The sequence below is a fragment of the Pieris brassicae genome, chromosome 11 (genome assembly GCF_905147105.1).
Source record: "Pieris brassicae chromosome 11, ilPieBrab1.1, whole genome shotgun sequence".
NCBI lineage: Eukaryota > Metazoa > Arthropoda > Insecta > Lepidoptera > Pieridae > Pieris > Pieris brassicae.
Genome location: NC_059675.1, coordinates 5,856,551 through 5,922,542, shown reverse-complemented (window position 1 = coordinate 5,922,542; position 65,992 = coordinate 5,856,551). Strand labels below are relative to the sequence as shown.

At 32.7% G+C, this 65,992-nt stretch overlaps 3 protein-coding genes across 3 annotated transcripts in view; all 3 read left to right on the top strand.

The window, feature by feature from the left end:
- The window catches only part of LOC123716351 (solute carrier family 12 member 8), a 5,582-nt gene extending 5,308 nt beyond the window's left edge, over window positions 1–274 (top strand). Inside the window, exon 11 of the mRNA XM_045672047.1 lies at window positions 1–274. This exon is cut by the window's left edge and continues 944 nt beyond it. The gene's annotated coding sequence lies outside the window, so the exon portion shown is untranslated.
- Window positions 275–1,506: 1,232 nt separating this feature from the next.
- On the top strand, window positions 1,507–3,137 carry LOC123716145 (survival of motor neuron-related-splicing factor 30). Its single transcript, XM_045671724.1, has 4 exons — window positions 1,507–1,908; window positions 1,982–2,235; window positions 2,406–2,552; window positions 2,791–3,137. The coding sequence occupies exons 1-4, from the start codon at window positions 1,867–1,869 to the stop codon at window positions 3,062–3,064; spliced, it is 717 nt and encodes a 238-aa protein (XP_045527680.1). The 5' UTR covers window positions 1,507–1,866; the 3' UTR covers window positions 3,065–3,137.
- Window positions 3,138–8,552: 5,415 nt separating this feature from the next.
- LOC123716211 (lachesin-like) lies at window positions 8,553–64,248 on the top strand. The gene is made up of 9 exons (XM_045671839.1): window positions 8,553–8,846; window positions 49,642–49,745; window positions 58,617–58,824; window positions 59,344–59,502; window positions 60,006–60,134; window positions 60,339–60,632; window positions 60,702–60,797; window positions 62,280–62,390; window positions 62,905–64,248. The coding sequence occupies exons 1-9, from the start codon at window positions 8,690–8,692 to the stop codon at window positions 62,970–62,972; spliced, it is 1,326 nt and encodes a 441-aa protein (XP_045527795.1). The 5' UTR covers window positions 8,553–8,689; the 3' UTR covers window positions 62,973–64,248.
- The last annotated feature ends 1,744 nt before the right edge of the window (window positions 64,249–65,992 follow it).

Below are 65,992 nucleotides of genomic sequence, written 5' to 3'. Positions count from 1 at the left end.
GTTTTTTTCACATTCATAACTTTTTCAGCCTTTTAGAAATAGTTTCTTCTAATACTTTTGAAACCCTAGGATGATAAGACCCTCAACAGAGTATAATAGTTATTTATGCCTTTTAAAGATTGTATAAATTATATGTACTTTATCTATTTAATATAATTATTTTTAAAATGTGTTACATTTAAATTTGGCAATTAGCAATGAAATATTGTGTATATATTTTTTTTAAAGATGTGAATAATATATGTATACCCAACATACTTAAGTATTATGGATGATTAAAAATATACCGTACGTGACAATAGTATCATATTTTTAACCATTTTAGATATATTTATAAGGCTAATTAATGTTAATTGTAACTCAATATAATATTTTAAAGATTTTTATAAGAAGACTTTTATTTAAAGATGAAAGAAATTTTTAAAAAAAGCATATTTAAACTGTCTACTAAAACAACTGAAATGTGATATTTTTATTGTTAGTTTACGCTAATTGTACGCTTAATATTAAGTTTTAATCTTACAAGTAAAATTTACAAAAGCATTTAAAAAATATGTGCGTCTCGGAACGCCCACAGAAGTGATAACTTAAACTAATCTAAGTTGAACTATTTAATATTGAAATTGTTTAACTTGAGAAAAGCTTAGGTTATTTATAAATCAAATCCTTTATTGATTAAAAATATTGTATCATAACTAAAAAACGGTGATATATGCTTACCGTCAACAGTAAATGTCGTATGACGTCACACTTGTATGCAAGTGATTTGAATTAGAAACATGAATTCGTTCAAGTTGCAGCTTGCATACGAATTTTTAGTAAGGTAATCCTGCACACTTTCCTCTATTTATAGACGAGTGCATGCGCTTGTGCCCTTAACTTTCGTGCAAATGAGCTGACTTGAGTGTTTTGTCGACAAGTTTGAATATTACTAATTGCATGTGTAGGAATGGGCTCGGACATCAGAAGTATAACACGAGACACAGTAATCAATTAAAGTGGGTAGATTATTTTACAAATTACGTAAGAAATATTTTCTAAAACATTATATCATTATTATACTATATTAAACCATTAATATAGTGCACACTGACTAGCAGTGAGGGAGAGAGGTGACAGTCGGTTAAGACCGTGCACCTCGACGCATACAGAGAAAATGCGAACTGAATACAAACTGGCGTCGTAACGAAGCGGTTCCCTCCCATAAGAAGTTATCACTTCAAAAATAGAGCCAATATTTTGAATTCAAATAATTAAGAGCAGTTTGCTATGATCAAAATTTAATTTTATCAATTTCAGTTCACATTAGTAATGTTTTGTGGCATTATATCCGTAATAAAACATTTACGTCAGACTATTGCTATCTTTTCCAGAAAATGCACCATCGAATAATATGTTCAACAGGCATTAATGTTTCAACGGTATTAGTTTACCTAATCTGTGATATTAAATGATTACTTTTGACAGTTGACGTTTATTTTTGAATGGCGTATTGGGTATTTGTCTTTTGTCATCCCTAGTATAATTATAATCGATACTCATTACCATTTAACTGTGTTCATTAATAAATAAGCATTACTGTCGCAGGGGTTATCTTAGTAACGCATTCATTTTCTAGTATATTAGATGTTTGTCTTGGTTTTGTTGTGTTAATTTGGCAACGTTGCATTTCAAAGTATAAATTTGTCTATTCTCTCACTAATTCAATTAATGTGAAAAACAGTGTTTATTTTGTCAACAAGCAATTTGTTGAAATCATTCAATTCTTAGAATTAGATTTAGATTTAAATACAATGTTTTCAAACTATTTACTGTAAATATTTAATAAAAAAAGCAGTAAGTTTGTAAGAATTCCAATTTTTCAATATGGCAGATGATTTACGAAATTACAAACTGCAGTTGCAACAGGTAAGATAGTGTTGATAATTATGATATTAGGATTTTGTGACACAATTAAATGTTATTTTCCACAATATTTTAGGTTGAAGCTGCTTTATTGACTGACCCACAAAATGAGGAACTTTTGAAACTTAAAACAGATTTGGAAGAAGTAATTGAGTTAACACAAGATCTGATAAAAACTCAAGAGGGTGAATCCAAAATTCATAGTTCTAGTAATGATGATGATGTTACAGCTTCCCTGCTGGCTGCTGAGAATGCTGCTATTCCTGGGAGGTCAATATCTATGTGGCATGTCGGAGAAAAATGTCTTGCAAAGTGGAAAACAGATGGAATGTTTGTATATTTTTGTATTTTGTTTGTTTTTATTATCATATTAATTTAATGTTTGTATCTTCAATCTTTAAAATAGAATTTTTAGAGACCCCATAATTATAATTTTCCAATGATTGTTAATTTTATGTTCCTGATGAGCTTTTAGTAAATATGTTATATATATTTTTTAGGTTTTATGAAGCTTCTATTGAGGAAGTTAATGCAAGCAGTTTGAAAGTGAAATTTGATGGTTACACAACACTAGAACCTGTTTCTTTAAATGATGTGAAGTCTATTGGGTCTGGAACTAAGAGACCTTCTAGTGGCGATGAAGGAAAGTAAGTAAATTCAAATAAAAAGAAATTGAAAGTGTGTATCTCTTATTAATTCTGTATAAGATTATAATTGTAAGATACAGACATGGTTTGTAGAAAGATATTTGTTAAGTGTATAGATAGTTTCTAAGAATAAAAAAAATGCTATGACCCAACTAATGGAAATATTCTGATACAGAACTGAAATATTTGATTAATGCAATTATATAATTAAAAAATAACTTTTAATATTTATTTTCAGACCTACTAAAGGTTATAATAGAGAATATTTAAAAAAGAAGAAGCAGAAGAAACAGCAAAGGTTTAAGCAAATAGAGGAAGAAAGAGAAAGTGAAAAAAATAAATGGCTTAATTTCCATACCAAGGCATCTAAAAAACCTGGAATTAGGTCCAAGAGTATATTTGCATCACCAGATAATTTAGAAGGCAGAGTTGGAATTGGGACTTGTGGTATTTCAGGCAGACCAATGACAGAATATACACCTGGTGAGAAGTGGAAAAAAGGAAGTGGATAAAATCAATAAATAGTTTACAATTAATTAGGCTATATGTATACTTATATCACTAATAAAAGTACTACTTATTTTATAAAAATATTTGTTTTACTGACCACCATCATCTAAAAAAATTATGCCCATATTTCTCTTATGAGAAATATATATATATATATTGATGTAGTTTGCAAGAGACTATCACTTTACCTGTATTATTAGTTCCACAATGTGTATCAAATGTTTTATTTCAGAACACCTATTCCTTATTAAATTTCGTGTTAAAATAACTTTGGAATAATTGAAAGTAAAATTATTTGCTTTTCTTAAGTAGTCTCACAATTTTTGATTTAGAACTGCCTTTATTGCATTATTAAGGAACTTGCAACCATAGAAAATAAATTGGTGCAGCACATAAAATATTTTGTCAGAGAAAGGAATTATAACAACACCTCTCTTTAAATATATTTATTATTCATTACTTCTTATGTACTTGTATTAAGTGTGTCCTGGAAATTTTCGAGTAGAGTAAAAGACTACTACGGTATCCATTTTCAAAAGTGGATATACTGTTAGAACACCTTATTTCATAAGGTTTATTACGCCTGATATACTTTTACAAAATGTTTTTATAAAACTTTGCTATAAAAGGCTATACACTTAATTTCATTAGGGTAGATTATAATTAAAGCTTCGTGGCTATATGGTTTAGAAATAAGTCTGTGCCACCACATTATCTATAGTTAATATACTTAATCGAGGCATTAATAGTTTTTTTCAAATACTTGTTTTTGTACCAATAAAATAAATTGTGGGATGTGATTTCCGGTCGAAGCAAAAATACACGAAATGAAAGTAAAAAAACTTACTTTGGTATGTAATGTAGCATTTGGGATCGAATTAGCATTTCGTTTCATTTAAGTAGTACTTTTAAAACACAAAAGATTCTGGCTTCAATTAAATAAGTTTTAATAAAAGTAAGCGTTATTGTTAGTTAAATACGTATGAGACTTAAAAACCTGTTTAAAATTTAGGAGTTTGGTTATGTATCTTCATTCAAATGTTAAAGATACCTAAGTATTCCTTTTTTGTTCATTTGCATAGTTGTTTCAAACAATACGAAGTTTTTTTTAATCCTTTTTAGCGTCATAACTTTAATCTTTTTAGTAATGAGCTATCGATAAAACACGAAACGACTAAGCTGTTGGTGTTGCTGGAACTTTAAGGAATAAACTCAAAGCGATAAATAATCTTTTAATTAATTAAGCACTCTTTACAATTGATAGACAATACTACAAATAAGGTTATTCGCAATTGCAAACCCTAAATGGCTTCCAATAAAACTTGAAGCGACGAAGCTCTCGTTGCGTTGTAGGTACGAACGCATTGTTTACGTGATTCTTTTAATTAAAATTACAGCACTATGGATAAGTGTATATACCTAATCGTTACTTATCGATCAAGGTCCATAGGGATGTCAATGATTATTAACTGATATAGAACAAGACAAGTATTTAATGAGTGCCTTTACTAATATTAATCTAATACCGATGAATCTATTTAATACTTATATTAATTACTACAGCTTTAAACTAGGACCCATTGGTAGACACATAGTACGTTTTTTTCTACAAAAAAGAGATTATGGGTATGCGTAAAATCGTTTATCAGCTACTTACCACAACTCAACAACTACTTCATACCATAATATTCTGGTAGGTAAATAGAAACACCGAAAGGATTGATATTTTAGTTATAAACTTAAGTATTTTTTGTTTAATTTCATTAAGAATTAATTGATGGTGTGGTGTGCCACATATTTCGCCTTAGAAATTCAAGCAGAGATCCGCTCAGTCTGCCATCATCTACAGCTTACCCTGATGGATATGTCCAAATTAACATAAAAAAATACAAGGATATTTACCAGAAGATGAACAAATTCAAGCTTTTTAACACTGTTTTTGAAATTCCAACAACTAATAGAGAAGAAATTGAAGAAAATTAGTAATATTTTTAATATACTTAATAATAAACTGATGTTAATGTTGAGTTTCATTTCCTAAACTGATATTTATTTGAGAAACAACATAAGTCAAGCATTTTAAATGTTAAATATTTACATACAACATTGTTTTATTGAAATACAATGTTTTTAACAATATGATACACTATTATCTACCATTTGACATAGATATCATTATCAAGTTTCATTCAAAATTTTATGACAAACAGTTTTTTTTAGTTTCTGAAAACTTTAGCTTTAATATAAGTCAAGTCAGTTTTAGATTCTTTACTCCCTGTAATCACTTTGATTAGTGCGAGTGCAATTGATTAGTGCAGGTGATTAGTGATTAGTAGAAAACAAGTGTGGACGTCGACTGATTAGTGCAGGTGATTAGTTGCCTGCGTAGTAAAGTGATTAAAAGCGTGTTCTATTTTTTTGCGAGTGAACTGCGAGTAGTGACGTCGCCCTCCCTACCCTCTCACTCGCATCGTGTCTGTCAAAACATGTCATTTTCTCGCATTCTTCGGATATGATGTTACAAGTTGTTTATCTTGATACTCTGAATAGGTGTTACAAGACACGTATCTAAACTAATTTCATTAGCCAATAAGTATAAAATGGCGTGCAATTTTACTTTTGCCTGTAAAGCAGGTCTCATAAATGTATCACTTTTCTGTATGACGGGTGCAACGAGGTTTAGTAGTATATTAAAGGACACTTCGGTCAACCTGAGAGCAAAGTAAGTTCCGTAGTATCTTCAGCTGCCAATTCCTTAAAGAGTTGGTAGCTTGCGCCATGAATGGATCTTCTATTAATCCATTTTCGAACCCATACTTTTCCACTTCCAAAACTTCTTCAGTTCAGTTTCTGTTTCAGATAGCACCGCGTTTAATACTTCTTTCAGTACTTCTTCCACTTGCAAGCACGCTTCTCGACGTTCATCCATACTTCCTGTTTACTTCCTACTACTCGTTCTCTAAATTTGTGTTTATAACCTTTGTTTATAGCTTTAGATTACTTAAACTCACTTTTAGACATATTTGATGGAGGAGGTGTACAATTCTTCAGATATTAGTTAGTTATCGAATATATATTAATATTTAAACTAAATTTTAATAATACTATGTAAATTCAGCAAATGGTTCCACAAGGTAAAATATATTTTCTTTCCATCGAATCATGTATTTCAGGAATGTTTATAATATTTTATTATTTTAAGACGTGGATCACACTCTTTAGAGGAACATAAAAAACACTTGCTGAAACTTTTTAGATTTTTCGAAGTATTTTACGAAGGTCTCCGTATCATCTTTATTTTTGAAGAAATTACAGAAATGCAGTGGCCCGTTTTTCCTCAGTGGTGTTCTATGGCACTCCATCTTGTAAAACGAATTCGCATCGAATCACCGAAAAAAAATTTTCGGTTTTTTGTGTGTTCGCTGCAGTGTCCGTGAGAGTAGCACAAATTTGGTTTAAGCGATTTAATCCGGACATTTTGATGTCAAAGATGCACGTCGCTCTGGTCGCCCTATTACGGATAAAATGGATGCCATTTTTAAAAAAAGGAAGCAAGATCGGCGTATCAATAGTTACGACGTGAAGAACTGAGAATTGACCACAAAATAGTTATGGCGCATTTGAAAAAAACTGGGTACACAAAAAAGCTCCATTTTTCGTCTCCTCTCGAGCTCTCTGAAAGAAACTTCATGAACTGTGTACTCATTTGTGATTCTTTATTACGACGTAATGAAACCGAACCATTTTTGAACATGCTGATAACTGATGATGAAAAGTGAATCATGTACGCCAAGAACGCGCAAAAAAGGTCGTGGTCAAAGGCCGGTCAGGCTTCACAGACTGTGGCGAAACCCGGGTTAATTCGCAACAAGGTGATGCAGTGTCTGCATTGCTCATTATGAGCTGTTACCACCAGGCAGGACCATCGATTCTGAACTACTACTACTACAACTGATGAGATTAAAGCAAGAAGTTGAGAGAAAGCGCCGGACGTAATCATCAGAAGGGTTGTGGTTTTTTTTATCTTGATATCGCTAGACCGTCTTTAGCCACTCAGCAAAAATTAAGAGACCTTGGCTGGGAGGTTTTAATGCACCCACCGTATAGTCCTGACCTTGCACCTTCAGTTTCCACCTGTTTCGGTCTCTTTAGAATTCTTTAGGCAGTGTCATGTTAACATCACGAGAGGACTGCCAAAACCAATTGTCGCGGTATTTTGATCAGAAGCCCCAAAATTTCTATAGCAATGGGATCATGTCCCTACCTACAAGATGGCTAAAAGGTATCGAACAAAATGGTTCCTACATACTTTAGTTACATCTAAATAAACTATATTAAACACGTTGTGAATTTTCTTTGAACTTTTTATCCAACGTATTATGTCTCTTGTTAAACAATGGGTACTGGCGGATCTTTGATACCAAAGAGTTATATTATCGAAAGGAAAGGAAGGATCTAAAATCTTTCAGTACCCTTTAGTTCACACTTCTTATATATATAGCTACTTAGCAGCGTAAATATATTTAATAATTGTCTATTCACTGAACATTACGATCTAGCTTAAATTGAGACTAATAAGTAATATAAGTCTATCCTAATTTACTAGAAAGGATATTTAAAATAAGAAAGTGTCCAATAACACTACTGATAGGTCTATTAAGGGGAAAACACACTGTTCATATGTTCTATTTTTTTTCACTTACCACTGTTTAGCACTTGAGACTAATGTGCACTAACACTTATTTCCTGAGTACTTTGTTTGAGTATCGTTTTTCGAATTGTCTTTTAGGTTCTGTTCAATCTGTTAGAAAATAGTATTAATAAAGAATAGTTTAAACTAATTATTCTTAGATACATATTTATTTTTAAATATATAATATTTTTAAATAATAATAAATGTTAAACATACTGCAAAGGGCAAGCATCTTAGCTAGCCATGTGTTAGTTGACCTAATAGTAATTCCGACAAGAATGTTTACTTATAATAAATTCTTCTTCGAAAATGATCCATTGTCATTTCCAAAACCGTAGTAATAAGTAGTGTCAAATAATCAATTAGTATCTATCTATCGAAAAAAGTACGTTGATAATCCTATAGACAGACAATCGATGCCGGTCGATCTATATTTGATGAAGTTAAAGTTAGATGTCTTACGAAATTTAACTTGGCACATACGAACAATTAACTTCTTGAAAAACGATTTGGTTATCTTAACGGCGAAACGCTAAAAGAACCTATTTATGTGAATAGCAATAACTTATCAAATGGCTAATTATGGTCGCGAAACCACCTGTCCGCTATCATCACTGTACATAGGCCTTCGCATATACTTCCGCGCGTCTTAAGCCGGGACCCTCCCCCGCGGTGCTATTGGCCAGAGAACAGGGGTGCGCGCGCAATGGCCCTCCTCGCAGCCTGGTGTGAGACGACGAGACTCCGCGTAAGCTGGTCGTGGCAATGTGGACCCGCAAACAGTGTCGCCGCGACCACGCCGTCACATTCTCGTCACCGCACGCGATCCCGTGCAAACTACGAACACAAACTTAACTTTGTTAACTTATACGAGCTTATAAATATATATTTTCGTAGATGTATATTCAGTGTTAGTAGCTTTTAGTGATGTGCGATGGCTAAGCGGCGGGTCGTGCGTTGGTCTAGTTGGCAATTGCGACGGCTGGCTACTTGCGCATGGGCATGCGCCGTTCTTTTACCGCTTCTTACTGATGTCCACGCTGATGTGGATACATCAACTGGTCATGGAGACAACACACTTACCAATTCAGGTATTTTAAGATAGATTATTATTTGATATACGTATAAATAGAGTATGTATTTATATTTTCTTTGAAATAATAAATCCGTTATATTGCTCTGAACTCGACCACTTACATCACTTTTTTCTTTTTATTTTGGTTGTGCACTAGTCTTATGACTATAAGATTATACAGTTGTATAATATACTACTAGGCAACTACAGAAAGCAAAAATTATTTTTTGTCTCGTAATATATTATAAACAAGTGTGTTTTGAAGAGAACAATCCTAATTAAATAGTTTAATTAATATGTCTTAGCCGGGATCCGGAGGATTTTTTTCGAGTGACTTTCCATTTTTATTTAAGGTGTTATTTATTAAAAATCTCTATAGGATTCGATTTCTCAAACGATAACTTAAATAAAAGAAATAATTATGCTATATATTTTTTTAATTATAAGCTGAAATCTACAAACAATGTAAAAATATATAAGTTTAAATTACCTACGTTAAAGTAGAATCATTGTAATGCATATTTTAAGTACATATTTTGTAGTATGTTCCGCAAGGTATTTGACATTTCTTCACCAACATCACAAAACACCAACCACCTCATGGGCTTAATGACAAAACACAGTCGTTTTTTGTGTCATGATAACGTAGAAAAATATATATCTACCTTAATCGTCCCGTAAACAAACTGTTTTTTTTTAATTCTTATTATTTAAACCTTTCATTATCCTAATTTGAATATAGGAAAAACTATCCTTGTCTGGGGCACTAAACATTGATTGTCAGTTTAATAAATAAAAAAAAATGAAGGAAACAGACGCAGAAATGAGATTGTGACTTGATTAACGCTTATAGAGTTTGATAAGCTAGTTTCTAATTGCAATACTATTAAGAATTTTGGTTTCCAGAATTTAAATATTATATTTTAACTAGTTTGTAGGCACTCCGAGTTGCAGTAGGGCTGTTTCTACCCAAAATGGTATTAAGACAACGTATTCAGTTTTTATTTGTTTTAAGTTAATGCGTGAATTAATGTATTTAAAGTAAAAGAACTTGTTTCCTTTTTTTGTATTGGACACACTAATTTATTTTTGTCCGTCAATGCTCATGAACTGGTGATTTAGTTTCATACTTACAGTGGGTAAATGTTATGGCGCGTAATTTTATTAATTATGCTGCCATTATTAGGTAATTTAAGTATAAAGATTAAGATTAAAGATGAGCGATGGTCGCGAATGGAGATGTAGAGGAAGTCACATTCAAATGGTTGAGTTGCTTTTGTTAGTTTTAATACAGTTGTTAAATATTCGTAGTAAAAGTGTTACCTTATTATTAATTTTAAAATAAAATACAAATCGAACTCTTAAATAAATTGGTTAATATAGATATACTACTTATATCTAGTCCAGCCATAAATTCTGTTACAATCGAAAATGCAGTTAATGCCAGGTAATCCAAGTACTTGTTTTGTTACATAATTTGTGTAACTGTGTTAAATGTTACCACATAATACAAACAACAATATTGACATATTAAAACTAAACGAAAGAAAATTTAACATTTAAAAAAAAACCCTTTGTAGACAAGTATATTACAAATTTGAGGATTATATTCAAGATAAAAATGCTTGGAAACATGCTCCATAGGACAATCAAACTAGACAAAATAAACTTGTTGTTAATCTAGGTTTAGAATTGCTTTAATTTTTTTTAAGAAATCAACTTTGACCTAGCTCATAAGTGTATTTGCCTGCAACTAATAGATTTTACATTATTTCTGTTTGTCAATCTATAGTTGCAATATTTGTAAAAATGTGAGTACTATGTATTTAAATAATAATATAGTTATCTCCTACATTGTTTTTTAAAACACGATATTATTTAAGTTTAGTAGTTTTATATAATTATCAAATCAATTTATACAATATATTGTAAAAACAATCTTAAATATAAGTATGGAGGTTTTTTGCCGATTATTCTCCATATAAAACTACTTTTCGGAAGGGGCAACTAGAGTAATTTTTAAAAAATATGTTTAACTTGCAATTTAGACTTACAAAAGTGATGTTAGTAGTTATTTTACAATATGATAATAAAAATAGATAAGTAGCGATCCAACCAACACTTTATTAATTTTGCGAGTTTTAATGGTACATAGAAAAAAAAATCCAAACATATATTATTTCCACAGCCGTAGCCATGTATCACTTACGCCAGATTTGCCCGTTCGCCCCCAGTTATATAATTTTTTTTTAATGCTAGCTCGGTAAACCACTAGCCAACTCTGGTGACTATAATATATAAATTTTAAAATATTATATGTTATTTCAAAAGGGACAAAGGCATATGAGTCGTTACAATTCTTCTGACGATCCATTATCGGATTACTGGGCTGTGGCGGTTCCTATAACGTATATGGGTTTATTTTTTATCATAGATACGTCAGAGTCAAACGTTACATCTGTCTTCTGTTTTCATACATTATTTCTTACTGGTACACCAAACAAGGTTATTGCATAAAACAGGGGTCAAACAGGAGGATGTTAAGTGATGGACCATGGACCCACACTTTTCCAGAAGTCTCGCCACGCTGCCGGAAGAATTGGTACACTCTTTTCTTGAAGGATCCTAAGTTGTTAAAAAGTACTTCAGTGGGAAACTTCAACTTAGTGGTGGTTCGCGAAAAAAACGGATTTAAAAACGCTCCGTTGTGGAACGTCGATGTCGAGCATTAAATCACCTTGGCACTCTCTACATCAACAACATTTTTTTGCCGGTAGCACTACACAAGATGTATTTAGTTCGTCAATCATGAAAAGAATTTGAAAATATTTACTTTTGCGTATAATTGCAAATTACTAAGCACCGCAAACCAAACAGACGTACACAGTATGGCCGAAATTTTGATTATATTTACAAATAATGATAATATGATACGCATATGCAAACCTAAGAGTTGCATATGCGGAACATATTTAGGTGCAGACATAGTCATGCCAGTAATTTGCAACCCATAAATTACACGTTTAACTGAATTACGGGCGTTAAAAGCATTCCACTATTGCTGAATGTGAACCATTTTCATTTCCGTGAAACTCGCTTCCACTGATATGTAGGCATTCGGCATATCTACTCTAATGAGCTTTGAATCAATAAAATTTAATTAACGTATCCTTTGTAAAGTCTCTACAATCTCTATTGTTATAGGTAAGCCCTACTTATGAGTTATGTCAACTATATATGTATTTTGAATACAGTATCTTAGAATGAAATTGAATCGGTATGACAATGTAGTCAGCATTTAAAGCGATTCAAATGAAATGTGATAGTAAATGACTCTTTTAATAAGTTAAACAAGTTTTATTTTTAAAGCTCTTAGCATCGAGCTCTTTAAGTCTTATTGTTTAACCGGGCCCCGAACATAGGAACTTTATGTCGCGTGAGATTAGAGAAATAAGATATTTTGTTCGACAATTAATTATATATGAAATATAGTAATAGATAATTAGAACTCGATCCCAAGATAAAAAGGACTGTATAATTACTGTTATAGTGAACAAGCTAGAAGTAGCGTTTTCATCGAAAATAGATATTTGGTATGTAGTTTACATTATAACTAAACAGAAGTTGTTTATGTGATGCTGCGTATCTACGGATTGTTTTAATAGGACTTACACAAGTTAAACAAATAATATTTGCTACAAATTAGCGCATGGACACTCATGAAACAGATCTCACATAGCTGTTACTATGTATATCTGATTTTCACAATTCTTGACTGCGTATTTCTGAATTTGTTTCATACACACGCACAGTTATAAAGGCCTTTAAAAAAATATCAGTAACGGATTTAAATTTTCTTTTTTTGAACTTTTTTTAGTCTACGTAGTCTGTATATGCGAAAATTAGCATAAAATATGAATTTGATTTGAATTTCGATCGAATAACGAATTCACGAAGTACCACATTACATGCAATCTGAGATTGTTATTATTAAATTATTGTGTTTATATTAATGATCCATTTGAACGTAAGGGTTACTTTCCATTACTGTTGAACATAATATATACACGTGTAATAACTTGTTTGTGTCTGATTTCTATTCAAGTAAATATGTTCTAATAAACTTTTTTAAATGTATAGTTTATTATTATGGTGGATCACCCATAATTCGAAGCAATTTTCTTTTGGATTGGTTTAATTTTTATCAAATTTAGCGTTAGTAAAATTTAGATGTTTAAAATTAGTAAATTCCTTAGTAAAGTATCTAAATACATCTATTTAAGAGCTGATGCCACATAAATCCTTGTTTGTCTCCTTATATTTAAGAATTAATGATATATTACCCAATCTAAAACTCTATAAACGGTGAGCGACGCCTTTGTTGTAAGTATAACAGTTAGCTCTTTACAAAACTTCCTCAGCTGGGACTTTCCGCACCTAACTATGTAACAAATTAATCAAGATTTCACCTCGCACAGTATGAACTATGATTTCTAGTCGGGAACAATAGGTAGGAGGCGTAGCTGAATCAAACTTGTAGAAGTTAAATCACGTCGCTGCTACATTTAGAGAGACCTTTTGTTACGGAGCCAAGTAATGAAAGCTTTGATAATAATTTAGGAACAGCAGAAGTGTTAGCGGCTTAATAGTGAAAACAGGGTCCGAGCATTCCAACGAGAGGCGGGATCTATCGTCGCATGACAACCGCGCCCGCTCCAAACTAAAATAATTATCATCATTGTTCTCGAGTACGACGAACACTTTAATTGTTCATTTACATTTGCAACGATGATGCCAGTTCGGAACTATTTCGCTCAGCACTCATTTCACACCAGCCGGCTGGCCGCAGCGCGCGGTTCCTACATGGCTAATGGCCTGAAAAATGGAAATAAATTGCTGCATTTCTCGCCGTGATAGTCTATGCTATTGTTAAAAATATAATATAATCCTATTGTTTAAAATAGAATATAAATCAATTTATGTTTGTAGTTCGACGTAGTGTAAAATGCGTGATATAAAAAAAGTGACATCAAATAGGTAAACGAGTAGTTTATTAAAGTTTAATTATAAATTAGTAAAGTTATTCGGAAACGTTCAGCTAATATAATAAAGCCACTTCAAACCGCCGGAAATAAGCTATACAAGCATGTCGAGTGAATTTCCCGTATTGTAATGTTACCTTTATTGGAAGGGGCCGTGGTATGGCAAAATGAAATTACACAAGACATTCGTGGAGTCGTTCGACGGCATTAATTTATATCAAGAATTTGTAGAGATTTAGCTTGAGCCATGAGCGGAGAGTTCATCGCAGCCGGCGAGCGTTAACACTTATTAAGGGGGTGCATCCCTGCGACAGATGTAGGGGAGGACCCGCCATTTGCTTAATGTTAGAAATGGTTAAACTCGATTTAATAAAACTCAGACATTTTATTCTTAAGAATTTAAGAGTCAATTCGTTTTAAAGACAACAGAGGCATAGACAAAAAACCGTAAGCCGAAACGTGCTTCGAATACATCGCATCGGCTTGGATTTCTTATCGATGGCAATTGAGATAGGTACTTATGGCTTTTCGAGTGGATCGGCTTCGTTTAATTTGTTGTTTCAACGCGGAATTTTTATTAACGTTTCCCCTTACTTTATATTTTAAGAGAATGCAGATAGAATTCTAGGTGACATGATGCGAGCATTAAAGTATATCTCAGTAAATCTTGTAATATTTTATTAAACATGTTTTTACATAAATACATTTAGATTAGAGAATACTAATAATTAGAGAAAGTAAGATTTAATTTCATTGTCCTTATTGGTTTATTGTTTGTGTAACGTTAATATTTAAGATTACTGCAATTCTACCTACAGCATCAACAATTCTTACTCCATTAATTAATCTATTTGTAAATAGGATTTAAATCCGGGAAATTTAAACCCACGAAAGTCAATTGTATCTCTACATATCTAACGCTATCCATCTACATATCTAATTTATCCAGACTTTAAAAAAAAACAACATAAATCAAAATAAGATAATAATAGATAATGTTCTCAGTAACATATTATCCCACGTAACACGATGCGAGCTTTGGTCTAAACAGTATCTGCGTGGAATTATGTCGTTACATAAATTTTACTTGCAAATATAAGTAATTGCATTTTGTCCAAGTTAGCTTCGGGACGGGGTTCAGAAATTAATAGCAACACGCGTCGATCGGAAAACACAAGGGGAGATACTCAACAGATGCTTATCTACACTCTCCATGCCGATTTCGTCTCCCGTATGATTGTGGACTTGCTATACTTATAGAATTATCTTGACATTATGGTTAATGACTTGGTTGGTTTTAATGTTATGTAGTTTAAAAGCGTAAAATATTCACAATGAATAAGCCGTAAATGGGCATTTACTAAAAATTTACTAAAGTCTAAAAGTGGATGTATAGGTGTAGCGCTTTGATTCTTTACGGCTAAACCATGTGTCAGGAGCAAATCCCCTTTTTATCTATTCACAATTCGTTACCTTAAACATTTATATAAAACACAGGTTACATCAATTATTATGCAACGGGCTGTCTTATCGCTAACAAGTGATTTCTTAGGAACTAAGAACCCTACTAAGGAAATAATAAAAAAGTGCAAATGCATAACTAATTTAAGAAAAAACATAATTACAGTACAGTAACTGGAACTTCATCAACATCATATACAGAAATCTGGGGCTTAGACCTTAAAAGGTGACCACTGGTTTTTTTATTACTAAATGATTCACCGACAGGGGTTTGTAGTGTACTCATTCACTTGTTTCTAAATGGCCGGCAACGTACTCGCGAGCCCTCTGGCATTAAGAATGTCCATTGGCGGCGGGTATCACTTAACATCAGGTGAGCTTCCTGCCCGTTTGCCTGTTTTATAAAAAACTTTCGCTTATAAGTATGTAGTAATCAAGAATTCTGGTCACAAAAATATGATGTCTTGTAAGAAGACAATGTAAGTTGTTTATACTAAATAATTGTAAATTAATAAGATTTTATTTTAAGAAATTAACAATTTCTATAACACGTGTACAACAACAGAAGTAACCCGTGTGTGTAAATGTTAAATGTAATTAATAATCGATTTTAGCTTGTCAACCATAGAGTGTAGCTCACCCCTGCAAATCTTTAGCGATACCAAATGAGAGTCCCGGGGGATATTGCAACCGTGCCTTTTAATTTGGAAACTTAGGGGTGCACTGCCGTTATAAAAATATTTCCTTTATGAAACTTCGTTAAGAATTTACTTTTACATCTGGAAGAATATTAAGGGGATTTTTACGTATTAATATTTTATTTAATAATTTTGTGTTTCTTTTTACGCCACTTTAAAAAGAAGTGATGCTCATTGCGACGGAATCTATATGTATATATTCTTATAACAAGATTCGATTTAAATTTTCAGGTTTTTTCAAGTTTTTATATATTCAAAAATTTAGATTTGTTATCATTTTCGATACTTGTAAATTATAGAAGGTGCAATTAAGTGTAAATAATAATATTAAAAATATCAACAAAAACATTACTATTGTTTTATACGAAGGATTTTATAAAAATATAAAATTACTATTTCTTGAAGGAGTGAATATCATGTATTACCTTCAAGAGAGTGCTTATTCGAGATAAAGTCGTTTTAATACGTACATTTGTTTTAAGAATTTCATGTGATATCGTACTCTGTATATTATTTTATTTAGATTTATATTATATTATGACCGCCTCCATGGTTAACTGGTTAGAATATGGCATAAATGTCAGCCAGAGGTCCTGATTTTAAATCGTAAAGATTTTTACCAAAACATACACAGAAAATTTTAACAGGACAGATTTCTGTGTATGAAACATAGATTTAAAAAAAATAGGTATTTACTTATGTGAATTAATGTTTTACTACATCAAACCTAGGACCTTAGGCTTATATGTCACGTGCAAAGACTATTTTGTTACTACAATATATACCACATGCTTAAAACAGAAGCATTACAAAGAATATTAATGTTTAGGACTATTAGTATTATGTGAATTCCTTTTATAATAATCAAATTACATACTTGGAAATCTTTCTAATCTAATACTAAAAAATGCGGAAATTTACATTTTGCTCCACACCCCAGTAAAATTAGATCGGGAATGTGCATCAATAAACCAGCCGCAGGCAAACCTTGCGGCGTGACGGTGTCTCGTGGGGCCCTATTCCTCTTGTCGCCCCTGTTAATAACCATAACTACATTCGAATCAATATTTTATATTTAATTTATAAAAAAAATAAGAAGCAAATATATTAAAATATTCACATATTTTGAGTGATTCGGTCGTGGTCAGCGAGAGACTGTTCTTAATGTCTATAACATTTCGCTTTTGTTAAAGAAGTTTTATTTATATATTATATTCACGAAAACAATGTTATTTCAGCTGCATTGACAGCAGAGTTGCCTATCAACAATAACATACAATTTCTGACTATATATAATACAAATTGATTAATTTCTCTAGTTACAACTTTTAGAGTCTTAATACAAGTTAAGAAAACATTACTATTCTTGGGTTGCACAATTTATCGTACAAATTAGGTCCTTAATCTCTGTCATAATGGAAATAAGTAGAAAACCTCGGCATAATGTGAATTTGATACATGATATATTAGAGTATTCGGGCGTCGCATCGCCCGCAGTCACCACTGCTAGGTACATAATGATTGTTATTCGTTCCAAATGATGATTTATTACGGGATTAACGTACACATGGTCCATTTCGTGGGGAGATTGGCCTTATTTATGTTATAATATTATACGCTGAATCAGCAAGATATCGCCTTTGTTCAATATAAATGATTAGATTAAGTATTTAGGGTAACAGGCAAGCATCGTGATAAATATCTGCGTAAGTTCAATTATGCTCCTTTTATCATATATAACACCAGCATGGCTCAGTGTGACTTAATTTTATTTAATGTGAGCCAAAGTTCTTGAATTCGATACCTATTGGGTTCTAAAGTACAGATAGCATAACATATATACTTTTAATGTAAACTTTGTAAATATGTTCGAATACTGTAATACAAACCATATTTTTTAAAAATACATTCAATTTAAATATTTGCTTATCGTTTCACCGCAAGCAATCGGATTGTTGGAAACCGCACTCATTTTCTCTTCGTGAAAAATTTCGGAATTTACTTCAAAGCGTTTCTTGCAAAGAAGCTTCCGACTTAACCCACCAACCTCTGAAAAGAGCAAAATGCTTATAGGATTTCATTTACCATGCCCTCTGTTGCGTTTCTAGTTTAACCGGACAGTTTAATTTATGTAGAATAATATGATTTAGTAAAATAATTAAATATTTCAGAGTTTAAAGATGTAAGCTAGACTATAATATTATGTATTGTTAGAATCTACAGAAAATTTCTGGTAACACATAAGAATACTGCGCTGGTTTAGAAAAGGCATTCACATAATACAATAGTCCTAAACAATAATATTCTTTGTAATGCTTCTTTTTTAAGCATGTGGTATATATTGTAGTAACAAAATAGTCTTTGCACGTGACATATAAGCCTAAGGTCCTAGGTTTGATGTAGTGAAACATTAATTCACATAAGTAAATACCTAAGATTCTATTTTTTCTAGTATTTTGTGAATAAATAATGAACTTGTCAGGTTTTATTTTGTTCAGTTTATTTAGAGATTTCAAAACATCAATAGGTTTTAATGACGTTGCAATATTTATTATGTATATTCGTTAACTTAAGGCGCTTAGGTTACTGAACACGACGGAAAAGATTTGAGGACAATATACATATGATGATATATTTTCTATAATATGAATATTTTAATTTACTTTTACAATGCATAATAACTTGTATAGTGAGCGCTGTACGAAATATGATTATTTTATTAAGTTATTTTCTTATGTTGAAATTTACAACTACATTCATCAGGCTTATTTAACACAGAAAATTTTCCTATATGCATGGAAAATCGTACAGCTAACATAACTCGTCCACAACGACCATTGATTCGAAAGAAAGACACGTATAAAGTTCGGAAGACATGGTATCATAGAGCGATTTCTTTTACGACTTTGGTTTCAACTTCATAGCGATGAATTATGCAGAGGCGAGAGATCTCCAATGATAAAAGTCATAACGCCCAAGAGTACTCTAAAAATCGGCTTTGCAGCAGAATAGACTACGAGTTTCGTTAGAGATACGTTTTCGTCCAGGGCCAATAATGAACTAGTCCAAGATAGGCGCATACTTCACTTTTGAACTCATAAAATAACTTTGACGAAATGTTTAGCTGGATTAATAAGTATTAATTATTATGAAATAAGTATATAGCCTCTATATAAGGTTCGTCATATATCAAGTTAAGTTCAACGAGACTATTTATTTTAATCCATCTATTTATCTTCAATCGAATAAATCAAACATTTGTGATTAAAAAAAGAAAAAGTAGCTATTATTTTTAAAAATTTATACCTGAGTAGTAAACATTTGTATATTTTTATGCCCTGTGTACATAGCAGACGTTCCAGGTTCGCCTCAATAATGTGTATATAATATAAGAGCCGAGATTTCGTTAGCCACACAGTATCGTTAGAAAGGTTCGTATGGGTAGAATGTAGGCAGTAGCCAGACGAGCGGGGTGTATGCGCGCCCTGAATACCTAATTGACTAATATTAGTTCCTGCGGGAAACTTCCTTAGAGGTGAGTACAAAACTTAAGACAAAGAACACGTTAAAGCTTACATCTTTTAACTTTTGAAATAAAACTTAAACGATTTAGGGCAGATTCTACGATCGTAATTGATAGGGTCTTAATTATTAATAGAGAATTATTTCTTATATCTGCTACCGATTAGGAAATACATATTTTGATTGTGAGTAATTACATATTTCATTTCTTTTCATTCTCAATTCTGAAGTACATTAGGTACAATTTTATATTATATGATTCGCATGAAGCTGGGTTTGCAAGTGCAGACGGAAGAGTAGTTGAAGAAGCTCAAGTTGGAAACGAAATTCCATTAGCGTAATTGGTAGCAAGCGAAGTGACCGAGCCTGCGACGTTCGTTACTTTCCGACCAATCATACTCGTGACATACTACTTTTGCCAATACTCAGGTACTGTTACACTAATCTTAAACTTCTTTTAATTTACAACATAGAAGAGCAAGGTTATGTACATAAATGTAAAGAAACATTGGTTCATTTTAAGACGCATTCTGAATACAGCTTACTTTGTTATGCTAATCTTTATAATTCTTTAGGCGGAACAACTTTTTGCCAAGTTACTTTTTTGAAAGAATCTTGTAATTTTGTTGTAATTTGCGGTGGATTCCGGTGAAGTTTGTAGCGGTATTTGTAATATTTTTCGTGCGTGTTAACTTCAGATTGGCCTTATTCAAGTTACGTCTGGACTGCAGCAGATTATGTATTTGTAGACAGTCAGGTGGTAAAACTTTAATATGGATGACGCTTGATAGGTTTGAGAATCTTGTCTTGTTCAAATTAACGAAGAAAACTTTACGCTAAAGTCCATCTACCTGAAAACACAAAGTAAACTCGGTTCGTAACTTATCCATTAAGTTAAGTAGGATCTGTAGACAGCACAGAACAGTACAATCTAGGTTCTTTGCTACTGAATTCAGAGAGTTAAACTTATCATAGGACGTTAGATTGATACGGGTTTGTTTCTATGTTAGAAGTAGATTGAAAATGCGGAGGGATTTTTCATTTTATTTTGATCAATGCAATTTATCATGTAGTCACGGTGAAAAGAATGTGATTTTGCAACAGCGGCGTGCCGCGCCAAAACGACGAGTCACCCTTCTCCATTATGCGACAATAACAAACGGCTCGATCACGCGGAACATTTTCCAACTGTTCACATATTCGAGCATCACTAGTACAACACTTACGTTACCTCAACTTACTTTATTGATGTAAAGCACTTAGATGGAAAGTACGGACCGCTTTTGTATAATTATACGGGTTATTCGAGTAGGGTTTAACCGGTGAACAGATATACTTTTTATTGCAGGTTGAGCCAAATAAACAATGCACAACTACTTATATTAAGGTTATTTTATGATGGAAGATTAAGGACAACCTGACTGGGATTGCCACAAGGCAATCACGGTAAATTTTCCACGAAATCTTCATTAATTTGAGAAACTTCCAAGAATTTCCTTTTGACTTGGGACTCGAAAATGAAAAATTATTTCCTAAATTTTTACTTCACTTAAAATCTGCACAACCTTGTAGTCGACGACCGCTTTATTATTTATGACAAGGAACACGAAACTCATCTCGAGTTATAAACTTCTTGGAATTTCTCCTGAAGTAATACAGAGCTATTATTATGATGTCCCCACAAAAAATATTCCCGACGTCGTGGAGTAAGGGTCGCACGGGGGACGCGGCTCGCCCGATGTCATTTGAAAACTGAACTTCACAAAGGGTCCTCTTCTCTTGAGCTTGTTCCAAAGTTGCCACAACGTACTCAGCAGAACCTAGGCGGAAGCTTTCTTCTTAAAAATATATTTATAATCATCATTTGTTGATTGAAGGCGATGCAATAATTACCTTAAATCCATTCATTTAATTTAGCTACAAGAGATTCAAAAATATGTTTAATATCTTGATGAAGGTCTTGATAGCCTTTAGCAAGAAGTTTCTGCGTACTATTTCATGATATTTTAGAAATACAGAAAGCAAAGTTTGCGATATTGTAGGGCTTTTAAATAAACTGAATTGCAAAAAATATAGATGTATATATATATTTTTAAATTTTTAGTATTATTTTCGAAATGAAAAATACTAGGCTAAAAGAAAATATCTTTTTTTATAAATTGTGAAAGATAATTGTTTGAAGAAATTATAGTCAATATAAATTATTAGATACATCCAAACTTGATTTTATTATGTTCCAAGTGGTACACGAAGATTGAGCGATGGCTTACAGCAGCACTTTTACAAGAATTATAAAGGTTTTTATGAAAACTCTTAACCGCAACAATTGAGGGATGAGGGTTGTTTTACTAACTTTTTGTGGATCGGCCGGTTCTTTGCAATATTTAGAAAATTCAATTATTAACAACAGCATAAATACAAAAACATTGTTAATATCAATACTTAAGTTTGAGAATGTTTTTCTTGTTACCAGCCAATCTGTTACGCAACATCCCTACACATTTCTACAAGCCTACATAATACATATGTCTTAAATGGGCTGCGACAATAAGAAAAGTTTTTCTGATGTTTTCTTCCAAACCACTTAACAAGCTTGGCGCACGTAGACATGTTTGTGCCTTACTTGCATTATGACACCATGCTATAAGATTTAGAGGGGACAAAGTGAGGAGACACCGCGGCGCCACCTTCGTCGCCCTGTCATAACACGTGAACAATGTAGAACATTTATTTTAAAAATGTGTTTGAAAAAACACGTACGCTTTATTTAGCGTTATTATGTGAAAATAAACATTCTAATATGTGACACGGGGAAACACATTTGGCTAATACGTTTAGGTATAATTATCTTATCAGTCTGAAGGGAAAGTTGTTATCCCGGATAATGAACTCAGATCTAGTGTGTAGTGATGTGTGTGTGGACTCAGTTTACACACTTAAACGCTCTTATATTCTGCTGTGCGTCTTAGGTCCTGGCTACGTAGCCAGCCTAGGTCCGTCTAGACTCAGATCTATCGAGATTATATAAGAAATGACTGTGCGAAATCTGGACGAAATCAATGATTTCTAAAAATAGTTGTACTTATAACATTTAAGTACCTGAATTAATTTATATATATCTTTGAACAATTGCTACATTTATATCGTTCCTATAGTTTCCGTAGGTTCTAATCCCGGCAAAACAATAACTTTAGGAGCTTATACTACTTGCGGAAGGCTAATTACCTATATCTGCCGAATTTAGTAATAATAAAATATAAAGAACTATATTACTATGCTTTTTTTTCTTAAGCATTAATTTTTTTATTCATAGAGCACATAAAATGTAGAAATGGTGTATTATTTATGTTTTATTTAACTCAAACGTAATTTTCATTATTTTAACAACAGCCGTGTCTTAATTTTCTTGGAAAAGTACCGCATTCCAGCTTATTACCGTTGAGACCGCCTTTTGTCGTGAGTTGTCACAAAGTTAACTTTTGCTGCGCGATGTTTTCTTTATTTACAACACGACTGTATGATAATAATGTTGTTAGCGTCAACAGGAAAAGAAATAATGTGGACTCTTTAATAAATTGGCAAGATCTAACTACGTCATATATGTATTTATACTATAATCTGAATTTGCATGTACATGATTATTGATGATTAAGTAGTTTAATTCTTTTAGGGTATTGCGTGATAAAAGTTAATACTAATTGTATCAATTTACTAATTATATCAGGCATCATTGATAAACAAGAAATGCCGATTGGATCGGTTTCACTTGTCGGATAGGTTTACTGGGGGAAAGTGAATGAAACTAAGTAGGTGTAATTGTAGTCTATATTTTGGCGATTTTATTTATGGAGTGAGTACTCGATTGTCTGGATTACTAGTACACATGCAACAGTTAGAGACTTTATTATGAATCTTTCCCTATAATGGCCTACATAATAGCAGAGAAGCCAAGAAGCTCCCAGCAGGGGATGCTTCAGGATAGCGTAATATACGCTAACGGGCCCGGACAAGACAAATGTGTTTTCCCGGCTGCTATTAGACGCAGCGTGCGCTATCCAGGGCTCATTTTCCAACCCCTGAATCAAGATTAAAATCAATACCTTATTATAGGCTCTTAAAATTATTAGCTTATATCCATTATAAGAAGATAACACCTGTTGTTGTTGATTTAATGCGATATTAAGATATCTTGAGAGAAAAGCATCCCTTTCAGGTTTAATGACATTATGTTTTGCGGTCGTGTGTGTGTTTTTTTAATATTTTGCCATGGTTGTATCAATACAAAATAACCAGGTAATTAATTGGAAAAAATACATAACTTGCAAGCATTATTTAATAAGAAGTCATATTTAATTTTGGATGGACTGGATTCTGCATGCGAGAAAAGGAATGCTAATGTTCAATCACATATTCGATTTAATAATATAAAGACAAGGAATGGAATTCACGTCGTAGCTAGTTAGCAGTGCAAACGGGTCCGTAGCCGGCGTTCGCGCAAATTGAATTTGTTGTGAGCTGCCGCCTGACGAGCGTCACGCGCCCACTGCGCAAAGATGCCACATTTCCTGTCATGTCTAGAAATATATAAATAAGTAATATCGAGTATATAGAGAATGTAAATTTACCTACAGTACGATGGATAAAATTCCCGTAGTGGAATTGTACTTTTGATAATACCAACAAAAACCAATATATGAATTATAAATCACCCAAAAGCTCGAAGCTTGTTCTAACGGATTGTACATTGAATGAAGGTAGATATGTTAACAAGCTTAATAAGCGACCCACCTAATCGATATGTGGTGTAGCTGTGGGACTTGGCACCGCGCCGAGCACACTAAACGCTACCTCGATTTAATCAACGTACTGAAATTTGTTTAATAATGTGACATGATATAACAAAGTTTTACATGAAATCAAAAGTCACATGTTACGATTTTATGGTGACTTGCATTTTATCGAGTGTTAGAGAGATTAATGGGGACTCGCGAGCGGCAATTACACGCGCAATGTGGCGGCGTCATGGCTTGCCGTTAGTGCGTTTAGCGGAATGACGGGCCTCAAATGTTCCATGTCTTTACAACATTTTTAAATACACTGAAAATAAAATCGTTATTAGAAATTGTATATGACGTTTTATTGAATTTTTCTATTCTGGTTTGATTGTATATGGTATAATTGTTTTTAATCAAATATTCTATGTCGATGAAATTGAATACTTAACTCATAGTGTTCTCAATATTGAATACGAGTATTTAAATTGGTTAGAAAGGAGAGTAGAAGCAGAAAAATATGTTTTATGATCTGTCATAAACTAAATACAGTGATAAGTTACGCTAAGTACATCAGCGTGACAAGATTGATTAATCTACAGAAATCACCACTCCTGTTGAGATAGTGCCTTACAAATTATTTAAATATATGAAACACGAATCGTATAAAATATTTTTCCACTTTCGTGTCGACATTTTATGCAAATTGATATGATTTTCATCTAGTTGCCATGTTCTCATACAAATGAAATATTCAAAATGGTTTTATGCTCCTTAATTATCTATGTTTGTACGACGACACAAAGTTTTCATATGTTGTTTAAAATTCATTTTGGTTCTGCTCAGCATGAATCCTAAACAGTTATGCTTTTGAAAATTTGTTGATATAGGATATTATAACTTTAGACTTACCATTTGGTTGCCAATTTTGTTTCATCGGTTATATTTTGGCCTAGCTTCCATTTTCTCAGTTAGCCTAAGGTTTAGTCTAAGTGTTTAACTTTCAATCCTGAGGTCGTGCTTTAACTATTATAATTTAGTTTCCTAGTATAATTTTTCTTTCTATATACGCCTTAGGAAAGTACCATGGTGCGTGCCTTCGCTCAAAACCTAAAAAAATGTTATCAGATTAAAGGGAAGGACCTATTTACAAATATGGCTCAACTGTATACCTATAAACCAAAAACGGAGTGCTACGCTGTGGGTGATGTAATATCGATGCTACGCGCATCGTAGCTTAGCCGTAGCACGTGCGAGGTTCAGAGTGGATGCGGCGCGACGCGTCAGCTGTGCGTTGCAATTACACTCCAAATGACGTACTACTAGTAATTTAGTTTCCCAGCCTTTAGCCGCTGTAACCATTTAGATGAGCGCCTGCCGTGTCACTTTACATAACTTGCGCATAGAGAATTTATATGACCTTTCCAATAACTATTTCAGTGTGCGTACCACAAAAATTATATAAACATTTATAGCTATATTCGCAGTCGCTCATGAATGTACTTATTTGTAACTAATAAATAGTTTCATTCCTATCATCAACATAAATAGCTCAAGGTCATGTATTTTTTGTATTGAAATTCCAATGAAAATAGTATTTAAACATTTGAATAAAATCCTATGCACAAGTGCACTTCATTCAATCCCCTTCAATAAGTGCCTCATTCAATCCTAAACATACGGTTACCAAATCCGCTAAGAGGCCCATCTTGCTCGGACGTGACCGAGTCGAAAAGAATTTGTCCTACTAAAGCCGCAGCTTTTTTACACATCCGATTGACCAGATATAGATAGTGTCCTTTTCAGACAAATTGCTTGTAAATCCCTAAGTTTTCTTGGAGCTGCGTCACTTTTACGGTTATATTTTTGTTTGTTTTCATGACACCTCTTGAATGTCCAATAAATGTTTCATCAATAATGATCTCTTTAGTCCTGCTCAAAATTCATAATATGATATAAAATTGCTTTTGATGCAGTAGAATCACAAAGCTAGAGTAAAAGAAATCATTATAGAGTGTGAAGCGACGGCGCCGCAGGCTTGCGGCAGGTGCGGAGATGTTTCGTGATTTAATTTGGGACTTAGGGACCTGCTCTATTGAATCTTTTCACCGCTTTCGCGTATCTCGAACATTCGTTACGCGTTTACTATTTAAATAAAAATCATTACATTACATACATTTCATTGAGTTGAATCAAAACGATATTTTATTATCGAATTCCAAACAAACATTAATATGAAATACATGCGGTTACGATTCATTCTACAAATTGCTGATCAAATATCGCGATTCAGGAAACTGTTTTATTTCACGACAAATGGTTTTCGAAATAACAAAATAACCACAGTAAAGCATCCAGACACTGAACAAACGCACAAAAACAAAATCACGCATGGTTGAGCGCGCCGCGATCCACCGGAAAAATGAATGGTTATTTTGCAATAATTGCGAACCCGAACCGGACGTACTATGCAAAGCTACGCCGGAATCAAAACGATTCGTTGATAGACACGATAATTATTTGCAGTTATGTTTAGCGTTACCGACGCTTAAACTTTATTGCACTTCTGCAATATACTGCCCTAGTATTCATAAAAGAAGGCATTAAGTTCCTTTAAAGATTTTTGCGTAGGTACATAGGTGGGAATAGCGAAGGCATCTCTAGCCCACGCGGCGCGGAGCGAATATCAAATAGTTTCGAACCCGAGCTTTGGCTAATATTGTGCTGAGTCACATACCTCTGGCTAATGCCCTCTTTTATTGTTTTATTTCCTGCGCACGTTACTGACTTTTTAATTAACGTAGTTAGAATTACAATGATTTAATAAAATTGTTGAACATAAAACACTTTTAATTAAAATACGAAGTAGGATGATAGGAGAGTATTATAAAAATATATGTTATTTATATAATTTCTTGCGACTGTGTGGTTAGCATCACACCCAGGCTTGAGTTTGGTTTGAGTTTGCGCTTGCGTCGCTCAACGAATAAGTATCGCAATACAGCGAGGAAATGCTGTCACATGGACCAAACTTTTCATATTTGTTTTTATCTTCTTTTTATTTATTTTAAATATTTTTTTAATAACTAAGTAGGTTAAAAAATTTAAAATACTCTATTTTTTATTATTATGATAAACTTATAATTGTTATTAGTAGTATTATATAATATTTATTTTGCAAGATAAAGCTATTAATTTCATCACTATTTTCACGTTTTTCTCAATAATAAAAGAAAGCTGTCTTTCTTGCAGCCTAATTATGACAAAATAATAATTATATGATGTGTTATTTATTAGCAGTTTTATGTTTTTGTAAATGAATTTAAAGATTGAATATTAACTCTTAAGATATGCCTTTTATTGTCAATAAAAAAAAAATGTAAATTGCAATGCAACAAAGCAACTACATAAATGCACCATGATTAATTTGAAACACCGTAAAGCTATTATATATATAAAACACGAATGATTATTTGATGTATATAGATATCTTCAATATAGAATAGATTGTCTGCCGTTGAATATTTATTACCGTATTATTAGTACCATTGCAATATTGTATTTGCTTGAATTGCATTTAATGTGATTTGATATATGATAGAGTGATTTGTTATGATATTCAAATGACGATCCACATATATGTCACAAATATTGGTTTAATAGACCATTATACATTTGCTTAAAAGCAATTTACAGTAATGAGGAATACATTAAAATCACTTCCTATTCTATATAATCTGTTTTATTCATAGAACAAATTGGAATACCAAACCTTTCAGATTTTGTTATAGGTAGAGTAGATTCAATAAATAGAATTAACACAAACATAACAACGTCCTTTTACAATGAAAATAATAATGCAAACATCCATACTAATGTAAACATTCCTGTAAATAAAAATAAATGTAAAAATTCCATACTATATAATTATTGCAGTAATTTTAAAATAAGAAACCACATAGCATAACAATAATAATGGCTATAATTTATTTATTAGTTAATGATATTCTGTATGTGTACATTTGCTATATATAGCCCATCACAGCAATCTTAATCTAAAGTAAAAAATAAACAGACGTTAATGTTAAGCATGAAACCATGCGTTAATACCTAAGAGAATACTGTGCGAGTTACTTTTCGCTTCTTTATCCCACCGTTGAAATCGTACTTCTTTGTGAGTAATCCCTCCACGTCCCAGCCATGTCGCCGACGAAGATAGAGCACGATCTTCACAAATAATGTCACATGCGATTCGTTTCAAGCTACGTGACTCGCATCGGCGGCCGCGCCATGCATAATGGGGTAAATATGCTGCGGTTATGCCCACACATGGCCCTCGAATTAAGTGAAAGCTATTTACTGCACGCTGCTAACTTTCCACACTCGCTGCTTTATTAATTAGATTACCTTGGCTCAAGATGATTTTTATTAGTCACTCGTCACTTTCATAATGTAAAGGACGATATGTATTTTGGACGAACTTGTCAGTTTAAATTTCTACATAACTTGTGTAGTTTAATATTTTTTTATTTGTTGTCTAACTATGAAGGGACGCGAACCATACAAAAATAAATATGAATACGTGAAGTGTCTTATGGTGAATACGTGAAAATTCGCAATTTGGAAAAGATTTAAAGTAAAATGAATAATTTAAGATAAAATGGCATTTCATTCCAGATAAGGTGTAGCACGACCCACGTCTAGAACCATCCAACTCGTAACGAGCCGCCCGAAGCGAGGTGATACAAAATCATCAATCTTGCCTGAGATTGTACTATTAAATGCCTCTTCGCTCCTTTCCTTCGAATCCGAGACCAGAAACAAATGTAAAAAGTTGTGTGATAAGTTCAATTTGAATTTGTAAAGCCCCTTTCAGCGTTTCTCGCCTGTTTATCTCGGTGAGGAAGGAGCAGAAAATACAAAAGTAAGAGATAGGAAATGAAGAGGCGGAAAAAAGTGTCGGGTGTGGAACAAACGCGGAAAAGTTGGCGTTATCCGAGAGACAAGTTAAATCGCAATTTATTAGGGCGTACTAGTGAGCTTAGCGCCGACACGGGACGTTTCGTATCGCTGCCACAGATCGCTCAACTCACTCGTTCACGCAATGCATATTGCCGCACTTTGACGTATTGCCGCCTCACTTGATTCATTACAGAAATACTTGGACGTTTAAAGATCATGTTTTAGAAATTTTACTTTTACAATTTATATACATTTCAATAATTTAAGATACATGCAGTGTTGAGTTATATTACAACGCAACCTTTAAGCTAGTTTAGAGGAAGATTAAAAAAAAATAATGTAATGTTTTATATAACAATGATACCGATAACGTAATTATATCGTGATATATGCAATAAAAAACGTGCAGTTATCGTAATAGGAAATTCATTGCATCCTTCATAATTGCGGCTGAAACAAATCAGATTTGCTATCGTCTGCATATTCCATTATCTGTAGGATCGTGCTATCCCGCCCATAAATATTCATAGGATTCGAGTACTATATCAGCATCACCATATCAATAGCTGTATCCACTTTATTGAATCCATATGTAGAATTTATCACATTTTTTGACAATTACCTTGGTAAAATATTCATTCATAACTTTTTTTTAAACACAATCGTACAGTTTAATAGTAATAACTAAGCTATTATTTTTCTTTTGTAGTTTATATGTATAAGAAATGAACAAAACATAGATTGATTCTAATAAAACAATTTTATTAATTTAAAAAAGGTCAATTTTCCTTTACATCCTTAATAAAATTATAAAATACAAATTGTGGATCAATTTCTTTAAAAAGTTTTCATTGAAGATAAAGTTGGTCCATTAGTGTTTTATTGTGTTAGTCAATACTACAATACACTGAAGACAAAGTTGATTCTATATTTACCTAATTGAGATCTGCTTCACTCTGATGCTACTTCCACTTGGAAGCTTCGACAGCAAACTTTTTAATTAGTCTGCGAGGACAAACAAGCTCTTCGCTGAATCAATATCTGTATATAATTTGGGTTTCCAGAAAATGTATTAATGGTAAACAAATTACAAGCAATGGTAAATTTATTTGTTGTGTTAGTTGACCATAATAAGTTAATTGGAATTTGTATTGGAACTTTCTATTTAGTTTCGAGTTAGTTTGGAACACGCTAACCTCCGACAGGCATGAAGCAAACAGACTTCTGCGTTTGTGATGTTATTTTATTTTCGAATAATCGGCCTAAAAAACCAATTGCACTTTCGGATCAAAGGCAATTATTGATTCACATTTTGTATGTAAAGCAAGATTTTTGATTTTTTAAGATGGGTAACATTCGACAAATTGCTTTAAATAAAAAAAATTAAACAGACACTTTATAATATAATATTCTTAGCGGTCAGTCTTTATTATATATGTTGAATGTACTCAGCTGTGTGGACACGGTCATATCCTTTTATTAAATGGTCAAATTCCTTGTTCAGTCTCTAAGAGATAAAGAATAGTTGAGCTAAGATAAATCTAAAAGAGACGTAGAAAGCTGAATACCAGAGTACTGTTTGTATTATGAAACGATATAATGAATTGTAAACATACCGTCGCTTTACGTTCTCAATTTGATAACTGTTTTACTATCGTGTCGCTTATTTTCACCATGCAAGGAAAACATTTAGAATAACCCTCTAATGGAGAGTTGAGTGAAAATTAATTGTTCATTACGCCAAGCGTTTAATAGCGTATAGTAGAGAGCCTTTGTGATACGTTAATCTTAAGTCCTTCACTTTAAATGGTGCTGTACAGAAGCGGCCTCCACTGCAGGGGTTTATCTTATTCATGTGGTAAATATTTTTACTTTTGAGGGTACCACAAAAATGATAATAAATTTGTCGGTAACGGTAAAAACCCGTAATAAGACAGAAGGAATTTAAACATACGGTCTTCATGTGATTTTATGAAACCTTTATTGTAAGTTTAAGTTGATATCAGAGGAATATATTTGCAATAATCTTGTCTATTAATTTTCTTTGGACGTTTAAGTATATATATACAATTCTTACTTAATTATAAGCTGTGGTGGCTTACAGTACCTACCACTTAAATCATATCACGAGTTGGTTCCCGATATCCTGGATATGGTTTCCCGATTGCTTTTCAGCAATCGTGGTTAAGGAAAGACCATAATTGCACGAACACGATGTTCCTGGCTTTGTGACGTCATTTATAGTACAAACTAGGTATGTAAATGAAGTTACTACATCCTATCTCAGTTTTATAGACATACTAAAAATAAATTACTGGAGCATTTGCGTTTACTAATTATTAAAATCAGCATCAAATAATGGTTAGATTTAGATGACGCGTGTCATGCCGCGACTGCCGGGCGCCACAATTACACAGGCCTACGTAAATCATAAACATCAACCCTCCATTTAATCCAAATAGTCCGTCGTTAGTCGAGCAGGCTGCGTCTAATTTGTCTCCCGAACTAGAGATTAATTTATTAACATTAATTGCATCACAATATACGCATTATTGTTAACTGTGTTTTATTTTATAGTCGTGCAGTTGTATCTTTTGTTTGCATTTACATTTAAAATTATTTTAAGGATATTTTCGAGTAAGAGATATTAGTAAACAGATTTAAATTGTCTGAAAAGCGATTTATTAGTATTAATAATATTTATCTAGTATAAAGCGAGGCAATCGCTATAATCGGTTATATTCCATTTATGAATTTTACGATCACATATTATTCTACAGTCTACACTTTATTCGAACCGTTTAAAAGTCCATTAAAGTTGTGATTTGTTTCAATGAATTTAACCAATGACAGCTTTTGAATTTCATGTATTTCACAAAATTAGAACATGTTCTAAACGCAGAAAAATAAAAATAAACAATTGAATTCTGAAGCACTTTTCATTTTTTATTATACATTCAACGAGTCAAAGGTCGCCAAAGAGCTTAAAATTGCGCGTGGCTTTGTATGACAAGTCACGGGTCGTTATCAAAATTAGCATTTGTGTATTTTAAATAAAGCATGAGGGCAAACGAGCGTTGTTTGGAAAATAGCCTGCGGAAAAATCACGCAGCCGTCGGCCACATGGCGCACCGACGAGTCCTACATAACTGATGATTTTCCAATGGCTATTCATTCGACATACCGCGATACACGACCCCAGCTACCTAATACTGTGTGAACATAAATCAGGTCGTTTTTCCTAGTCGTTTGTTCTATTAAAAAAATCGAAATATCGACGAGTGCAAAATAGTCTATAATATTACAATATATGGTGTATATACGAACAGCCGATAGTTAATCAGTAAGTACCGAAAACGATATGATCACTTTAAAAAATATGCAATGATGATAATAATGATAGCGTTCAATCGCAAATTAAGATTTCCTGTTACAAATGAAATAAATAATAAGAAAATTCGAAAAGCTTGAGCAATTTAAAATACTTCGATGATATTTAAAGAATTGAATGAAGGTAACTAGATGGGCGTCTTTATTGTTGTGGAACTAATTAAAAAGTTCGAACCATCGGTGAATAGACGAACAACCCGCTCGACACTTTGTGATCGGAGCTGGGAAGATCGCACATCCAAATGGATGTGTCAAAATATATGAATTACGTTATTCTGACTGATCTTACTGATTATTTTCTATTTTAAGCAATATACGTTTAAATTAGTATCTAAATTTACCCCTCCTTTCTGGGAACTATTTCTTGATTTATTTTTAAACACAAATTTCTTTATAAATTAAAAGACATCTAGGACGTATTTAATGGGAATCATAGTCACCACAAGCATAAATTTACAAAATAAAATAATTAAAAATAAGACTAGGACTCTATATTCATTTAAACATTGAGTTTAAGCTGATTAAGTACCCTGGAGTTTAGGAGACCTCTATAAATTAGTGATTGCATTAAGCAAACATTAAATTACTATGAAATCCGACAAAACAGTTTAATAAGTAAAATCGATGGTTGATTCTTACTGCAGCTGCGGGGAGTACACTGAACGAGCTCTCTGAGGCAAACTTGAACGTTGAAACATCGCACAATAACTTCCATTTGCAGTTTATCTCTTAAAACTTGGTATTTCTTGATGAAAATAACAAAATAAGGTTCCTTCAATTTATCGACGTAATCACTCAAACTTAATGCAGCAAATTATGATTGAGAAACTTTTGTATAAGAGATGTAGTAATTTAAATTGTAGTTCTGTTCTGCACATATGATTGAGTAAAACATATTGGAAATGTAATAAACAATATAAGAATTACGTTATACTAATTCTAATGTATGTTCTATAAATATTTGATACTAATGTATACAATGTAACGTAAACATTATACAACGGAAAGAGTTTATAAACTCTTCCTCAACAAGCATATATTTTCAGAGGTAAGTTATATAAAATTATAAATATATATATTTTGCTGGACAAGCAACTCAAGATTTTCTTTTAATTTTAAAAAGGTTTTGATGAACTGCGCCATGGGAGCAGTAACGTCTTAGTGGGCTTCTAATCAGATTTAGAATGAGGAATATTTTAATATTCATTCATTCAAAGACCATTGTAAAACGATTCACAAAAACCTTAAAAAGGTTTGTTTCAGTCAAATAACTCTAAAACAAAAACTAAAAAGCCCATACGAGATGCTAAGTCGTAGAGTGAACATTGAACAAGCATAGTTCGCTGATGCACTGCCTCCCACGAGACAAGCACTCGGAATCTTTTGATAAATATTGTATACACCTAAGACTGCAGCACGTATTCACTATATTTTGGTTTCAAAGAACTCGAGTAAGATTTAAGTTATAATTTTGTGTATAATTTGGATTTGTATCAAATATAAGAAATAAAAAATTGGATAATGGTAATTTATAGATAATTTTAAAATGACCGTTAGACTTGAGTAATCCCCTTGAGTAGTTATTTAATTAACTATAATTGACTATTAACTTATTTTAAAATTACAATGCTTCAATTTTCGACACATTTCGCAGAAGTAATTTTTAATTAAATTAAATGTTGTAAATAATAATAACGTTTATCAACTACACCTCTTTCCTCTTTAGTATCAGAATATATATTTATTATTTCGTATTTATTTAGCACTAAAATTATATATAAAGTTAACTAATTGGTGATTTACAATTAGTTTTTTTTAATTTTAATTTTGACACACCAATGTTAACGCTGACGCGCACCTTTCGGTAGGCATTGATAAACATTATGTCGTTCAAGTATTGCTTAATCCAGGATTAGAAAATTTGTTAACTTCGTTGAAAAGAAAAGGGGCTTACAAAATTGGAAGGGTCAAGTTGAAAGCAAAATAAAAAGAAGCGTACAAATCTGAGGAATCAATTTGTGGTTTTCAACGAAATACATTGGGTAACAACTTGATTTGCCTTATACATAAATTTATAGAGATAATTATAATATTAAAATAGAACGTATAATACATATTTTTTTTGTTATGTTGAAAAATAAGGGAATATTCTCCAGATTGAATAGTTTTTCATCCGTTATTGATAATCATTTTCATAATGTAGATTGTTTTAATGCAAGAATTTCAGGAATTGTATTTTGAAACCAAGATTTTATTTAAATATAATATTAGGTAAATAGACCACACAAACAAATACAAAACTTAAACAAATAAATTTTTCCGTATAAAAATACAAGTGAATTCGTAGTTTCCTGCGCACCGATTTTATTAATGGCACAGAGAGCGTGGCCGCTGTAAGAAGTTTTAATATCTATTCCGATTAGATTCAGTGTCAGGAAGGAACGTAGATAGCGTCGGCGGAGTTGGAAGGAAATATTAGATGGATCGGGCTTCGAATACAAATATGGGGAGATAGGGAAATCGGATTTACCAGTAGTCCCAGACGTGTCATGTTATCGGACTTTTATTTTTATACTGCACGTTAGGCTATAATACAAGGTACAAGTAGGCTTTTACTAGGTTTAGAAACAGAAGATTCACCACTAATTATTGTCGTTAAATGTAATTATAGAACAAAAAAAAAAATTTAAGCTTTTAAAATAAATTTGTTACGAACTACAATTCATTTAAGCTAATAGAAGGTTAAAATCTTGAATGCTCTCGTATATAAGCGTGTTTTACTGAACATGTTTCTTAGAACTTAAATTATTTTGGACGGAAACAAAACGTCTTTAAGAAGAAAATATTAGTACGTAACAAAAATACGTCTCTTTGAATAAAAATAATCATATGAGGAACATTGATATCATTTTGGATAAACTTATTCCAATAATAAGTAAATTGAAGCGAATAATTAAGTCATAGAATATCAAATTCTTGTCACCCTTATTATCTGGGAAAATTTGTAACCCAAAATGGGTCTAAATTGACCCGAAGACCTTATGAAAGTTAAGAAGAAAATATTTAAAATGCAACTTCAAAATTTAAAAACACTTTTATTCGTATGAAACAAAAATACGTCTGAAACAGGAGTCCAAATGATTAATAAAACTATAAACGGCATACATAATTTTGGGATTTAAAATGTAACAAAAGTGTGTTTGGTGTGGAGATGGGAGAACGTTTGTCTACGGTAGCGACACCTCGGTGGGATTGTTCTCTCACTAATTAAATCTCGCTGGCGACGACGCGGTTTCAAACCGACCGCCTCTTAATTATTGTTCCGACTCTTAACATCTGTCTTAGCATCACTTTCAATTTAATTCAAAAATTCTTTAGCCCCGTTAATTCTTTTGTAATGTAAATTGTTTAAACGCTATCACATTCATTTCAAATTTATTATATTTCGAAGCTCAAAAGCTTCCAAAACCCAGTAGATCTTGAACTTCTACAAATAGTTAATCTACTGGGTTTTGGATAGTTATTCATAGTTAAAATTGGTTATGGTTATTATTCGAATTCAAAAAATTATTAATAAATTGTTAAAGATAGTGATAGTTATATAAAAAAAGGTGTTTTCTCCGGAAGTTTTAGGTTTGTTTGTATATGATAAAAACTTTGTTTCTGCTGCTACTAATAAAGCTACAGTTCATACTTAAACTATAAGTTTGTTTGAATGTAATCTGTATGTATAGTAACGCAATCTCATAGATTAGAAAAAGCATAAATCTGTGCAATATTTCCTTTGGCACATATTAAGAACGTACTTTATTGTTAACTATTAAGTACAGTTAAAACTAATTAATATTAAGTAGGCATTATTTGATCTCGTAAATAAAATTGAAACCGTCTGCGGGGTTTTTAATTTTCTAGCTGGTTTACAAATTGGGTCTGAGGAAAAGAAAGAAATGCGTTCGTTTTCGTTCGAACGGACCGAGTTTCGAATACAAATTACACGATCGATTTATTTGCTAATGTAAATAGAACCTTTACAATAAATTTAATTTTATACAGTAAATTAAATTTTTAAATTACAATAATATTTGTAAATAAATGTTAAGTAATATTAAACGCACTTGTGTGCGAGGCAGACATATTTTTGCATATATATAGTGTACACATGGAAAATTAATCTAGGATATGCTTAAAGTAAGTGTATATGTTTTCTTAGACTACATGAGCAAGTAATAAGTGGTATTGTCTTTTGTTAACATAGCTGCATATGTGTACAACATTGACAGAAAACACTTTTTTACCGGATTGTAGCTATGTATTATTATAAACTTATAATTATAATAAATTCATGGTCATACATACATTTAAGTGGTCACTGTCACCGACCACACACGCTGTAAAGCACGCGAAACGCCGGAAAATTTATTTTATATTATTAAATTAAAATTATGTAAAATAATATATAATATAATATATAAGTTTATAATAATACATAGCTTCAATCCAGAAAAAAGTTTTCTTTCAAGTAATAAGTGTTCACTAAACAGTAATAATTCAACGAACCGAGGTTCAACAATCTTAGGGTTCAGAATCGAGCTCTTAACCACTTGCGAACACTGTTTCTATCATAATACCTGCTAGTGGTATATACAATAGATACCTTAACTATTTCGTTTTGATAAACATCTTTCATAGGTACATCTACATTTCACCAATTCTTATGGGTAGAAGTTAATGAATTAAATTGCAAGTTTATGAAATCAGATATTCGAGAATTTATCAAAGTTTCAATGAGACACGGAGGGTTACGACAAGATTTAACCGCAGTCATGATTAATATAGAGGAATATATGTTAATAAAACGTGCGTTGAATTAAATAAGATTTGCAGGACTGTGAAAAATGTGACGTGTTACGTAAAAGTATGTAAGTCGATTATAAAAAAATATTCAAAAATTTGTGTGAACCTAAGGCTAGCTAGGACCACTCAATTTTTTATTATTATACTTGTGACAATTATTAATTCGTTCAAAACAAAATTCCTGCAATACAACATAACTAGATCCAACACTTATGCGACCTTATTTCTCCGGTTGTCCAACCACGATAAAATGAGGGTGCGTTGACGAAATGGGGAAGACTAAATCCATATTCGATCGAGATTCGCACTGAGCCGATCTGACAAGCTGCCGATCAGTTTTGCATTTATATAAATAAGTTCTACCGTCAATATACACCTTCAGTGCCAGCCGACAGATACTTTAATTAGAAAAATTCGATACTTTGTGATATTTGAAATTACGAATTATGAAATTACTTCGTATAAATTTATCTTTTGTATAGATTTTTTGTAGCAAAGCAGTCTTGAACTATTGGCTAAAGCGCAATCAACCACCGGGTACCAATGAACTTTTCTTTCTACGTATATGTGCGCAGAAAACACTTGCTAGGTACAAAATTCTGATAATCTAATCTACTTGTATATCAAAAGAAATAAGATTCAGAATCTGAACCCAAGACTTATAAGGGGTTGGACCACTAGTCAATTTTTATTTAAAGGGTTTTAGTATTCTTAAGGTAATTCAGAATAGTAGTGATAGTTCACAGTCTTGACTTAGATAGGTTTCATAGGTCTCTAAATCTTAGTCTTTGAAAACTTTGTACAAGTTTTAACGATTAACGTTATACTTATAATAGATAAACATTTCACATAAAGGAAGGGCTTGAACAAACTAATTCCAAAAAGAAACTGTTTCTAAAACTACGTAATTAATATCATTCTAATATAGTTGTGGCCTGCATTAATTGTAATTCCGGGAATATAACGTAAAACCATTATAAAAACATATTAATTACCATGCATAAAAGTGATGGATCAAAAATGGATTGACGATTATTTCATGAGATCCAATAAAGGGATTTGTTTATATTTACCGACCGCTTACATGCGGCGTCACTGACAGCGGGGCGGGCAGCGCAGGGCGGGAGGGCGCCCGGACCTTCATCAAGTGGTTGACTGCTATTAGGGTGTGCAATTGTTCCGCTGCGTTACATTCCACACCTCGTACATTGTTCCAGTTCCAGATTTCCTTTGCACCTTTATCACAACTGGATTCCTGGTTATTAATAGATTTACTAAATAAGGCGAGATTTTTCTAAAATTTATATAAATTATTCATGTAACAAAATATTTTGTAGACTCTATACTATACACATTTAATTAATATGTGAGAAACAGAGCTAAAATACGGGTTTTAGGGTTACATAAAGTTTTACTAATAATATTATGCTAAGTAAACATTTTAAAATTCGGTTGGACTTATTGACAAATGCCCCATTATCTTAAATCTGATATCTAAAGTCTTCATATCATCTTCATTCAGTCTACATATATCAAATAGAATTTATTTCTTAATAAATGAAACCTAGCAAACACAAATGATATTTCGGTATTCAAATTCTACGCGCTTAATTTTACATCAAAGGATGAAAACAGTTTATACACGAGGTATAATTACAAATCCCTCGAGTAGGCAATTTCCAATGATTTTTTGCGCAGCGCGCGGGTACGTGCTGTAAAAATAATTCGACGTTCCGTCGGGATCGTTTGTAAAACGTCACGCGTAAAACATATTATAAAGCCAATAAAACGTGTTTACAAGGGTGAGTAGATCCCGCGCTCTTGGGCGGGCGGGCGGCGCGGAACGCGCCGCGCGTTATCCGTAAACATTTTAGCGCTGCAATAAATTTAACATTATCCTACTGGCAAGACATTCTGTTTTCTTCCATTCCGGGATTTTGTTGGTTAGCGTCTGTAATCTCGACAGACTCGGATTTTCTGCTCTTTGAATTAAGGATTATATAATACTATTATAGTATCGTTTGTATTATCGCTTTCAATATTTTTTATTTTGTACTTTATATAAATCTCTTCAGTTATTTTAAACGACAATGTTTTGTATCGGAGCATATTTATTAAACTAATAGATGCATACGCCATAACTCCGGAAGCCTTAGCATATCAATGCAATACACTAACATAATACATTAATCAGTGTAAGTCTGCACTACCCTTTGCAACGTCGATCCACTTTTCTACGGATGCGAGATTAAAGGGGAGAGTAACAAAATGAGAAATGGAACGATTTCAGAACGCATTGTTGGATGGCTGGCCGTTGTCGGATTTATGACAAAGAATAGCCGGATGATTCAATCAGGCCAGTTCTTTAGTTTGTTACATTCATGTTACAGTATCCATGAGTCTTATTGTTATGAGCTTGTTGCCTTTTACTCGGTTTGTTCATTTTGTAAGGATATCGGTCAAATTGTTTGGAATAAAATTCATACGAACTAAAACCGAATAAATTTATTAGTACTATTTCTAGTTCTTTGCGTTGTTAGTTTTTTTAACCAACTAACTGGTTGTAGATTTAAATTGTATAAGGATAAGATTTCATTCCCGGATACGATCGCTGATATTAATAAAATAGAGTAAATAATTTAATTTTGATGCATTGTGGTATTCGGTGTACTGTATTCAAATACATAAAAAAGAATAACTTTTAGATTTAAATTAATTAAGTTGGGACACGTAAGGACAGATCGGATTTATTAATATGATTATCATTTGTTGAAATCTGTATAAAGTACATATATAATAAGTAACAAAGATGTTTTTTGTTAATTTTACTGTTTATTGTTCATATTGGCTTTTCTCACATTTACTCTAATTCAGCGATACAGATTTCAATGTAGTACACTTGCAAACATTTATTTGATAGTAGTACTCTTAAAAACACATAGGAATAGCGGAATTTTATATATTTGGAATTAAACAATTCGAATGCAATTAGTTGTGTCATCTTTGAAAACATTCAGGTGACGATCATACAAAGGGCAAACTTTCAACAAATAGGTATTCAGTACAGGAGGGTAATTTACAATTTAAATATTCTTAATGTCTCCAAGTTCTCGCGAAAAGGTGGAGAGAGGGGGTGACTTCCACTACATCAATCACTCGTGGACCCTGAGCCTGAACATTTCTAATTATTCGCTTCTCTTTGTAACAACCAAAATTTTGCGGGTATATCCATTCCACAGATAACAGAGAACTTTACTTTATGGTTTAGGAGATTTGATAATTATTTTCAATTAAAATATTTAGATTAAGTTTTTTTTAATAACATGTGCAAGAAAAGAATTTCTAAACTTTATTAACTTCATACGGCTATTTTGTCATACAATTCAAATGAAGATATTGCTTCGCATATTTGCTTCAAGTGTATTTGCCTACAAATGTCTCTAGAGGAAAGAGGCTTGTCTCGAGGAGCTCTTGTGTTCAAGAGGGTACTTCAAGGTGACAAGCTCTCTGTAATCCCCACAGCTTAACGGCGTCTTCATCGACACATTTCTACTTGACCTTACCGTTAATAAGCTATTTGTAATGCCTTTGAATTGTTTCATGTTTATATTTTTTCAATACAAAGTTAATAAGAATGCTGATTTGAAAGTGTTGAAAACACAACTGTTTTATTTTTATATATGATCATCTCGAGATTCACGTAAAGAGTCATTCAACTACGCAATGCGAAATAAACGACTATGTTAGCATAGTCATTAGTGATTAATATCAACAAACTCATTAAAGACTTGTAGTGACGTGAAGATTAAAAAAATAGCTATAGGTTGTTGTCGAAGTATGAAAGTTGTACATATTTGTATTCAAACGTCGAAAAAAGCCGTTATGAATACCTACAGTGTACTAGTATTATCTGCGTGTTCAGTAATGTATTCAAATATGTATCAAGCTCCATCCGCACCACGTTGTCGTTGTTATTTTATTTCATACGCGTGACGTCACATCAGCTCCATTTTTTGCTAAACAAGATAATATACGAAACATATTTTTATTTATTCACATTCGACACTATATAGTCAATAGAACTATATTCTTTCAACTACAAAATAACGTTATCCAAGTAACTTCCAGTAGAAAATAACGTCCTACCATAGAGTCGCATAAATGTAGAAAAGGTAAATAAAAATACACGTGCTTATTACTTAAATGCGCTGGCGCACGTGCTGTGTGAAAAATTAGTCCACATAGACGACATCCCCCCTGTCTACGGTCCCGGCGTCGAACGGATATTGATTACTTGTCTGTAAGGAATACAAATGTATCAGGAAACTGTGTTCAAGCATTCCTTTGAGTGCCATCCCTCGTGCTGACAACAAACATTAAACTTCATATGATGTGATGTGTTTCATGTCTTCTGTCGTTGAACAGGTACAGTAAGGTACTACTTACCAGATTCTGAAGCCTATATTTATAGCGGTTTATCTGGTATGCAATTTAAATGAATATGCGAAAATTTATATGAAACTATTGTAGGAAAAGCTCAGCCATAGCCGGAGAGAAATGAGAGCCCGCGGCAGCTAACTAACAGGTGCACGTTGGCAAAGAAAAATTAAATAACGCAAAAAGGAGAAATCGCGGAGGGTGAGGGGGTAAAGCGGGAGGTTCTTTTCTACGAAAAGCCAGTTTCCTTTAGTGGAAACAGATAACGATCCACTGCCGACGACAGAATACGTAACTGCACTAAGCATAGATCTACATACTAGTGGCATGGCTTATCAAATATATCTAACACAACAGATTTTCTTTACTAGTATGAATGTCTTCAGCGACTTTGCTGTTGAATAAATTTTCCTTTGTACTGTACAATATGAATTCAAATTATAATACGTACTTTTAAATTTAATAGACTATACATACATTTTTTATTCAATAATAATAATTATTATGTTGGTTATATGTTTACTGAAGTAGGAGAACTGTATTCCAGGATCCGATGACCAACCTGTTCCAATATAAAGAATGTAACAGTTTGGTAATCGGCTGTGTACAGCAATTTAAAAAGAAATAATTAGATTAAAACAAAATAGTTAATTCAGTATAGAAATCGGGTTGATTTTTAAAGTTGTATTAATTAAGGCTTATTAAAATACTACATAACATTAACTTATATAAAACCAGACATAAGCCATAAAATTATTCAAAATGAAGACGGACATTAAAAAGTATCCCCGAAGTTATGTAGCTGAGCGGCATACTAAAGTGAATGGCATCAACGTAAGTTGCGAATTCAAGAGGTAATTATTACAAAGAGATTTTTAGTTCAATGCAGAGTTGGCATGTTCCGCGAATTTGTATGAAATGAACATAGAGGGTTATTTATACTGTGTCGCTCGGGAATGTGCACCCAGCTCGTGACTTGCATTGTAACCGACTGTAGGAACGATGCTCATCTAGCTATTAACTAATTAAAACTTATTGGCTTTGTGTGACATAAGCTAAAAACTTTAGTGTAAACAATGTATATTTGTGCATATTACGTTCAATGAAATGAAATGTGAGCTAGTTCTATTTTAATTATAAAAAGTTTACACAGCACAGAGTAAGTAGATAGTCACGGATACATTATTAATCTTCAAGTCAGATTAAAATAGGCATAAAAATAGAAATTCCAATCGTTCTAAAATAATAAAAGTTTAAGTATGTAAGAGCGCAGTACGCTAATAGACATCATTACCATTCAAAGTCGGTAGGTATGGTTTTCCGCCCGACCACCTTGTGAATATGCAAAGTGGACTACGTAAAATATTTGACTCCCGTGTCGTAGAAAATAGCTTTGTGTATGTGTATATTTTGATGAAGATTATTATATGATGTTCTTTCAACTATTTTGCGCTTATCTAGTTTATTTATCCATATTCACTCTGTAGAACAAAAGTGATAAACCTAATTTATGAATAAAATCCTATTGTAATGTGCTACGTTAAACTTAACAAGTTAATTTTAGAATGTCACTAGAAGAATCTTAATCATATTGCGACAAGGGAAATAGGGGAAATAATATTATAATATTCTTCGATAAACTGATATAAAGCGCACCGCCAACATGTCAGAGCAAAAATAGCGAGGTAGGGCGTCCCTCCCAGTGCGGTATTGTGCCCGAAATGACACATGAAAAGCGTCGAGAGCGTAGCGCTGCTGCCTTCACAAAAGGCTTACAGATCCGCGCACCAGAAGATTTTAATGAGGCAACGACTCTGTGTGATTTTATCGTGTATGCTTTAATGAGAAATAACCAAGCGCATCCTCTTTGACTGCACTCATACGCAGATACTAAGTATAAAGATTGTCACGCCTACGTCGAGCAAACAAATTGCAAAAATAACTAACGTCTAACTCAAAAGCTTTCTATGAAGCCTTTGCACTAGGATTGCATAAAGTCACGAAATTAGTTTATTAGACAATTGTTTGAATACATACAACATGGGGAAAGTTAAAGGCGGTAAAATTATATCTGTTATTTAAAAACAATAAAATGAATTAGGGACAGTTTGAAAGTTACAGTATCCGGATACACTGGCCAATTCCCATCAATGCAAATCACGTTGTCGACTCGTCAACCCAATTACCAAGAAGTGAATTTAAATAAAGATAAGTATCGCCCTCGAGGAGACAATGCTAATAGGAGGTGGAGGCGTGATAATAGGCTCCGACTGGGGCTGCGGCTCACCGTTGTAGGTGCTTTAATTAGATCTCTCGACTTACGCGCCCGCGAGCTTCAAAACACTTGTTCAATTAGTGATCAGACTTAAGAAATGGTATTATGGAAACGTGGAGTCGCTGAAATTGGCATTTAGCGTTTAATTTTGTTTGTAAATGTCTCTTAATTAGTCAATTTTATATTCAGTCGAGTCGTAATTAAGGCGAAGTGTACGAGTATAATAAGAATGGATACTTAATAAGCTGCCACTGTGTTAAAATTGCTTTACTAGTGAAACCTAATACAAATTTAACTTTCAACAACCAGAAGCTATGGTTTGAATTTATGACGGCCACTCAGCACTGCAATTTCACGCATTGAAAACATTATTTGAGCGTTGGTCACGTAAAACAGCGTTAATACTTTTGTTGCAGAATAACTTTTAATTCGTTAAGGAGTTTACAAAGTTTTGTATAGTTAAAATTAAATAATATTATACTGTAATTACTTAGTTATATATTTTTCATTGTTATATTCTGCTTATAATCCCTTGATGAATTCAGAAATGTATTTCTAACCTGTTTGAAAAATGTTTTGTGTATTGAAAAATGTATAAATTATATAGAGTTACTGAGGTTAAAACAAGTCTAAAAGTTTGTTTCTTTTCTATATTTCTTTTTCGACAAAATAAGAAATTGAAAGGACGTTTCCGAGCGTATGGTCGACAGGAGGCTGATAAGAGGGGCGGGCAACTGTCAACATCTGCTTCCGCATTTCCGGTTAACTTACCGCGACATGACCTCGCACCGGACTTTTAATACATTCATCATAAAATCCCATAATTGATTCAGAGATACTGTTCTATATATTATTGAGGTGCTGCTTAAAATATTATACATTTTCTAAACATAAGTTACAATAACCATCGTGTCGTGATTGCTATTCAAATACTTAAGTATTCTCTAAGAATCTATATCAGATTAAATCTGGTAAAATCTATTTTTTACCAGTACTGCAAACGTCACGAATGCGAAAATATATTTTTTTGAAAGGTTTTATTCAGTAATTGCACATTTTTTATAGGTCAAATGTTTTACTACAAATTTAACTGTTTCACTACAAAAGAAACTGAGTACCAACAAAAATTATCGAATTATCCACGAGGTTGTTTATCCGCGGGTAATATCAAAAATATATATTTTTATATTACATATATTTTTACGTCTCATCTTATTTTACAAAAACACTTGGAACAAATTGTTCTAGTACCCAAGCTTCTCTATGGGTAGCGGTAGATAAAATAACAACAAACAAGTAGGTATTCCTCCACAATCCGTCCTCTGAAAGATAATATGATACTTTATTTCTATTTTCTGTATTCACTCAGGGTTTATGTATCTCGAATAGTCACGTGCCGTCCCGCGAAGGGTGAGGCATACAAATAAGTGAAAGTCCGAAGTCCAAACACCCTACGCCATCTTTATCTACGTTTCTCTTAAAAGAATTTGATCGCATATGAGAATATTACAAGCAACATCTGTTACAAGGGACGAATAAACTTAAACATCGACACTAAAAACACGTGAACCAGATTTTATTATCGCTTATGAAATAAGTTTTCTTCGGTATTCAATTATCCATACGATGCGATGGATTAAAAAGCATATTTAGCAAAGGCTGTGTAAGGGTGCTTATTACTTACTTTTGGACTCATTCCAATACTTTTTAGTAAACGAAAAGTCAGTTGGGTTGAGTAATAAAACCTAGTATTGCTAGGGGCAACGATTACAGAGGATAGTGACCACGGAATATTAAAACCTTTACGTAAACTGTGACAGTTCTGATCACATAGCGAGTTTATATATTGGATCTTTAATTTACAATAGAATGTATTTTATCATTGTTTACACATACCTAAGTAGTTATTAGTAACTGATATGTTTTTGAATATCACTCTTGTCGCATCATATTAACGTATATTACGTAACCTCAGATAAAGTATTACTTCTTCATAAGATTACGATGTTATTTGAGATAGTGGCGTAAGTAATACCATGCTTAATATGATTCCCAAAGACCTTTATCAGAATCGAAAAGAGATGATTAATATAATTTGTCACTAAATCTTACCGTATCAACCTTGACAATAATCTTCAGGTCTCTTTAATAAGAGAATCTTTTTACGCCATGCAAATTTCTGTAATGGTTAAATAGCTATGACCAATTTGACTTTAAATTTAAAGCCACTAATTAGTGCTATCATTCTAAAACAGGCTGTGAATACTGTTTTAGATTATATGACCTACAAAAATGTATAAAGACATACATGCTGAATTTTTTAAATATTTTTCGTTTACTTTAATAAACAGCTCTTAATCATCGGCGACTCGCTTTGTTATAGTTAGTAGTTAGTGTATATTTTAATTTTTAGAGCCGGTAGATATTCGTTAGGAAAAGTGTGAGAGTTGGCGCGATTTCAAGAAAAAGTCGGAATTAGGTTATTTGAAAAATACGGAAATAAATTGGAGATAGTATGTGAGTTACTAGAGTTTTTTTACGTTAATAATCCCGACGATCAAAAATATATAAGACATTATTCTATAAATACTATATTTAAAGACTAATATTAACAAATCATTTACATGGTTTACAATAACAAGGTTTTTTTTTAATAACAATCATTATTTATAATAATTTTTAATTTATTGTTACGTTATTGATGTACCATTAACATTAAAAAAACGTGTTAACGAATCAGTAAATAAATAAACAGGTTTTAATGAGAAGCTATCAACATAAAATACAATAAATTAATTCCTAATTATTTAAGCCTAAATCAAATGTCAACTGTCATCTATCAAATGTGTTAACAGTCTTCCACAGATTGAAGGATGCAGTTAGCTTAACTGCCATCCATAGATCCATTGCAGTTCTGTCCACCTAGGACGAACTTTACACTCATTGAGTCACTTTAACAAGTTGCTTCGGCTGTAGTGTTATAAATTGATTTCACAGTAAAAATGATATTTCGTGGAACCATTACCACGCCTACCTACAAATACGGAGCCTCATATATTAAAAAACTAAAATCTGACAAATGTTTTTCGAGAATGACATTGAGGTACCGTTTAATATATACAGTAAAAATATGAACTAAGCGCGTTAGAAATTATAACGAAGTGGACACAATCAATTTGCCGAGATGTAGGGTTGTCAATTTGCGGCGTGTCCCGCGACGCTCCGTTGATGACTTCCGAGTGACCGCTCTTGATTTGCATAAGGCTTTAATATTATGAGATTATTCCTGAGTTAGGGGCCTCAGCGCAACCGATTCGTTATTACTGTTATTAGTTTGGGAATATTTAGTCAGCCCTGTACTTTCCGCAACGATTTGTAATACCCTCATAGTGGGATTAGTTTTCGTGTTCTAACAGATGGAATTGATAAATTAAATATTAAGTCAAAGTGACAAGTATAAAGACTACATTAAATTGCTAATATATCGAATCATCAAAGTATTCACGACTACAAACATGTATTTAAATATTGTATTGATTTGTTACTCAATCATTTAAATAAATTATTATTAGATGATGGATATTTTAAATAAACGAAAACTGTTTTCAGTCACTTATTATTTCTTTATCTTTTCTATCTAAAAATATGTTTTTAACTATAAACTAACGTATATCACTGTTTAATTATACAAATGATTATGATTGAATCCCTAGAGCTAAGAGGAACGTCTTCGTGCCGCCACAAGTGACAAAGGGATTACCCCTGCACGGGGCTTGCGGTCGTTTAATTAACCCTTAAGTACCTTTGCACCCACTTTAATAGTCAGTGTGGTATAGGATCATTGCTAACGAGGCTACGTCCATGAAATAAACATTATTACATGGTAGTTATCAGTGTTAATCTGATGTCATGATTCCGGGTTAAATATGTGTATCTTTATCTTTACATTAAAATTGAACTGAAATCAATAAACTTTTTGTCTTATATGTACGGCAACATAGTAATAATTTCTGTAACAAGTGAATGAAACATAAAATAAACTGATATTAAGGGACAAATATTAATTAATTTGTCCATTCGTCAGGAAAGCGTAGGCACGGTTAATAGGGTGCGTTATGGATGGTAATGCGCGATTTACATCCGTTGAGTGTGAGCAGTCGGGTAGAAAATGGAGCATCGTGCTTAGGCTAATACGATCAGGTGAGCAAACACGTAACAGAGCTTTCATCTTCAGTCGGCTATGTCTTAGTGCTTGTTTACACATTAGAAATGCTAACTTGCAATGCTCACTTCCATGTCGGAAATACTCCGATTATCTACTATCGATATTTTCTTTAGATAATTAACGCGAATGTCGACTGTACGTCTGGTAATTGCATAACAAGGCGTACTGAAATAGTGTGAATGGATCTATAGCGTTAAGTGGTGGACGAAATAAAAGTACTGGTGCCAGTTGTACGAGACTGTGATACGTAAACAAGAGGGAACTATCGCCACCGAGCAAGTTTATTTACCAAACAGTGTGGTGCGGTGTCTGTATGCGGAGTTCGTGCCGGGCCAACTTCGTGTCGTCGACTTGTCGCGACTCCCTTCCACCCTCCGCTCAACAAATGACAAATGTTTACTCAGCATCCCGGACAAATTTCTCATAACCTCTTTGCACTTCTGACACATATTTTATTAACATAACAACACTCGATACTGTATTGATACTCAAATAAAAAATACAATTTTGCGATTCTAAGACGCATTTAAAATGGGAAGAGCAGAACAGCGGCCATCTATCTCCAAGCTTGATAAACGACGACATTATTCGTTATCGCCTACTCAATTTGTTTAAAAGCATTCTACTTTGATAATTTGAGAATTACAAATCGTATCTTTTGACAGAAAGTGTCGTCATGAATGAAAAGCTTAGTTCGCTATTCGAATAGGTGCAGACAAATTGGCAAGGTTCTCGAATAACAGTGTTATGTGTTACATACCCTAATATTATTAAAGTCGTATGATAAAAGTAGTACAACTTTTAGTAAAACTTTTCACAATATGTTTCTATAACAGTTAAGTAGAATTACAAAAACTAAACTAAGTTTGGATGACGAATACATATTCCAGTACCATTATTCTTACAAAAATATGTATGTAAAACGTATGATAATAATTTATCAAATAATTCGAGCCGATATGATGTTTTTAATCTTTATTGGTAATTAAATAACAATATTTTTCATAAACAACTAATAAGTATAGTAATTAAACTCGACAAATGAAGAACATTTATCTACCATAACGATGGTAATAAGTGAAATAATTATTTGATAACTGTAGCATTTACAATAATAATGTATAATCATCGATACTCTATAGTCTATATATTAATTTATTATAATTGTTTCAGTGGTGGAGGAGCCAGAGTTCACAGAAGTCATACAAAACGTAACGGTTCCTGCGGGTCGCAGCGTGCGGCTCGCTTGCTCCGTCAAAAACCTCGGCTCCTATAAGGTATATTATAACTAGCGGGTTTGCATGAATAAATGAGGTTGCATGTTTTATCCTCTGGACATATTCATCGACTACTGATTGAACTATGATTTCATAAATGTATAAGACTTAGTGTAAAGCTAAAATTAATAAATTGATTTTATACACATCAATATATATAAATCAATTTTTTGTATATCTCCGAATTTTTTAATAATATACAATGTTTCAGTGATAAAAGCTTTTAGAGAGTCAGATGTAACCTTTGAGAAATACAAGAGTCTTATCATTTGATTTAGACCGACCCATCAAAGTATTAAGTGCTGCGTAGAGCGGTGGGTTGTTATTTAAAGTAAGCCACACTTATTTTACTTAAATAAACTGTAACAAAAGAATTAACCGATTTTACCATGATTTTATTAATAGGCACTTGGTTAATGCAGCGCGGGTTCGATGTCTGACGAAAACAATATTTTTCGAAACCTCATACGACTATTTGACAATTAAATTTATATTAATTTATTGGACAGGCATGATATGAGTCACAAACGTAATAATTTAGTTAAGGTTATTTACATCGTTAAACGAAACGAATGATAAGGTCCTAGCAAGGCAATGCTTTTGCTTCTCACTGTCGTAGGTTTTATAGTTGTTTCTTTAAGTCAAACACAGTATTTGTAGATAAACCTCATAATACAATTAAATACGCGGCAGGTGTTGGCGGTAAGGAAAATTGTTTATCATCAAAGAAAGTTAATAGCTTTTAGTTAGTATAAGAGCACAACCGTTATAAACAATAAAAGGCAAGATAGTATTCTTACTCTTGAAATAAAGGCTTAAAGGAGCCATCACGGTTGCCCTGTATTGACAACAAGAAGCGGATTTTCTCGAAAGCTTCGCCTGTGCCATTAGTTTTCCGCATCGGTTAAAAAGATTTTCGTTCGTCTTTTTTATAAAGAATTATTAACTCGCACGAAATATTACGCTAGACAATTTTCTTATTGCCGTTTACTCAAGCGTTTTATTAAAATGTTTGTCTCCATTCTTATAATGTAACGTTTCTGTGAATTACGTAACAGATCTCCGCGATTGTCTGCGTAGAATTAGAATAAAGAGAATTCGCCTAAACAAGTAAAGAACGGTTTTTTTTTGCATTTCATTTTAATGTGTAAGACATCAAATTTTTAATATTAATTAGGGTTATGTTAACATAAATGGAGGCACTTAATTTTTTTATGGTTAAAATAAAATAATAGTGTTTCGAAGTCTATGTATATAATTTAAATCCCAATTTAGTATTTAGCTCTAATCTTTTATTGTCTGGATTGAAAATAATTAATAATAATTAGGCCCCATTTACTCCTTGAAACATTCATCTATATTTACAAAAGATACATATAATTCAAATTTTATCAAGGACCTTTTATACAGCATTTAGTGTTGAAAATTATGTTAAATTTTCCTAGGAACATGCTTAAACTATAGTTTACGTTTTAGAATACAAACCCTTTTAGGTTCTTAGGGCACATCACTACTCTTCCTGGTTACAACGCTAACGTTACAATTCCCAAAATTATAACTATACTTAGAGTGGTATTTATATATTAAAGACACATACTATAATCTGCGTCTAAAGCCCCATACTATAATCTGCGTCTTTAGACGCATACTATAAACGAAATTGTAATTAAATTTTGGACGCAGGGTGTGTACACGTAGCTTTATTGGCATGAAATGTCAGATAGTCACGAGCACGTATGTGGGTTTGCAATAACATGCCACAACGAGTCGCAGCTATGTTACACTCGCGTATGCCGACGTCTGTTCAAATTCTGGCATATTTCTCGAGCCGGTTGCTGTTGAAATTATTTGCTTAGAAAAAGTTTACAATTTGATACATTTGTGTGATTGATATAATTTTGGTAATTTAAGAATATGTTGTAGCTTTTTTCGTAAAAAAATATACATTTTTCATTATCATGATTACAATTATGGCTAAGTTTTTAACGTGTTTTAAGCAATACTACAAGTAATACTTTAAGTATTTGCTATCGTTGTATTATTGATAATTGTTAAAACTTTTTAAAATAAGATTTTATCGGTATATGTATAGTTGTAATTGGACTAATTATAGTTTTACATTTAATTCATAGAATGTAAAACCATTTTGCCAGCGTTGTAGGTAGTATATCATCCGGAATTGAATTCCTGTAATGGTAAATTCAATGCTTCAGTAAAAATAGTTTTATGAATTATTACTTTACAGGTTTATCTGTTCTAACTAACATTAATTCGAAAATATCTTATTGGTTGAAGATCGCAAAGTTGGAGGACCCTCATCACAAATCCGTAGCCGTAGAGATCTCTAAGTGGGCTTTTAGTAAAAGTAAGCTAAGCCGTCTCGTGCAAGATGTTCACTTATTTCTTGTGTGTGCTATTGCATTACTTAGTGAGCCTTCGTTTGCTATATTCGTTTTATCTTTGTGTCTCTTCACTTTATAAGGTTACCGATAAAATAACGATAGCAATTTACGTAGAGCCTTTCTTCTACGGCGGTAAGTTTAGTCTATATGGATATACTTTTTCAAGTTAAAAAGGTCTGTTTAAGCAGAAAAGACTTCAGCTGATTAGTCCATAATAAATTATAAGATTGATAGAGAAAACGGTTGAACTTACAAGTCGAGTTAAGACAGATGCAATAAAGATAATAGCGTAAGAGCCTTCTTAAACGTTTCATAATTAAATCTGTCGTAATATTATTAAACACGTCTCCGAATCAACGCCTCCAGCGATGGGGTCCGTCGTTAAGAAATTCCGTGCCTCTGTAGAATGGCTAAAGTTTGCAACGAGTCCATTATAAATCAAAGGACGCCTGGCAGGCATGTCCTGAGGGCCGCGAGCGTCTTAAACCACACAAGTTTAACTTTACCCCACAAATTAAGATAAAAAGAAAGAAGGGTTCAAATTAAAGGTGCTTAAAAGATAACAAGTTAATGAACGTCATTTCCTTAGCCGGGCTTTTATGGTTTTTAAAAAGTTTTCTTTTGATATTGTTAGCAAAGTTTGGCTTTACTGAAAGACTTTTCACATAGTAATAATTTAGATAAATGTTTTAAACCTAAAAAATATTCATGTTTATTTTCTTGTGATTTAGTCATTGACCTAACTCTGTTCAAAATGACTGAATCACGGAGCTAACATTATTGCGATTCTCAACCTTTAGATCGTGCATTCGGAACCAAGATGTGTACCAATTTGATTATTTTCCATGTGCGTAAGCCTTGCATTTTAGTTACTACTGAAAGTTACAGAGTACCGGCAAAAATAGGTTGTAGCGCCACAGGATTGTCATAATTCATTTTAACACATCTAGGCATTTTAAATATTTTAATTTAAATAAAATTTCATAACTGAGTTTGATTTGATTTTAAGCGCTGCATCGAATAAAATGGAAATATGTTTGGAATTTCCTGCAACATTTGTTAAATGACGGCTCGTTACAGCCCTAACTCGTTTAGGATCCAGACGGATGAAATTAGTTCGCGGCCACCGACATTTGAAATATCATATTTGCATCTGCCGACTTCATTAAACACTCTGCTCATTTAATGCAAATGCAACATGTAATTAAAATAAGAGAATAGAGACTTTCCATTAAAAGCGTGCCAATCATAATGTTACAATAATACCTAATGAGTTTAGTCCCGGAACTATCCTGAACAGACAAAATATGTTATACGTTTGTTTTGTTAATGGTTTTCGTGGGTTGGTTGGGCATTCTGTGTTCTGTATGTGTATTCTGTTATACAGACAGGGCTTTTACAATCGTAAAACTCAAACAATGACTGCCTTGATTATATCCGTACCCCAAGGCTTAAAATATTTAAGAATATTTTTAACGTTCATTTATTTGCAAAGTTTACAATAACATGGACAACATTAATCATATGTATGAGGTGGTTTGCTTATAAATAAGAGGGTATAAATAATTATATTTTATAAAAATGGTGCATGAGATATTTTTAAATTTTGTCTAATATGATGAAAAAAATAAACATTGAAGTAAAGAAAATTACTATCACTTTTATTTTCTTCTACAAATATAATGTGATATTACACATTATACATATATACTTAAATAAATGTCTTGTCCGTAGTTGATTCTTCATTACTCAAATACAAAAAAGTATCAGTTAAATTAAGTTATCAATTTTGGCTCGTCGATTTAATACAAACATGATTTAACTGTTATAATAAAATTTCAGTTTTTTTAATCTGGTATTATTGCGATTAATTGTTAGAAGTTTGTATGAAGACTCAGAGTTTACCTCCTGTCCTAGAACCCCTAGATGAGGCAGAGACCGTGCATAGAGAGTATCCATCACGTTCTGTCTTGAGCCTCGTATTTCCACTAGGTCCAAATCTTTCCGACTCTCTTTACGTCATCTGCAACAGTAGATTGGCTTGGGAAGGCCAGGCTTCTCTTTCCTTACGTGTTCAAAAAAGTGGCTGCTTGGGGACATTCTCGAGCTTTCTTCATTGGAATTATATAATTGGAATATCTAAGGAATGGGTAGCCTATCAATTTCCACTTACGTCGCATAATCTTATGGCTAATCGGAGTTTCTCGGTAGTTGTTCGTTAGAGATATTCTCGGACCAGCAGCTACTCAGAATACGGTAAATACAGCGGTTGACGAAGATTTGGAGGGATATGTTGTTAGTGACCTTCCACGATTCACACCCATATAGCAGTACAGATTTGACTTTAGATCCGAATATTTTAATCGGAAGTCAACGCGTCGACATCCGTGACTGCCATACAGGCCGAAATTGTGCGAGGTTGCTCGGGTCTTGGCAAGTGGGTCTTCTTGTGTACCTCCAGTTTTAGACACGACCCTTCCTAATTAAACAAATGTATAAACGCTTTCCACATCTTTTACACCCATCCTCTTCTAACAACAACTAGTAACTAGTTGTACTGTATTATTTTAACAAAAAAAAGTTTTTTCGTCAGGCTCTACTTTGACAAAGATCTCCTCTAGTACCTTCTATCTCGTTCCACTTAGCTAGCATTTTTTTAATTTTATAAATAGGTACTAGGTTACATTTATTATTATCATATAATTCAAAGTGTTTCATTAATTTTCTAATATGGCATAGATTTTACAACACCGTGTGAAAATACTGAAACGTTTACAATTTCATTATATAGTAGAAATTTTATTATCAAAATTCCGAATTAAGTTGGAACGTTAGGAATTATTTGGTAGCGACCCGCGCATTAAACTCCCAAGTTCAACACTCAAAGCTTATCTCGTAACCGCTTGTAACATTTTGATTTCTCTTTAATTTTATCTAAACGTTCTATCAATTAATAAAACTTCGAAAACAGTGAAAACATTGGCTGATCAAACATTTTATTGGTTGAAGCATTTATTTAAATATTATATTATCAAAATTAAGAGAGATATGCAAGTATGTCTTGCAAAGTTACAACCACATTAATTAATAGGCCACATGCATACATTTACGTATTTACTAATCTAGAATCTGGCGTGGACAGATATCCCCTAAACCTGGGCATGCATAAACTAATGTATTCAAAATATTGACATTGCGATAAGTCTATGCAGCCGGTAGACTGAGATTCCTAATTGAATTTGCGAGTAGACGGACACCGCTGTGATTAGATTAGACGCCGGCCGCAATTACGCAGATCAGCATCCGATTCTGTAAGTCAAGTGGCTATTATTTATACCATACATTTTAAAGTAATATGTCGTGATATACTGTCACTGTCATTTAGATTTTTTGATTACTTTGCAAAGTATTGAATAAAAGTACATTTTTCACATTACATTATTTTAAAGAAGTATTATCGCACAAGACCTTTAGGGCAATTCTGATAACTTAGCCAAGTGAAATCATCGCAAAAGCCGAGGCATGGTATTGGTCAAAAATACGTAACGGTAAAGTTAGTTCTTAATTGACACACAGAATAAGGATATCAGGTAGTTGCTCGGGTCCTTCGTTTCTTTAACCCGAAGATATTTGATTATTCTGTTAACATAAAACATGCTAAGCATCACTAAAGTAATAAAAAATAATATTTTTAACAATGTTATAGCACTTTATAATCCACTATGCCAATAGCCACTTGCATTATAGAATATGATTGTCAGATAACATTGCCAACTGGGAACACTTTCGCAAACCATATAAAGCCACTATACAAATCGAAATTCTGTTATTACAAAAATCATTAATCTAAATAAGTAAAAATTAATCGCAAAAATATGTTACGAACTCAAAGACTTTTTTATATTTATTGATTCATCTCTCGGAAAGGCTTTTATGGAGAAAAAAATTTTCATATGTTGGTATGTATGTAGCTATTAAAAAAGGTAGACTAAGTAAAAATAGTTTGAATTTTTACTTATTTAACTATTAAGGCGAAACGAATTTCGTAAACTTGTAACTACATCGGTCATTTACGATTTATTAGTATATATAAATATCTTAATGCATATTATTTCAAGATATTTAAATGTTTAATAAATAAAGACTGTAATTTAAATGAAATTTGTCACGTCTTCATTAGAGCGTGCGCCTTCCGTACCAACCAATGCGTATTAATAAAATTGTATCGCCGAGAATCGGACCAAGGATCTCCAGGTTCACTTTAACCACTAAGCGACATCCATAGACTGTTACTGTCCTAAATTAACTTTTGCTAAATTGCTAAGCCTCGTTTAATAACCGGGAAGCTCAGGTCGTCGTCATTAGAAGGGTACTGTCCCATTGCATAATAAAATGGGTAAAGTTTCCTCAAGTCCATTATAAATTAGACAGAGGCTCAGCCGTATCATTTTAGATAGGTAAGATATGACCCGGCACGAGTTGGATACCGCAATCTTGATAAAAAGAACTATCCGTGATTTAAAGTTAAGTTAGACTGGATTACAGATTAAGCTTGTACCAACTTTTAGAACTTAAACTGCGGCTACAGTTTACTTCTCATCCCTATACTATACTCGTAATTACAACAATTACAATTACATTACAATTGAATTTAGAACATAAAACTTTTTGTAAATTGTTCTAATTTTAAAATTACTTTGAATTCGGAAACTGGGCTTATAATATAAACAGATGGGAAAGTGCAATATACAATACATATGAATAAAATAGACTTTACCATGCTTAATCGGACAAAAAAAAAGAACAGAAACATAACAAAACAAACCTCGTAAATTATTCAAATAATCTTAACTTTCAAAATCAATAGAAAAAATTACGTAGTCTATTGCCATTTACTAAAGCGCTTATTACACGTCGTGACACCAAACAATTTTATTTAATATCTTCAAAACAGATAAAATTTGTGAGTCTAAGCTTAAACAAAAATTGGTTAGTTTGAATCCCAATAACCTCGTTGCAATGCATTTTATGCGGTTAATGCTGTGGAAATTGGTGCGAAGGGGTATGGCTACACTATGCAATTACGCAGATGTCGCGTGAACACTAGCACGGTTAAATGTGTCGCTCTGGGATTCATTTGTGCAATGAATATACCGGTCAACATACACTTTCGCTACAAAAATTACTTCGTATTTTAAAAAAAGAGTTCCGCTCTCCGAGGTGTATAAATATATAATACAACAAAATCCGCACGTTTGTTAATTACCTAGGAAATTGATAAACTTACCGAACTCACGGGTGAAATAATAAGTAAGCAATAACCAAACGGCATGTGCGCTCTGATTGGTTGAATAAGTCACTAACCTAACCTAACCGTAAATTCATAATCTTACGACTGGATATCCGTTAGTTTATAAATTTTCCAAATTGATGATGTGTGTGAAATGTGCGCGTAAAATAATACAATTTATCTCTCGTTTAGAATCCTACGACATACAAACTTGCGGATTTTGTTTCCGGTGACATATATATATATATATATATATTGTGAATTGGGCCACTTCCACCTTTTCCTGTTTCCTAACTGACGGATACTCTCATAATCCTATGTTATCAGTAAAGCAATAAATACCTGGTCTAATTTAGATCAAGAGTAATGTGATTTTTTACTAATACCGTCTCAGTTTAAATTTAAAAGGTTTACAATAGGATATAGAAGAATCGCGATTCGACAATAGACAGAAATAATACTTTATAGGTTTATTTACTTTTAGATTTTAATATTTATTTGAAAGTGTGTTGTTATCATGAGTGTAACATGGTAATAAAGTTTTATAATATTCAATTAAAAATAAATTTTTGTGGTAAATAAACATTTTGATAATATTAAGAATTAAATATCTAAATAGAATATATTATCTAAATATAATATCATCTTTTGCAGTGGCAAAAAAGGAAATTAAATTATATTTCTTATAAACTGGTTATGATTTCTTTAATATAAGGTATAAGACAATAATTATTATTTTCAAATGAAATATTCAGAAGTTATAAGCGACATTTTTTAATTTCCGTTCCGTCACTCGGTTTTGAAAAATATAAATGATCGAAACGTATTCAACGTCGTTGAGATTCCGGTTAAATATATTAATTTTTGTTGTATTGTATTCATTTTGTTTAATTGGGTATCTTAAGTTTTTATGTAGCCGATGTGCTCCATCAATCCAATCAACTTATAAAAGAAAGATGACAAATTGAAATTTATCATTACTAATCCACATTAAAACTTCTCCATACACTTAAATTATGTGTCTTTAATATTTTTTGTAATTTTTGACTAAAGGTTAACTCTTTGGAATAAACATAGTAACTGGTGAGAGCCATATTCCGTTTGAGACTTGGCTCATCTGTTACAATCAATCACATAAAAAGTCAGGAATATTATTACACTATAAATTTTTATTCGCAGGTTGCGTGGATGCACTTTGAACAGTCCGCTATACTGACTGTGCATAATCACGTTATTACGAGGAACCCACGGGTGAGCGTGACTCACGACAAACACAGGACGTGGTTCCTTCACATTTCCGACGTGCGGGAAGAGGATCGCGGTCGCTACATGTGTCAAATTAATACCGTCACAGCCAAAACACAGTTTGGATATTTACATGTTGTTGGTAAGCTTTAATTTATTGTTAATTTATATTTTCAATCAAGGCAAAACCTTTTAAAGCCTAAAACGTCATTGGCTAGTGGCCATTTGTTTTTTTTTCTAACACAATCACAGAATAATCAACATTCTGTGCCTGAGTAATTTGGGCCAAAGGCATGCAATGCTTCCTCATGATGTTTTCAACAAGTTTTTCTCTTGCGTAGACAGAGAAGACACTAGGGCAAGGCAGCTGTTTTTATTAAAATAAGTAGACGTTAAATATAAAAGAAATTATAATCAAGTCGTATCTATTAATATCGACTTATCTACTATACAAAGTAATGAAGAACTAGTTTTGTATTTAGTAATAATAGTTAATTATTATATGTATTTTCGAAGTAATCCTGTCTGCTCACTATCACTTAATATCCATATATAATTGAATCCAAACTAATCTTATATATCTTCATGAACCTCCATTAGCTAATTAGCTTTTATTTAGTTGGCAAATTGGCAAGTTTGTAACTTTCCAACTTGTTTACAGTGCCGCCGTCCATCGACGATTCCTTGAGTTCGAGCGACGTTATCGTCCGAGAGGGCGCGAACGTCACTCTGACCTGTCGGGCTAATGGCTCTCCTAAGCCGACCATCAAGTGGAAACGAGATGACAACTCAAAAATCTCCATCAGCAAAGGATATACTGGTTCGTCTATTAAATTTGATTGATACATTTTTGTATAATAGGAATTCAATTACTTTAATAGTATTGTCTTTTTGTTAACATAGCTTTTACACATTAAGAAAACACTTTTTAAACGGATTGAAGCTGTGTATTATTATTATAAACTTATAATTTAAACTCTTTTAAGGCAGAGTATATGAACATCAAAAGCGTAGTAGTTTTCAATACATAATTAAATATTCAGTATAAGAAATTGGAATATTCCGTGTATTAGAGTGGTAGCCTGGAGGAGATCCCTCGAAATCGATAAGGCCGCCAGATAGCCTTCCTTTCCGACGAAGTGTTCAAAAATAAATATTCATAACCAATTCATAAATAATCATTGATATTCTAAAGCTGTTTCGAGGAACAAGGAATAGGGCAAACCTATTCCTTGCGCTTCGACTACCACTAGGTGTGTGATTTGCGTAGACCATCTGACGGGCTATGGACATTACATGTATTATATTTAAAGGGATTTTTAGTTTCAGAATGGGAAGGCGAAGTATTAGAAATGGCAAGGATATCCAGATTAGATATGGGAGCGTATTTATGTATCGCTAGTAATGGAGTCCCGCCTACAGTCTCAAAGCGAGTCAAAGTTAGCGTAGACTGTGAGTCATTTTTATTCACGATTTCCATTATAAGCTAGTACAGTTATAAAACATAATATTTCACAGTAGGGTATGTATTAAAATGTTTTTAGGATAGAAAATATAGAAATAATATTTTGACGTCGCGACGATGTTTTTTCAAATTACAGTTTAATATTATAATAATATCTCTAAGCTTATTTCATGTGAATATTCAAATTTCAGTTCCCCCAATGTTATGGATACCTCATCAACTCGTCGGTGCACCGCTTTATTACAATGTTACGCTAGAATGCTTTACCGAGGCCCATCCAACTTCATTAAATTATTGGACTCGAGATGACGGACATATGATACACGAGAGTCCTAAATATCACATGGAAAATAGCGTTGGATTACCAGCATACAAAACACATATGAGACTACTTATACGTCATATAGTTTCAGAAGATTACGGCACTTATAAATGTGTAGCGAAAAATCCGAGGGGAGAGTCCGATGGAACGATACGCTTATACAGTGAGTTTTTAAGACATAGTTCAAGTCTCTGTGCTTTTTTCTCAGCGCTACTAAGCTCGTTTATTGCAGCTTCTTCGCCACCTACAACTACACCAGATCCAAGAGCATTGACACAACCACCGCCATCTAAGCCACCAGGACGGGACTCTCCAAGTACAGACAAAGGTATTTTAATTTATATGTAAAACCCTCATTTTACCCTTACCCCCTGTATATGTAAAAGTATGGGCTATAATATATGTGAACACTCGTAAAATATGTAGTCCCTTCGAAGAAGCGCTGAATAAGAAAACAAAGATAATACAGATAAATGTACCATTCTTTTGTAGTTTTGTATCGGATGGTAAACACGTATAAAGATAATAGAGGTGAATAACTGATCCAATTTATTTTATGTAATCAATTAATAAACTTGGATAATGACGTCATTAAATTGATACAATAAAATGCATAAACAAACAAGATTTTTACACCAGTGATTCTGTTGATTAAGAGACGATAATACCTTTATAGTCGAATCCCTTGAGATCGTTCGTTTTATTTTCATTGTTTGCTGCTGGTTCAGTTATTAGTAGACGTTATATTTGTTTATAGATCATAAAACATAACGGCGCGATCTGCTTGTCGCCAGTCAGTGGTTGTTAATGGTTTTAAATGTTATACGCTCGTAAAACAGAAATACATCTCTTATAAACAAACATTACAATCAATATGAGTCTCGATTTATACATAGGTATTATTTCAATAACCCATTTGAAGCCAAATATAATAAAGTTGTTTTTAACGATGTCTAAACTTTTGAGGTGGCCATAAAAGTGTTGTTTGTACGTTATTGAATATGTTATTAAATATATTATCGATGTATTGCGCGACATTATTGGGAAGTTGAGCATTTTCCGGACAAGTCCCGTCCCCTGGACAACATCTTGCGAAACAACCTATTACAACAACCAAGTGTCAGCTTGGAACTTTAAGTTTGAAACTTTGACATTTCCTCCTTGAAACTCATTAATTCGTATGTTTTATTATAGAGAAAAATGTTTTTGAAGCGAAATATATACAAATAAGCTAAGGTGAGCCTGTTATTCATTTATATTGCAACATGATCTGTTTGACGGGATAAATAAAAAAAAAATGTAAGAAAAGGGATGTCAAAAATGAATGTGAACATTTAAAATCGCTTTCATGAGTGGCTGTTTTTGCGTGTGCCACGGAGGACATCGACCGAAGCTTCTGTTTTATTTTTTGCGTCCATTACGAATTTACGGCAAGCCCGGCCACTCGACAATATTGCGCAACTTTTCAATAACTGCTGCCGACCGCTGCCCGTCCCTTGCCATATTGAATCCTTTCCCTAATGAGTTGTCGTTACGTCTACTTGGAAATTTTAGCTTTTACTATCAGTTCTTTTTATTGAACACCACGGCTGCAATTTGTCTTACTTTCATTAAGATTAAATCCGCAATTTGTATGTTACAAATCAACTTATTAAATTATAAATATTATGTCGTAGTCATTTAAATCTCACTATTTACTTTGGAAGTAATAATATTTATAGTGGTGGATCGAATCACACCATAACTTAGTTAAAATTTGGACACATTTTAAGTTATTATGTACTTATATTAATGGTGAGATATTGTGCAGGAACGAAATATCAATCAAACTTGAACGAGATCGATAAAGGAAAGCAGAAGCCAGACGAGGGAGGCGGAAAGGCGCATCTTAACTGGGTGGGAGGTGCATCACAGGTCACAGGTACACATCCTGTTTTTATTCTACCTATTTATTTATTATAACAAATCTGAATATATTCGCGTTAAGAGGCAGCTGGACCTTCCATTATCAAAAATGATATTGATCACATTCCTTATAATTCATGAATAAATCTTATTTTCTTAGAAGTAGTTTCTCAATAACTTCAACAACACACAATTTATCGTGTTACCTCTAAATTTGTAACTAGACACGTTGCACATGGATTTTAGTGCGTTTTAAAATATGTTTGACGCATATAGGCATCGCAAAACCTCATGGTTGAAAGATACACGCTTAAGTTACTGGAACAACAATGCTCGTGTCACATATATAACCAGGCGTTAAAGAACTTCAACACATTTAAACAGTATATTATAAAACTTTGCGATCATTCTCATCAATTATATTTAATATAGTGTTTAAAAATCAATGTTTTTTTACTGCAATCTTCTATTACTTATGACATCTTACTGAGAATTTTTTTATATTATCTATAGTATATTTTTATTTTCAGATGAAGCCACCGATAACAGATATCAAACCTGGATTTTAATTTCAATTTTTGTTTATGCGTTACTGTAGGTATTACATAGGACATTTAAAACAGCTCCTAATCTATCGAAACTATATCTTATGCACCTACGAGCACCTATCTGTAATATCATAGAGCTTACCGTATTTTAGAAATGTATTATAATTATGATTTGGCACATGCGCACGCTCAATACTTTTTATTATGTATGTTAATAATAAGCACAAATCTATAATCAGCTTTGTTAAATCCATGATTAAAGTTACAAGAACTATTTCTCCATGGATACAGATACTTCATACTCCATACAGACCTGTTTTGCGTCTTGTTGATACATTACATGTTACTTGATGATACATTAAATTCCGGTAGTTAAATCTAGATTTGAAATATACTATTGTTGATCGCTGAAGTAATCGGTGCTTTATTTCATAACACCTATTACTCAATATACCTGAGCGCGTAGTAATTGCATTGAAGGAATATAAATTCAAATCTTCTTAATTTATTTGGTTTGCTTTTATAATTTACATATATAAAAGTACTTATTCTTCGTTTATACCCGAAGTAGTGAAAATTTCATTACTGGCCAAGTTTTAATCTACTATATTTATTTATAGAACTATTTTTTTATTGTGACAGTTATTTAATGTCCCACCGAATAAATATAAAAAACATGGCGTCACAATATCTGGCTTTTGTAATTGAAATGAAATGTATTGCAGCACTTTTTTTAGTGATATTTTAACCTAGTAAAAAAAGTTGTAAAACGTAATTTCTTTTATTTGGAAAGTCTTCAACTACGGTGAAAAAGTTCTTAAATGTATGGGGAGGCGAGGGCATGGAAAATGGAATCTTTTGCCAAGAAAATGCCAAAGCTTGGTATTGTATTGCAACCCGATCGGTAGCCAGTAGCAATGAAACTTGTTAAATATTCCATGTTAGGTACTCGCTTGTCATACTACTTACTATTTTTGACGCATTAATAAGTTTGTTTTTCACGTATATCATTGTATGAAAATTTCTTCTGTCAATTAAATATAATATATCGATTTAGTGTCGCTAGCATATTTGATCTGGTGACAAAAAGTCATCACTTTAATCAGGTCAGATAAGTTCGTGACATTATACGTAAATGTTAACGATAACTTGTTGCCAAATTGCTAATTATAAGATAAATGCTGCATAGATTATATTGTAAATATAATATATAAGCAAATTAAAGGAATGTGTTAATTAAGAGAGAGTGTATTGTTTGTTTACATTGTATTGATTGATATAAACAATTGTAATACGTGGACATGACGTACCATGAATATATATAAGTAGGTGATAAAATAAAGCTTGTTTTAAACACTATTCTTTATTTATTGAACTATTTAATTTCCCTGTTGAACAGAAAAAAGTGTGTGAAGAACGCATAAAATATACTTTAAAAACCAACGTACTCATAAATTAAATAGCTATTGAATATTATGATATTTCTTACAAAAACATGAATATATACGTTCAAAATTCTAGTGTCTAGTCTATTATGATTGGATTACATTTATGTTTGAAAATAAAAAAGTTGCAAAGCGTTGTCGTAATTTATTGCCAAAACAAACAACGAGATAACTAAGTGTAATACACAAAGTGATGTTCCAAAGTTGAAAACCGCGGTATTATTTTGATAGGCTGCGCTTGCAAACAATCTGTGTTAGATCTTTAAAGATTAAGGGCTTTAAGGGCGCCGAAAAGGCTCCAACTATGTATGGACGGCCGCCAACTCCCGTAAGCCAATCTAACTTCTTTTAAATGTGTTTTTGATGTAAAGAACACATTACGGTACGCATCGCTACCCTCCCACCAAATCTTTGACTAAATTAGCTTTTGATTTATTGGACTTTTTCGTTAGAATATTCTTATAATTTCAGATCAAATTAGGAAAACGATCTAAAAAGATTTTTGTTTTACTATAAATCCAATCTTGGTTCATTACTGAAACCTTAAACAGAATTCTTAGATCGCTATGTAAGTCTTAAACAGTTTGTGGTTTGCGGTCGCAAAAACACGCTAACATGACAATGTGGTCTTGGTGGAAACAATAATTACTTCTACGACTGGCTAAGCTGGAGCATGATATTCATTTGTTCGTCCCTATAATACTTCAATTCATTATATAGAATGATACGATACCAAATTTTCACAATTTACAGAGTAAATATCATAATTACTATACATCTATATATCTGTTAATTGAGTGAAGTATCGTTGAGTGGCATATTTGTAAAGGTAACCTCATTACTTAGCGGCGGTGGGTGTGTTCCGTTGCCGGATGTTGCGAGGCAATCAAATAAATTACACTTTATTGCTATTATTATTGTTCACCCTCGATTTAAAGACACCTTAAAATTTGATATGATTGATTACGCTAATGATAAGCACAGGACTTTAACACTAACCTAGAATAGGTTTAAATTTGAGAAATTTAGACATATATAACGTATAGATATAAAATAAAGCAAATTTTTAATTTAATTTTTCCTCTTTGTCTCTGCTAAATTTTATTGATTAATAATTTTTAGTCTTGAAACTTAAAGTGACCCACTTTCATAAACATTTTCAAATCAACAACCACATAAGTCTTTTTAATTACAGGCAAGTAATAATTAAAACTAGTGTATGCAAAAACAAAGCATAATCCCGGTGCTCCTCCGCATTCTCGTTCCAGCCCCATACAGCGGATACCACAATATCCAGGCAAATTAATCCGAGCACGGCTGGCCTGATCGGCGCCGGTCAGCGCGTCCTCGCATACTAATGCTATTGTTTATCGAAGGGGCTAATCTGTGCGTACCAGCCGCTTGTGTCCGCTCTTCAAATTATAACGGATCAGTTTCGACCGCCTAATCTGACTTCGGGCCGATCGGCAACGTACCGTTGTTTGCCATGTTTATCATAAAAGGTACAAAGGAAATGAAAAGGTTTACGATATTGTTTATAGAAGGCATATACGCCTTCAAAAAGTTACTCAATAAAAAATTATATATATATTGTCTATTAGACTAATTCAACCTTATAATAATAA

What these genes read in the sequence shown, in the direction of transcription:
- LOC123716145 (XM_045671724.1), top strand. Translation starts at nt 1,867, where the DNA reads ATGGCAGATGATTTACGAAATTACAAACTGCAGTTGCAACAG. An exon ending in ACAAACTGCAGTTGCAACAG is followed by an intron (nt 1,909 to 1,981) that starts GTAAGATAGTGT and finishes ACAATATTTTAG; the next exon opens with GTTGAAGCTGCTTTATTGAC. An exon ending in TCTAGTGGCGATGAAGGAAA is followed by an intron (nt 2,553 to 2,790) that starts GTAAGTAAATTC and finishes ATTTATTTTCAG; the next exon opens with ACCTACTAAAGGTTATAATA.
- LOC123716211 (XM_045671839.1), top strand. Translation starts at nt 8,690, where the DNA reads ATGGCTAAGCGGCGGGTCGTGCGTTGGTCTAGTTGGCAATTGCGACGG. An exon ending in TGGATATTTACATGTTGTTG is followed by an intron (nt 58,825 to 59,343) that starts GTAAGCTTTAAT and finishes ACTTGTTTACAG; the next exon opens with TGCCGCCGTCCATCGACGAT. An exon ending in AGTCAAAGTTAGCGTAGACT is followed by an intron (nt 60,135 to 60,338) that starts GTGAGTCATTTT and finishes TTCAAATTTCAG; the next exon opens with TTCCCCCAATGTTATGGATA.